General features: G+C 35.0%; 1 pseudogene; it reads left to right on the top strand.

Annotated features, from left to right (window-relative positions):
* The first annotated feature begins 48,581 nt into the window (after positions 1 to 48,581).
* On the top strand, positions 48,582 to 67,333 carry LOC139871456 (pre-mRNA-processing-splicing factor 8A-like; annotated as a pseudogene).
* Positions 67,334 to 72,089: the final 4,756 nt, after the last annotated feature.

Raw genomic sequence — 72,089 nt, 5'->3', positions numbered from 1 at the left:
TCAAATAAAACATAAGCAGATTTATTGTCAATAAGAAACGTACCCGTAACAAGCTCTGGGTCTTCCCATGCTTCTGCCGCATTAATATTGAAAACTCTTCCACGGCCCTGCCCATTAGTATTCCCCTGATTCGGGAAATTTCTAATAATGTGGCCCGGTTTTCCACATTTATACCAAACTACGTTGGCATTACTTGCTCCGACACTACTTGTTCCGACATTACTTGTTCTGACACTATTTGTTCCTTTAGTTCTGTTATACTTTGGTCCGTAGACCTCACACTTTGTCACGCTATGACCATTTCTTTTACACCTGTTGCAAAATGTCGTGCAGAACCCCGGGTGATATTCTTCACACCTTTGGCATGGCTGTTTTTGGTTTTTGTTGCCGTTGTTATTATTGAGGTTGTTGTTAGGATTGTTATTGTTGTTGAAACGATTGTTGTAGTTGTTGTTTTTGTTGGGACGTTTGTTGTAGTTATTGTTAGGATTGCGGTTATTGTTGCGATTGTTGTTGCGGTTGTTGGGATAGTTGCTGCGATTGTGGCTGTAATTGTTGTTGTTGTTGTATTGGTGACCATTGTTACTAGTTTCTTCCCACTTTCTTTTGAGTTGTTTCGTGTTGGCTTCTTCGGCCGCCTGCTCTTTAATTCTTCCCTCAATCTGGTTTACTAGTTTGTGCGCCATTCGACTTGCCTTTTGTATGGAGGCAGGCTCGTGTGAACTCACATCTTCTTTAATTCTTTCGGGTAACCCTTTCACAAACGCGTCGATTTTCTCTTCCTCATCTTCGAACGCTCCCAGACACAATTTCTGTGAATCGTCTTTCGTACGTGGTAATATCAAATCCTTGTGTTCGTAACCCTATAAGCTCTACCTTGAGCTTATTAACCTCGTTTCTAGGACGGTACTGCTGGTTCATCAAGTGCTTGAATGCTGACCACGATAGTGCATAAGCAGCATCTTGTCTTACCTGCTCAAGATAGGTGTTCCACCATGTTAACGCAGTATATGTGAAGGTATGAGTAGCGTACTTCACTTTGTCCTCTTCAGTACACTTACTTATGGCAAACACCGATTCGACCTTCTCGGTCCACCGTTTCAATCCGATCGGTCCTTCGGTTCCATCAAATTCCAAAGGTTTGCAGGCAGTGAATTCTTTGTAGGTGCATCCTACACGATTTTATGTACTGCTAGATCCAAGGTTATTGTTGGTGTGTAGTGCAGCCTGTACTGCGACTATGTTCGCAGCTAGAAAAGTACGGAATTCCTCTTCACTCATATTCATGGTTTGGCGAGTAGTCGGTGCCATTTCCTTCAAAATAACCAAATGAATCAAATTAATCATACAGAATATTAAGAGTAGTCAATAGTATTTCATAGCATAATATGAACTCATTTATAAAAGCCTTTTCTTCATATTAGCGTTTTATAAGTTTTACTTCGGGTACTACCTACCTGTTACGTTCATACTTAGCAGCTAATATACGATTCAACTACTACAATTCTATATGAAAAACTGATCATAATAATATTTCACATTCAAATATTCTTCAAACTTACAATTCTGCTATTTTACATATAACATGAAATATAGCACACAATAACTTTGATACAAGACAGTTTTGAAGATAATTCTAGTTAGTACGCAAGTCGTTCAGCAAAGGCAATAAAGACACTGTGATGACCCAGAAATTTCGACTAAATTTAAACTTAATCTTTGTATGATTAACATTTTCGACACGATAAGCAAAGTCTGTAAAACTGAATCTCAAAATTTTTGAATTACTTTTATATATTTAAATACCCTTCGGTTGTTTTCGACGATTCGCAAACAATTATATGTAAATAGATACATATATACTATAACATGAAAAGGTAACAATGTATTAATTGTTTGATACCGTACATTAAACTTATTGGTTTAAATATCTATTTGAATGTATATGATAAGATGAAATATTTATTATTAAAATTTATTTATAAATAACTTCCAATGTGTATTTAAAAACTGATTTATGTATATTAAAAAGATATATACATATATATAATAAACGATAGTAACATTCGTTTATTGATTCAATTGATATTTAGATAAGTTAACTAAAGCGTTTAAGATGAACCAGTTAAACACTAATTTGTTACAGTGTTTTCAAATTGCCACATTACTCAAAATGCTACAGTGTTTTCGAAAATCACTATTTGCTACAGTGAAATTGACTTTGCTACAGTGAAATTGACTTTGCTACAGTAACTTTGCTACAGTAAAACGCTATTATAAAAATGTATTTTAACAAATAGCGAGACGATGATTTATAGAAGTAAATGACCAAAACACTCGAAAGTTTAAGATACACTTTGAGTGATATAATCAAGGGATAATTTAAGGCTATTGATAAGGCTAAAAAGGAACATATATTTCATAGCATTATCCCCCAAGAAAGACAGGATTTTAGTTGTAATTGTTCCATATTCAAGTAATATTCGTTTATATTTAATAAGTGCGAAGACAAAAGGCGAAAACGAAGAATTGAAGACGGAAAGGTCCAAAATGCTCAAATGTACAAGATACAATTAAAAAGGTTCAAATTATTGATGAAGAACGTCTAAAAATGACAAGAGTACAAGTTGCGGAACGCAAAGTACACGATATAAAATAGTACGCAAGGACGTCTGAAAATCCGGAACCGGGACCCGAGTCAAGAAGAAACGCCCGACGCAACGGACCAAAAATATCTAGTCTACTATGCACAAGAATAAAATATAATATATAAATAATTATATTAATTATTTATATATTTATATTTATTTTATATTATGTCGACAAGCTAGGAGCCAAAACAATGTGAGCTGTCCCTGGTCCTCATGCGAGTCGCATGGCCAGAAGGCCATTTCCATGCGAGTCGCATGACTCCAGATTTCAGGCCAGATTCTATAAATTGCAACATTTTCTGCCGAGTAAAGAAAGAAAAAAAAACACACACATACATATTACTCCGTATTTATTTTATTTATTATTTATATTATTATTATTATTATTATTATTATTAATAAGATTATTATTAATCTTATTATTTTTTTTTATTATTAGTGTTATTATTTTTGCGATACAAAAATAATAATGTACATCAAATATTACGACGGAGTGCTGTCCAAGTAATTTTCAAAATGAGTTTTCGAGCAAGCTAGAGCTAAGGAAATTATGGGTTATTGCCAAGGAGGTTATGGGTAATGTTCGGGGGTATTTTTTTGTGAATCAAACCTCGTGTTTATCATCTCCGATGCGTCTACGTGCTTTCCTGCAATATTGTATATCAATATTAAACAGTGAGTTTCATAAAATCCCTTTTACTCTCTACATTTTTGGGCTGAGAATACATGCAAATGCTTTATTAACCGATATACAATATTTATATGTGTGAGTTTCATATGCTCCCTTTTTAAATGCTTTTGCAATATATATTTTTGGACTGAGAATACATGCATTTTATTTTAAACGTAATGGATACAAGTACATACTAAATTCTACACCGAGTTTGAACCGAAAATCCCTTAGCTTTGGTAACTAGTAACTGCCAGTTATAAGAACTGGTGGGCGCGAGTAGTTGTATATGGATCCATAGGGCTTGACATCCCCGTCCGAGCTAGAGCGCTAGCCTTTTAACGGACGTATGCTATTTGAGAAGCGTACACGTTGGTTTGCGTGTATTATTAAGATGATTATACAAAGGGTACAAATTATATATACGTTAAAGTTTATTTACCAGGGTGCTCAATTTCGTAGAATATTTTGATAAACGTTTCTGGATGAAACAACTGAAATCTTGTGATCCACTTTTATATATAGATTATGCGAAACACTAAAACTATGAACTCACCAACCTTTGTGTTGACACTTGTTAGCATGTTTATTCTCAGGTTCCCTAGAAGTCTTACGCTGTTTGCTTATATGTTAGACAAGCTATGTGCATGGAGTCATACATGGCATATTTTTCAAGGAAACGTTGCATTCACCAAATCATCACCATGTATCTTATTTTGACTGCATTGTCAACGGAAGTACTATTGTAAACTATTATTTACAGTGATTGTATATATGTAGAAATTATCAGATGTCGAAAACCTTTGATTTAAATATTCATTTATGGTGTGCCTTTTTAAAAGAATGCAATGTTTACAAAACGTATCATATAGAGGTCAAATACCTCGCAATGAAATCAATGAATGACGTATTGTCCATATGGATTTGGAGCGATCGTCACAGACACATAATTCGTACGTCCAGAAATAAGTCATGCATTCTGGTTTTATTAGTACAATCTCCCACCCTTGGTCTTGTGGGACGTAACCGTTGTGGCCGTTGACAAGACAGCGTGTTGTAATGTTTTCAAAAGGACGGGGGTTACATAATGCCCAACAGCCCCGTAATAATCTAAAAACCTTGTTTCTCACCCCAACTACTGAGCCCGTCACTTGTGGAAATGTTTCATTTAACAGCTGTAATCCGATATTCTTTTTCTCACTTTGGTGAGAAGCGAACATCACTAACCCGTAAGCATAACATGCTTCTTTATGTAGCATGTTAGAAGCTCTTTCTAAAGTATGAAGTCCTATGTTGGGATATGTGGAGTCAAAATATGTTCTTAACCAGTAGCGTAAAATTGCATCTGGATTCCCCGCATTCAATGCTTTAAAGAAAACACGGCGTAACTTATGGTCTCCCCAATGTGATATACCCCATCTATCAAAGGAAAGCCTTTTATAAACTAAGGCATTTCTGGAAAGTCTTTCAAATGTTTGACAAGTTAATTTCGCCATAATTAATTGTGCTGCTGAATTCTGACCGACTCTAGACAAGATTTCATCAATCATATCCTCTGGTAGGTCTTCTAAAATATTCGGTTGTCTACCCTTAACGTCCATTTTGTGTTTTTATACTGTAAAATAGACAAGGAATAGATTCGTAAAAGATAATTAACAAACAATACAAACAATTTTTACATAGAACATAAAAGTACAAGCACACTACAATACATATATTACACAACATGGTTACAACCCTCTAATCTGAATCACTGGTTTCTTCTTCTTAGGACTTGGTTCGTTTTCCTAATTTTCTAGGGATATATGGTGTTCCCCCTAATACGAGCCGTCGTTTTCCACAATGGTTTAGAAAAACCTGGTGGTTTAGAGGTTCCCGGGTTATTGTTACAATTTAGGAAATACGGATGTTGCCGATACATATAGAGTTCATCGGGGTTGGAATCAAGTTTCTCTATTTTTATACCTTTTAACTTAGTATTTTCTTTTGCTTTATTAAATTGAGTCGGGGTAATTTCTATAACATCATCGGGATCCGATTCATCGAAAAATTGGTAATCTTCCTAATATTTTGCTTCCTCGGTGGAAACACCATTGACCATTATTAATTTTGGTCCATTGGTTGAGGGTTTTCTTTTATTTATCTGTTTTTCAGTGGTTTCTAATATTTCCTCCTCCGGAACTTCTTCTTCTTCCGATTCCTCTTCTTCTGATTCCTCTTCTTCCTGTTCTTCTTCTTTCGGTTCTTCGGGAACTTGTGAATCTTCCCAATATATATTCGAATCTTCATTATTATTAGGTGAGTCGATGGGATTTGTACTAGAGGTAGACATCTATCACACAATATCAAACACATTAAGAGGTTAATATATCACATAATATTTAAATGTTAATAATATATAGTTTTCAACAAAAAGTGTTAAGCAATCGTTTTTAAAGAAAAATATACGGTCGAAGTCCAGACTCACTAATGCATCCTACAAACTCGATAAGACACACTAATGCAAATTTCTGGTTCTCTAAGACCAACGCTCGGATACCAACTGAAATACAGTGGGGACAACCACCGTCCCACCCAGTGCCTTCCCAGCTAACTGCCTGGTGACCACTGAGTGTACCTCAGATACTGATTTTAGGGCCTGCCTCTCGGCTATTGCCAACCCTCGTAAGGGATCGCAAGGAGTAAGAGCCAATGCTTCGTCACAGGTAACACTGTGAGAACCTCCTTTACGACTAACCCGCCACACATGGACGCGGTTATACCAGCTCTGATACCAACTGAAATATCCCGTTCATATCAGTTATGTGATGACCCGGGAATTTCTGACTAAATTTAAACTTAATCTTTATATAAGCTCGACATGATAAGCAAAGTCTGTAATGTTAAAGTCTCAAAAATCCTTTGAGCTGCGTTCATGTATATATTTGACCTTTGACCATGCCCTACGATTCACGAACAATTGTTTGTAAATAAATATGTATATATTATAAATATAAGAATATATAATATTTTGATTTAATAAAGTATGCTTTAAATAATAGGAATTTAAAATGTAATATAATCATTAGAATAATTAAGTATTGTTAATATATATAAATATGTATATTTTATTATAAATCTATTATTTCTATTAAATATATATATATTAACTATTCATTAAATATCAACATATAATATAAAATTACATAAATAATAAATGATATTACATTAAATTACAAGGTTGAACATAATTGATATATTAATATTATTAACATTACTTTCATTATTATTATTGCTATTAATATTTGTATTAGTAATATTAATATGTATAAAATCTGATATGTATAAATTGTTATATTATTATTATTATTAACATTTTTATCAATATTAATTTATTTTTATTTTTATCATTATCATAATTAACAAAAGTGTTATTTCTATTAAAATTATTATAAGTATTGTTATTTGTTTTATTAAAAATACAATTTATTATTATTATCATTAATATTATAACTATTATTAATATTATTATTAATATTATTATTAACATTATTATTAATAATTAATATTATCATTATTACTAGTAATATTAAAAGAGTTATTATTATTAAAATATACTTATATTTATTAGTTATTAATATTTATTGTATATATAAAAATGAATACAGATATTACAGATATTACGCCAAAAATTGTTGTCACAAGTAACTATCTGTTTTTTTTTATCTTTTTCTGATATCATGTTATACCCGTGGTTATATGTCGAAGTATTATCACTATATCAATCGATCAGTTTGCAGAGGAGGAGAAAATCATTCAATCTTTCCTATTCTTTATCAATTATACATTACTCTTATCTGTTATATTTTTTTTTTGGGGCGAATTTTAAACGAAAAAAAAAAAAGAATAGATGCAGTTTTCTGTACGTGTATTGGATTTTTGAAGAACTCAAATTTGATTTAAATTTCAAAATTTATAAATGTAGGATTACTATGAATATTTTACTTGATCTTTCTGCAAAGTTTCATTCCCCAATTCTTTATATCAAGCTACAATTTTGGAGTCAAAGTTTAATTGTAAAAAGTCAAACATATGAACAAAGATTAAATTCGAGTTCATGTTTGTGTTTTAAGTTAAATTGATGATTCTAACAGTTTATACAAACGATTTGGAAAATATTTCGTGAAGGAATCATGATCCAAAAACTTCTAAAAATCGAAAACATTTTTTTTTTTTTGTAAAGTAGCGAAGCAGCAGTAGCACTTTATTCATATTTTTTTTTGTTTTTCAAATACTACAATCATTTAATATCAAGGTTTCTAATTATTTTGAAGAATATAAATCTTTGTTGTTAGGATTAATTTGATTTGGGTCGTCTGGAACATAAGAAGAAGAAAAGGAAATCGAAGCAGAAGAGTAGGTTAAGTATAATTAAAATGGGTTATTATCAGATAAAAAGAATTGGTTCATGGGTTTGAGGTGTTGATGGGTACTCGAGGGGTTGCGAGTTCGATTCTCAACTGGGTCGTTAATTTTTTTTAGACCATCCTATTTTGAGGTAGTTCCATATTCTATGATGATGATGATGATTATTATTATTATTATTATTATTACTATTATTATTATTATTATTATTATTATTATTATTATTATTATTATTATTATTATTATTATTATTATTGTTATTATTATTAATCATTTATTATAAATATTACAAGTATTATAATTATTAATATTGTTATGATTATTACTAATATGTATTATTATTATTATTATTATGAGTAGGAGTATCATTGTTATTATCATTGTTATTATCATTATCATTATCATTATTATTATTATTATTATTATTATTATTATTATTATTATTATTATTACTATGATTATTATTACTATTGTTATCATTAGTATTATAGTAATTATTAATAATAATAATATCATAGTTACAAGTATTATGTGTATTGCTAATGTTATTATTATTATCATTATTGTAGATATTATTATTATCAATATTAGCATTATTAGTAATATCATTACTACTAAAAGTAACATTATTTTCAAACATGTCGTTTTTGTTAAAACTAAAAGTATCATTAAAAGTAACATTTTTAACATTATAATAATTATTATTATTAGTATTATCAATATCATTAATATTATTGTGATTTTGAAAATAAAGGTTTTAAAGATATTATTAAGATTATAAGTATAAAATAAAGATTACATATGTACAAATATATTCAAATTACATAACTTAATTATAATAAAATTTCTATATATATAAAAAAATGAAAATATATAAATAAAAAATAAAACTTATAAAGTATTAATATAACAAATACATTACTACTAATAAATAGATTTATTCGATTACGAGTATGTGTTTTAATATATATATGAATAATATAGGTTCGTGAATCCGAGGCCAACCCTGCATTGTTCAATATTGTCATATGTATTTTTACTACAAAATACATTAGGTGAGTTTCATTTGCTCCCTTTTTAAATGCTTTTGCAATATATATTTTTGGGACTGAGAATACATGCACTGCTTTTATAAATGTTTTACGAAATAGACACAAGTACTTAAAATTACATTCTATGGTTGGATTATTAACCGAATATCGCCCTTCAAGTCTGGTAACCTAAGAATTTAGGGAAATGGCCCCTGATTGACGCGAATCCTAAAGATAGATCTATGGACCTTGACAAGTCCCATTCGGGTTACGAATGCTTTAGTACTTCGAGATTATTATACAGACGAGAGGTTCTGTTTTGGGGATATTCTATGCATTAAGTTAACGTCGGTTACCAGGTGTTCAATCCATATGAATGATTTTTATCTCTATGCAGTTTGCGAAATGCCGGATATGAGATGATGTTTATGAGAAATGAAAATCTTGTGGTCTATTAAAATGATGGAAATGAATGTTTATGTTAACTAATGAACTCACCAACCTTTTGGTTGACACTTTAAAGCATGTTTATTCTCAGGTATGAAAGAAATCTTCCGCTGTGCATTTACTCATTTTAGAGATGTTACTTGGAGTCATTTATGACATATTTCAAAAGACGTTGCATTCGAGTCATTGAGTTCATCAAGATTATTATTAAGTTAATTATAGTTAGATATATTATCAAATGATATGCATGTCGTCAACTTTTGATGTAATGAAAGATTGTCTTTTCAAAAATGAATTCAATATTTGCAAAATATATCATATAGAGGTCAAGTACCTTGCGATGTAATAAAATGTTGTGAATCGTTTATAATCGATATGGACTTTGTCCGGATGGATTAGGATGGGTCTCTACAGTTGGTATCAGAGCGGTGGTCTTAGCGAACCAGATCTTGCATTAGTGTGTCTAACTGATAGTTGTTTAGATGCATTAGTGAGTCTGGACTTCGACCGTGTCTGCATGTCAAAAATTTTGCTTATCATTTTTGTCGGAAATCATCTGCTTATCATCCTTAGGAAATTACCTGCTCATTATTCTTAGTCTAGACACGTTTTACTGCATTGACTGCATGAATAGTGTATAGACAAAATTCATATCTTAGTGTATCTGACAATTCATATCTTAGCGTATCTGTTACTGTAGACCTTGCCTGATATCTCTCGTAAATTTCTCCTTAATTTAAGGGATCCTGGTACTATATATATCTATGCATATTATGCATTGAGAATACATCCAACTATCAATTACTGTCACTAAACTGTTCATACCAAAAATCTTTTCTGTGATCGCGTAAGATGGCCTCTACAAATCAACCACGTTCCTCTGACTCCGAAGACAGCGTGACAGAAGCACACCAACCAATCAACTACCGTGATTACTGGATAAAATGGGGGTGGGTTCGCGATGTACTCACCCTATGGAGAAGGGAAGAAGGTACTCCATATCATGAATCAAATCTACCACCTAACCTTGGAGTACTCGACCCGCTCACCCGCGAACCTGTTCCCAACACCGTTTATACTCTTTTTGCAAGAATTTTTCATTTTGAGGCTACCATTAACGGAACTAGAGAAGATATCTGACCTCTACCTCACACTGATAACCAACCAGGGTTAGTAGAAGAAGTTAAAGAACTCCGAGATCGAGTGTTAACTTTAGAGAGCACGGTACACAATTTGCAAGCACCAGCAGCATTACCAACACCAATAACATCACCAGCCTCAGCACCAACAGCACTAGTACCACCAACAACAACATCCGCGTCACCAGCTTCGACATCTCATTCTGAACCTCGAGTATAATCATCGTTCTACATGACGTTCTACATCATTTATCTTCGTTCGACATAGCGATTATGTAATCTCTAATGTTTTAGAGATTATATATTCTTGTTCTAACGGTAAATCAAATGAGTTTAATATCATATTGACTCATTAAATCCATGATTACATCTGAAGAAAATATATATGTATATATGTTTTCATAAAGATTGTAATTAAAAATTCTTTTGTACAAACTGTTAATAGTGAAAATATTTTAACGGGTAGGTAATACCAGAGGAATATTTAGATTCTACATTAATAAGTTACACTGTACATTCTTCGAATTTGATTCAACGATCATTTACTATCCTATTTACAACCACCGATATACGTATCCGTTCACCAAAGAATAACTATTTTCATTCAAATTCAATTTCATATTTGGATTTTGACCTATCAGAATTCAACAAGTGGCTTAATGAAGAAATAATGGACACAATAAAAATTGATTAGAAACAGACTAATTAACAATATGAAATTTTGTTAAGAATCTACGCTAACAAAATCCTAGCTAACTGTTCCTAGCTAACTGATTACATTTTATTTATCGCAGTTTATTTATCGCAATTTAATTATCGCAATTTTATTTATCGTCATTTAATTTCTGTTATTTACTTTACGCATTTTGTTTATCGTCATTTAATTTCTGTATTTATTTTACGCACTTTAAATATCGGGACACGTATACAAGGTTTTGACATATCATATCGACGCATATATATATTATTTGGAATAACCATAGACACTCTATATGCAGTAATGATCGAGTTCTCTATACATGGTTGAGGTTGATTCTACAATAATATATATACTTTGAGTTGTGATCGAGTCTGAGACATGCACACGGGTCACGATATGTATTAATTAATTCGAATATTATATATTAAATTATATATGAATTATTGGACTGTTAATTGTGGACTATCGACTGTGGACTAATAACATTGGACAATTAAAATGGATTAAAATATTGATTATAACATATGAAACTAAACAATTCTTCAAGTTTGTCACTTGATCTTATCTTAAACCTCATTTGTATCTTGACGATTACAAACCGCGTTCAAACCTTTCATGATTCTTGAAAACACCTCAATCGAGAGGATGAACCAACCGCACTTCATCTACGGAAGGAAAGATTTATGCATATAGTATTACACCTGAAAACTCTCGAAAACTGAATAAACGTTTAACGCATAGCTGTGCTAATTCCTTTAGCGTTATTATTACCGAAAATAACTTTACAATCTCTTTCCAAATTAGGCAATTTTGTCACAGCTCCAACAAGTCAACTTTGACTTTTCGTTCGAAACAACCATATTATAACCTTGATATATATGCGTGCTCTTTTATTGTTACCGGAGAACCTTTATTATTCCACCATATTACCAGCAGTGTACCAGCAACCTCGTTGCTCCTTGGTTTAAATCTCTTCGACAAATCACTATATTTACCTATTGAAGTCTCATGATGTACTCATCCGCATCTTGTAACAAAAATTGCCATACCAATTACCAGGAATCAGCAAATCTGTATTGTGAGTCTCGCAACATTTTCACATCAACAGTTATATGTATCCATATAATATTTATCTCTTAGAACTATGAACTTCCATTCTGAAATTCTGAAAAGCGCCCATTCTGCAAAATTAATACTCTAAATTTTTAAAAGTTGAGTGAAGCAACAAAAACTGTAAACGACCTCAACAGCTAAAAGTTGATGATAAAGAATTGTATGTTGGCAAAGCTCAGAAAAAGTTTGAAACTGAAAAACTGATTGAGTAAACTATGAAGGAGTCTCTGAACAAATCACAAGGACTAAACTTGTACATTAAGAACCCTGATGATTCTGTTTTTGATGAAGTCTTTAGCGAATATCTTGCTCCTTATTTATTCTAAATCCTTGCGAAAGGATTTTCTTCATCAACATTCGATCTTAGAAATTCTAGAAATATCATCATAAATATCTTCGATATTTCGGAGAATATTTTCATAACAATTCTTATCTGAAATCATTAATCTATTCGTGCTATCAGTGTTACATCATATAGAAACTGTTAGTTTCTATATTATGTAAACTTTCGAGCTTAAAATATGAATGTTATTGAAATAATGTTGGGAACTGATGCATGAGTTAGTATAATATAATGACACTTGATCAATGTGATTATATTACAGTAAGTCATGCTGAGTTTCTAATGGAACGTGATGATTCACAGATCATAACATCATCATGTGCCATGTTACACGACTTTTACATTTTATCCGATATATAAACATATCAAGAACATATTTTCTTGATAGTTCTATCTTTCCCGGATATTCTGGTAATTTGACGAATCAAGATCGTGCCATTACCATTCCTTTCTTAGAACATTAACAATGTTCATTTTGAAAATTATATCTGCGAATTCTGGACCATTACAAGAGATGCCTAACTGCAAGAAGAAGAAACGAAGGGACAAAGCTCCGAAATAGAAATTGGATTATAAATCGCAGCAAATAGGAGGGAGTATTAACTGTGGATGACAATGATTATAGGAAACAGAAATATGGACATTGAAAAATAAGGGGAGATACAAAGCCCGATAACAACATATAAATTACAAACCGTGGATATTAATAGGAATAGCAATATAAAGACACAGTATAATTAATAATAGTATCACCCCAAGGTTATATTAAAAGTAAACAGATTTTTCTAGTGGAAGATTGAAAAGAAGGATGACAGAAATGATAATTAAGAAAATATTAGGGATTAGAATTGGACTAAGCATTTTCACAATCTTTTGGATGTATGAACTAAGAAAGAAAGTATAGGAATGGTGAGAATAATGGGACGAAGGAGTTTAATTTTTAATGGAAACATCAGACAGAGTAATCGAGGCAGATCACAGTATTTAATTATAGAGATCCTAATTTCATTATTCACCGGAGAATCAAATCTTATAGATTTCGAAGATTTTCTTTTAAATCCCTTGAATTCCGGAATTCAACCTTGTTTACGTCAAAAGCTAAGGAAAATTTTATTTTCTTCAATTCACTCTTTTGCGATAGCTTCACTCGTATTCTTAGAATAATTGAATTATTTTATCATTATTATTCAATAATGATAAACCTCTAATTATCAACTAATATTGTTAATGAAAACATTTTTATTGTAAGCCATGACCACCTCACTCAAATTTCAGAACGAAATTTCTTTAACGGGTAGGTACTGTGATGACCCGGGAATTTCCGATGAAATTTAAACTTAATCTTTATATAAGCTTGACATGATAAGCGAAGCCTGTAATGTTAAAGTCTCAAAAATCCTTTGAGCTGCGTTCATGTATATATTTGACCTTTGACCATGCCCGACGATTCACGAACAATTGTTTGTAAATAAATATGTATATATTATAAATATAAGAATATATAATATTTTGATTTAATAAAGTATACTTTAAATAATAGGAATTTAAAATGTAATATAATCATTAGAATAATTAAGTATTGTTAATATATATAAATATGTATATATTATTATAAATCTATTATTTCTATTAAATATATATATATATATATATATATATATATATATATATATATATATATATATATATATATATATATATATATATATATATTAACTATTCATTAAATCTCAACATATAATATAAAATTACATAAATAATAAATGATATTACATTAAATTACAAGGTTGAACATAATTGATATATTAATATTATTAACATTACTTTCATTATTATTATTGCTATTAATATTTGTATTAGTAATATTAATATGTATAAAATTTTATATGTATAAATTGTTATATTATTATTATTATTAACATTTTTATCAATATTAATTTATTTTTATTTTTATCATTATCATAATTAACAAAAGTGTTATTTCTATTAAAATTATTATAAGTATTGTTATTTTTTTATTAAAAATACAATTTATTATTATTATCATTAATATTATAATTATTATTAATATTATTATTAACATTATTATTAATAATTAATATTATCATTACTACTAGTAATATTAAAAGAGTTATTATTATTAAAATATACTTATATTTATTAGTTATTAATATTTATTGTATATATAAAAATGAATAAAGATATTATAGATATTACGCTAAAAATTGTTGTCACAAGTAACTATATGTATTTTTTTTTATCTTTTTCTGATATCCTGTTATACCCGTGGTTATATGTCGAAGTATTATCACTATATCAATCGATCAGTTTGCAGAGGAGGAGAAAATCATTCAATCTTTCCTATTCTTTATCAATTATACATTACTCTTATCTGTTATATTTTTTTGGGATGAATTTTAAACGAAAATATAAAAAAAAAGAGAAGAACAGATGTAGTTTTCTGTACGTGTATTGGATTTTTGAAGAACTCGAATTTGATTTAAATTTCAAAATTTATAAATGTAGGATTACTAGGAATATTTTACTTAATCTTTCTGCAAAGTTTCATTCCCCAATTCTTTATATCAAGTTACAATTTTGGAGTCAAAGTTTAATTGTAAAAAGTCAAACATATGAACAAAGATTAAATTCGAGTTCATGTTTGTGTTTTAAGTTAAATTGATGATTCCAACAGTTTATACAAACGATTTGGAAAATATTTCGTGAAGGAATCAAGATCCAAAAACTTCTAAAAATCGAAAACATTTTTTTTTTTGTAAAGTAGCGAAGCTGCAGCAGCACTTTATTCATATATTTTTTTTTTGTTTTTCAAATACTACAATCATTTAATATTAAGGTTTCTAATTATTTTGAAGAATATAAATCTTTGTTGTTAGGATTAATTTGATTTGGGTCGTCTGGAACATAAGAAGAAGAAAAGGAAATTGAAGCAGAAGAGTAGGTTAAGTATAATTAAAACGGGTTATTATCAGATAAAAAGAATTGGTTCATGGGTTTGAGGTGTTGATGGGTACTCGAGGGGTTGCGAGTTCGATTCTCAACTGGGTCGTTAATTTTTTTTAGACCATCCTATTTTGAGGTAGTTCCATATTCAATGATGATGATGATGATGATTATTATTATTATTATTATTATTATTATTATTATTATTATTATTATTATTATTATTATTATTATTATTATTATTATTATTATTATTATTGTTGTTGTTGTTGTTGTTATTATTATTATTCATTTATTATAAATATTACAAGTATTATAATTATTAGTATTGTTATGATTATTACTAATATGTATTATTATTATTATTATTATGAGTAGGAGTATCATTGTTATTATCATTATCATTATCATTATTATTATTACTATAATGATTATTATTATTACTATGATTATTATTACTATTGTTATCATTAGTATTATAGTAATTATTAATAATATCATAGTTACAAGTATTATGTGTATTGCTAATGTTATTATTATTATCATTATTGTAGATATTATTATTATCAATATTAGCATTATTAGTAATATCATTACTACTAAAAGTAACATTTGTAGCGACCCCGACAAATCGTCAAATGACGGCGTCATCTACGTATGGTCCCATTACATGGTCGTAAGTCTTTATAACGAAGTTTGACCGAAAAATATGTCGCATTCATTTCATAAATAAGGATGTTTCAAAGTTTACAAAAGTAGTTTCCATAACAAGTACATAACAATGTTTAAAGTTTGTATGAAACACGTGCGACACAATTAAAAGTAGTCAAAAAGACGCTCCACGTATGCAAGTATACTCGACATCCAATGCAAGTATCAAAAAGTATGAGCGGAAGCATGTATCACCTAAGTTCAAGGACCTGAGAAAAACATAGAGAATCTGTCAACGAAAACGTTGGTGAAATCATAGGTTTAAATAAGTAAGTGAGTAATAGTAAGTTGAACCACAAGATTTGCAACATCGATAAAGTCATAGTACATTCTAAAAGTTAATATTCACGAGCACTCAATTATCAAAGCTTAACATTCCGTCCGTTGAACCCCGTAATAATAGTGTTAGAACATACACTGTTTCCCGAAAATATATTTCACCCGTAGACGGTAGCGAACCGTCCGAAGTGAGGGTTTGTCAAACCCATATGGCCATATAACATAAGTTCTTGCTTACACCATCTGATGTAACTAATGATAATCGAATTGAGGATTTGTGTTCAAACTCGTATGTAGAATGTTTGTTTTCCCTGTACTTGTGTTCACGTAGTTTAAAAGAACGTTTATGTTTTCTCATCCCAAAAGTAAGTTCAAAAAGAGTAAAAGTGGGACTATGATCTCACCTTGTATGCACGAATCAAAAAGTACTTCGACAAGTAACGTGTGCAAAGAACAATGCTAGTCTTGACCTAAACAAATAGGTTGTATCAATAACGATAGTCACGAAGGGTCAAAGATGTTCAATTAGTCCTATGGCTCAATACGACTCGATTAATATAGCATGTGAATCAAATCATCAAGTTTTATGCAAGACACAAGTATAAAAGCATGTTAGAAAGATTGCATAATTAATTGGTTAAGTTTGACAAAAAGTCAAACTTGGTCGGTCAAAGTCAACGAAAAAGTCAACATGTTCGGGTCGGGTCCCGAACAAATTTTCTATGCTAATTATTCATATATAAGCATGTTAGAACAAATTGCATGTGAATTGGAGGTCTAGAACGTGCCAAACATTTTTCACATTTGGGACAAGGAGGTCAGAACCTGGCCCCCTTATATGTCGCGCCGCGGCAAAGGCCGGGTGCTGGTGCCTGGCCAGTCCCAAATGTTCAAGTCTCAATCCAAAACCTTTTTGTGCATAAAACAAAAACCACTAACACTTAGGACTCGACCTTATATCGTTGGAAAGCTCTTCTGACGTAGAATGCAACTAAACACAATTCATCAATCAAAAACCTCATTTGTAACAACCGAGTTTTCAAACCAAGTGATCATTCAATGCACACATTAATGCTTCAAACTCACCAATGCACATTTAATGATTCGGGCATTCAATGCATACATATGACATGCCATTTTGTAGGTAATTGAGCATACAACACAACCTAACACTTACGATTAGCATTTCGTGTCATTTAAAGCATCAAAAGTCCATTTCTGGTTCATGAAACCCTAACTCAAATTCACCAAATTTCATAATCAAGTTTAGAAGGTTTCTTTAACCAAACCATACATCATAACGAAGCTAGTAACACTAGGAATAAGATTAAAACATGAACTCTTAGCATTAAACAACATATGAACACTCAAAATTCAAGATTAAGCATGTGAACTTTCAATATGAACTAGTTACATCAAAATAGCAAGAACAAGCATACAAAACACATAATCATACTAGACTTGAGCCATAGACACTAATTAACAACTTTATAACTCAAAAATCTCAAGAACACATAAAATTAGTGATTTTAGAAAGTTACCCAAAATTGATGAAATCGGTATGGAATCGAAGAGGAGATCACGAGGAGTTCAAATATGTAATTTGTTTTGATTGAATCCTTCTTGAACGAATTTGGATGATGATTTCCTTTTGATGAAATTAGAGAAAAATATGGAAGTATTTTAGAAAAAGAGAAATGAACGGATAATGGTGAGGAGGTGGTTGACTTAGTCAAAAGCTAGTCACCACTTTGGTGTTTTGGCGAAACTAGTCCCTCGAGTTCGGTTGCGGGTGCGTTAAATTACCTAAACATGATAATTTAAAACGCGTATTAACGAGATGTGTTATAAACATATAACGGAACTTAAATAGTTAAACGGAAAATTGACGGAAAAAGGCGGGATGTTACATTACCTACACCTTAAAAGAAATTTCGTCCCGAAATTTAGGTAGGCGTAGTGGTCGTTGTTTCTTCCTCGGAATCTGACGTTTCCGGAACCCGGAATAGATGAGGGTGTTTCTTTCGCATTTGATCTTCTCTTTCCCAAGTAAACTCGGGTCCCCTTTTGGCGTTCCAACGGACCTTAACAATCGGGATCCGGCTTTGTTTTAATTCCTTCTCGACGTAGTCCACAATTTCAACCGGTTCCTCCACAAAATGGAGTTTGTCATTAATAGTAAGTTCCTCGAGAGGGACGACGATATCGGGCTCGGCAAGACATTTCTTCAAGTTAGATACATTAAATGTAGGGTGGACGGAGCTTAGTTGAGGCGGAAGATCCAAACGATACGCAACGGTTCCAACACGCTCTAAGATTTTGAAAGGACCAACGTACCGCGGATTTAGTTTCCCACGTTTCCCAAAACGGATGACACCTTTCCAAGGTGCGACTTTTAACATGACGCGGTCACCGACTTGAAATTCGAGGTCTTTGCGTCTTTTGTCGGTATAGCATTTTTGGCGACTCCGGGCCGTCCGAAGCCTATCTCGGATTTGAAGAATCTTCTCGGTGGTTTCGTGAATGAGTTCGGGCCCGGAAATTTGCACGTCACCCACTTCGGCCCAACAAAGAGGAGAGCGACATTTTCGACCATATAACGCTTCAAAAGGTGCGGCCTTAATACTCGCGTGATAACTATTGTTGTAAGAGAATTCGGCGAGAGGTAAGTGATTGTCCCAAACTTTTCCAAAATCAACAACGCAGGCTCGTAACATATCCTCTAAGGTTTGTATTGTACGTTCACTTTGCCCATCGGTTTGGGGATGATATGCGGTGCTCATGTCCAAACGCGTTCCCAACGCTTCTTGTAACGTACGCCAAAATCTAGAAACGAAACGACCATCTCGGTCGGAGATAATCGATAACGGTACTCCGTGTCGGGCTACAATCTCTTTAATGTAAAGTCGTGCAAGTTTCTCCATTTTGTCGGTTTCTTTCATGGCGAGAAAGTGCGCGGATTTGGTGAGACGGTCAACAATGACCCAAATTGTATCATAACCGCCCGACGTTTTCGGTAGTTTGGTGATAAAATCCATCGTGATCCTTTCCCACTTCCATTGCGGGATCTCGGGTTGTTGAAGTAACCCGGACGGTCTTTGGTGTTCGGCTTTGACTTTAGCGCAAGTCAAACATTTGGCGACGTATCTAGCAACCTCCTTTTTGATGTTCGGCCACCAATATTGTTCTTTAAGGTCATGGTACATCTTACTGGCGCCGGGATGAATCGAGTATCGCGATTTGTGGGCTTCGTCTAGGATGAGGTTTTGTAGATCGCCATATCTAGGCACCCAAATTTTTCCGGCGTAATATCGAAGTCCGGTCTCCTTAACTTCGAATCGGGAGACGAGAATGTTTAAAAGTTCGCGTGCGATGTTGTTGTCCTTAAGAGCTTCATCTTGGGCTACCCGAATTTGGCTATTAAGGTTGGAGTGGATGGTGATATTCAAAGCTCGGACACGAAGAGGCACCGCTCTTTCCTTTCGACTTAAGGCATCGGCCACTACATTTGCCTTCCCGGGGTGGTAACGAAGCTCGCAATTATAATCGTTCAAGGTCTCAATCCACCTTCGTTGTCTCATGTTTAGTTGCTTTTGATCGAAGATATGTTGGAGACTTTTGTGATCGATAAAGATGGTACTTTTGGTACCAAGAAGATGATGTCTCCATAACTTAAGTGCAAAGATGACGGCACCGAGTTCAAGATCATGTGTCGTGTAGTTTCGTTCGTGGACTTTGAGTTGTCGAGAGGCATAAGCAATGACTTTCTTTCGTTGCATTAATACGCATCCATAACCGTTTTTCGAGGCATCACAATATACAACAAAATCATCATTGCCTTCGGGAAGTGACAAGATAGGAGCGGTGGTTAGCTTAGTTTTCAAGATTTGAAAAGCGGTTTCTTGTTCGGATGACCAAATGAACTTTCGTTCCTTGTGAGTTAACGCGGTTAGAGGGCGAGCGATTAAGGAGAAATCCTTGATGAATTTACGATAGTATCCGGCGAGACCTAAGAATTGACGAATTTGAGTAGGAGTAGTAGGAGTCTCCCATTTACTAATGGCTTCGATTTTTGCGGGATCGACTTTAATGCCTTGATCACTTACAACGTGACCGAGGAATTGAACTTCCTTCAACCAAAATTCACACTTGGAGAACTTGGCATAGAGTTGTTCTTTTCTCAAGAGTTCAAGCACGAGTCGGAGATGTTCTTTGTGTTCCTCTTCGTTTTTAGAATAGATCAAAATATCATCGATGAACACGATAACGAATTTGTCGAGGTAAGGTTTGCACACGCGGTTCATGAGATCCATGAACACCGCCGGTGCGTTAGTGAGACCGAAAGGCATGACAAGGAACTCATAACTACCATAACGAGTCCGGAAGGCGGTTTTGGAGACATCTTCCCCTTTAACCCTTAGTTGATGATAACCCGAACGGAGATCAATTTTTGAGTATACACGAGAACCTTGTAGTTGATCAAAGAGGTCATCAATGCGAGGAAGAGGATATCGGTTCTTAACCGTCAATTTGTTTAGTTCACGATAATCAATGCACATTCGTAGGGATCCGTCTTTCTTCTTGACGAACAAAATCGGAGCGCCCCATGGTGAATGGCTAGGTTGAATGAAACCACGGTCAAGTAGCTCTTGGATTTGACTTTGCAATTCTTCTAATTCGGATGGAGCGAGTCTATACGGTGCACGCGCTACGGGTGCGGCTCCTGGAATAAGATCGATTTGAAATTCAACCGGTCGATGAGGTGGAAGACCCGGTAATTCGTCGGGAAATACATCGGAAAAGTCACTAACAATTGGCACATCTTCGATGCGCTTTTCGTCGGCCTCGACTTTCTTAACGTGAGCAAGAATCGCGAAACAACCCTTGCGAAGTAGCTTTCGAACTTTAAGGCACGAAACGAGATTGAGTCCGGTGCAATTTTTGTCGCCATAGACAATCATTGGTTCACCATTCTCGATAGGAATTCGGATTGCGTGAAGATCGCAAAGAATGTGAGATTTATTTTTGACCATCCAATTCATACCGATTATTACATCAAAACTCCCTAATTCCATGGGTATCAAGTCAATTTCAAATTCCTTACCCAAAATGTTCAAAGTACACCCCCGGTAATATGTGTCGGCACTTAAGAGTTTTCCGTCGGCCACTTCGATGGAATAAGTAGTATCTAAAGGGTGTGGTGGAGTGCAAAGGGTAGGAGCCAAAGTCTTAGACACAAAACATTTATCGGCACCCGAATCGAATAAGCAAGTAACATAAGAGTTGTTGAGAAGAAACGTACCCGTGACTAGTTCATTGTCATCTCGGGCTTCCTCGGTGTTGATGTTAAAGGCTCGGCCTCGGTTGTTGGGGTTGGCTTTCTTTTTCGGGCATTCGTTCTTATAATGGCCCGTTTGGCCACATTCGTAACAAGTGACCGTTTTTGGAGGATTGGGCCCCTTTCGAGCAACGGGGGCGGCGCTTGTGCAATTGTTGGCCCTATGACCAACACCTTGGCAACGGTGACAAACTAGCTTGTTACATTCGCCGTGATGATGCTTGTGGCATTTGTTGCAAAAAGGTAAGTTTCCGACATAACCCTTCTTGCCGTCGTTGTTGAAAGGCTTTTTGGTGAAGGTGTTGTTGTTGTAGTTGGTTGATGGAGTGGCTTCCCATTTCCTTTTGTTGCCACCCGACTTGTCCTCGGCCTTAGGAGCCGGCACTACGATTTCGTCAACAGTTTCGATTAATTGGCGGGCCATATTCATAGCGGCTTGATGAGTAGCGGGTTTGGATGACATCACCCCTTGTTTGATGCTTTTTGGAAGACCGAGCATGTAGAGCTCAATCCTTTGAGATTCGGGGTTAACAAGATTAGGACACATCAAGGATAGTTCGGCGAAGCGTTGATTATAAGCTTTAAGATTGTTTCCGACCGCTTTCAAAGCTCTTAGTTCTTCCTCAAGCTTTCGGGTTTCTTCGCGCAGAAAATATTCAACAATCATCTTTTCCCTTAGATCGGCCCAAGAGAGGGCATGAGCTTCATCGGTACCCACCGATTGAACATAGGTGTTCCACCATGTTAGAGCAATTCCGGAGAAAGTGTGGGTGGAGTATTTGACCTTGTCTTGATCCCGACAACCGCTTATGCTAAAGACGGCCTCGGTTTGTTCAAACCAACGAGTAAGCACAACCGGTCCCCCGGTTCCATCATAAGTGTGAGGTTTGCACCCCATGAAAGCTTTGTAGGAGCACCCTTCGCTAGAGTTACCGGCTCCTTGGTTGTTGTTGTTGTTATTATTATTGTTGTTGTTGGACGAGTGACCGGCCATGGCCGCATCCACGGCGGTGGCTATCATGCGTTGCAAAGCTTGTTCGGGAGTTTCATTGCGTCGTACACGGCGAGGAGGCATTGTTCCTTCAAAACAAAAGAATACCGTTGGTTAGTATTCTAAATAATACTAACCGTGATATGGAATAAAGATAAAGAGAAAATTATCCTTGACTCGCCTTAAATTCTTTATGTCATAATGTCGGTATGTTCATATGAGTCACCGTAATATAATTTCCGGGAATTATATTACCCTAATTCATATGTGCATTCGACATTACATCATATAGTCAAGGTGGCATGTCAATTAAATTATACAACGCAAGATTTTAGATAGAATAAGAGTAGATATGAGTAAGAGAGCTTGGGTATAAATGCACATGTAGTCAAGTAATTCCTATGTCAAGTCTATATGCCGGTTGTAGTCTAGACCCACCAATGTACCCTATGACTCGGGGTTGACACCAATGAACTCTAAATCCCTACAACCAAGGCTCTGATACCACTTGTAGCGACCCCGACAAATCGTCAAATGACGGCGTCATCTACGTATGGTCCCATTACATGGTCGTAAGTCTTTATAACGAAGTTTGTCCGAAAAATATGTCGCATTCATTTCATAAATAAGGATGTTTCAAAGTTTACAAAAGTAGTTTCCATAACAAGTACATAACAATGTTTAAAGTTTGTATGAAACACGTGCGACACAATTAAAAGTAGTCAAAAAGACGCTTCACGTATGCAAGTATACTCGACATCCAATGCAAGTATCAAAAAGTATGAGCGGAAGCATGTATCACCTAAGTTCAAGGACCTGAGAAAAACATAGAGAATCTGTCAACGAAAACGTTGGTGAAATCATAGGTTTAAATAAGTAAGTGAGTAATAGTAAGTTGAACCACAAGATTTGCAACATCGATAAAGTCATAGTACATTCTAAAAGTTAATATTCACGAGCACTCAATTATCAAAGCTTAACATTCCATCCGTTGAACCCCGTAATAATAGTGTTAAAACATACACTGTTTCCCGAAAATATATTTCACCCGTAGACGGTAGCGAACCGTCCGAAGTGAGGGTTTGTCAAACCCATATGGCCATATAACATAAGTTCTCGCTTACACCATCTGATGTAACTAATGATAATCGAATTGAGGATTTGTGTTCAAACTCGTATGTAGAATGTTTGTTTTCCCTGTACTTGTGTTCACGTAGTTTAAAAGAACGTTTATGTTTTCTCATCCCAAAAGTAAGTTCAAAAAGAGTAAAAGTGGGACTATGATCTCACCTTGTATGCACGAATCAAAAAGTACTTCGACAAGTAACGTGTGCAAAGAACAATGCTAGTCTTGACCTAAACAAATAGGTTGTATCAATAACGATAGTCACGAAGGGTCAAAGATGTTCAATTAGTCCTATGGCTCAATACGACTCGATTAATATAGCATGTGAATCAAATCATCAAGTTTTATGCAAGACACAAGTATAAAAGCATGTTAGAAAGATTGCATAATTAATTGGTTAAGTTTGACAAAAAGTCAAACTTGGTCGGTCAAAGTCAACGAAAAAGTCAACATGTTCGGGTCGGGTCCCGAACAAATTTTCTATGCTAATTATTCATATATAAGCATGTTAGAACAAATTGCATGTGAATTAGAGGTCTAGAACGTGCCAAACATTTTTCACATTTGGGACAAGGAGGTCAGAACCTGGCCCCCTTATATGTCGCGCCGCGACAGGAAGGGGCCGCGCCGCGGCAAAGGCCGGGTGCTGGTGCCTGGCCAGTCCCAAATGTTCAAGTCTCAATCCAAAACCTTTTTGTGCATAAAACACAAACCGCTAACACTTAGGACTCGCACCTTATATCGTTGGAAAGCTCTTCTGACGTAGAATGCAACTAAACACAATTCATCAATCAAAAACCTCATTTGTAACAACCGAGTTTTCAAACCAAGTGATCATTCAATGCACACATTAATGCTTCAAACTCACCAATGCACATTTAATGATTCGGGCATTCAATGCATACATATGACATGCCATTTTGTAGGTAATTGAGCATACAACACAACCTAACACTTACAATTAGCATTTCGTGTCATTTAAAGCATCAAAAGTCCATTTCTGGTTCATGAAACCCTAACTCAAATTCACCAAATTTCATAATCAAGTTTAGAAGGTTTCTTTAACCAAACCATACATCATAACGAAGCTAGTAACACTAGGAATAAGATTAAAACATGAACTCTTAGCATCAAACAACATATGAACACTCAAAATTCAAGATTAAGCATGTGAACTTTCAATATGAACTAGTTACATCAAAATAGCAAGAACAAGCATACAAAACACATAATCATACTAGACTTGAGCCATAGACACTAATTAACAACTTTATAACTCAAAAATCTCAAGAACACATAAAATTAGTGATTTTAGAAAGTTACCCAAAATTGATGAAATCTGTATGGAATCGAAGAGGAGATCACGAGGAGTTCAAATATGTAATTTGTTTTGATTGAATCCTTCTTGAACGAATTTGGATGATGATTTCCTTTTGATGAAATTAGAGAAAAATATGGAAGTATTTTAGAAAAAGAGAAATGAATGGATAATGGTGAGGAGGTGGTTGACTTAGTCAAAAGCTAGTCACCACTTTGGTGTTTTGGCGAAACTAGTCCCTCGAGTTCGGTTGCGGGTGCGTTAAATTACCTAAACATGATAATTTAAAACGCGTATTAACGAGATGTGTTATAAACATATAACGGAACTTAAATAGTTAAACGGAAAATTGACGGAAAAAGGCGGGATGTTACAACATTATTTTCAAACATGTCGTTTTTGTTAAAACTAAAAGTATCATTAAAAGTAACATTTTTAACATTATAATTATTATTATTATTAGTATTATCAATATCATTAATATTATTGTGATTTTGAAAATAAAGGTTTTAAAGATATTATTAAGATTATAAGTATAAAATAAAGATTACATATGTACAAATATATTCAAATTACATAACTTAATTATAGTAAAATTTCTATATATAAAAAAAATGAAAATATATAAATAAAAAATAAAACTTATAAAGTATTAATATAACAAATACATTACTACTAATAAATAGATTTATTCGATTACAAGTATGTGTTTTAATATATATATGAATAATATAGGTTCGTGAATCCGAGGCCAACCTTGCATTGTTCAATATTGTCATATGTATTTTTACTACAAAATACATTAGGTGAGTTTCATTTGCTCCCTTTTTAAATGCTTTTGCAATATATATTTATGGGACTGAGAATACATGCGCTGCTTTTATAAATGTTTTACGAAATAGACACAAGTACTTAAAATTACATTCTATGGCTGGATTATTAACCGAATATCGCCCTTCAAGTCTGGTAACCTAAGAATTTAGGGAAATAGCCCCTGATTGACGCGAATCCTAAAGATAGATCTATGGACCTTGACAAGTCCCATTCGGGGTACGAATGCTTTAGTACTTCGAGATTATTATACAGATGAGAGGTTCTGTTTTGGGGATATTCTATGCATTAAGTTAACGTCGGTTACCAGGTGTTCAATCCATATGAATGATTTTTATCTCTATGCAGTTTGCAAAATGCATGATATGAGATGATGTTTATGAGAAATGAAAATCTTGTGGTCTATTAAAATGATGGAAATGAATGTTTATGTTAAACTAATGAACTCACCAACCTTTTGGTTGACACTTTATAGCATGTTTATTCTCAGGTATGAAAGAAATCTTCCGCTGTGCATTTGCTCATTTTAGAGATGTTACTTGGAGTCATTTATGACATATTTTAAAAGACGTTGCATTCGAGTCATTGAGTTTATCAAGATTATTATTAAGTTAATTATAGTTAGATATATTATCAAATGATATGCATTCCGTCAACTTTCGATGTAATGAAAGATTGTCTTTTCAAAAATGAATGCAATGTTTGTAAAATGTATCATATAGAGGTCAAGTACCTCGCGATGTAATCAACTGTTCTGAATCGTTTATAATCGATATGGACTTTGTTCGGATGGATTAGGACGGGTCTCTACTGAAAAGACAATCTTTCATTACATCGAAAGTTGACGGCATGCATATCATTTGATAATATATCTAACTATAATTAACTTAATAATAATCTTGATGAACTCAATGACTCGAATGCAACGTCTGTAAAATGTATCATATAGAGGTCAAGTACCTCACGATGTAATCAACTGTTGTGAATCGTTTATAATCGATATGGAATTTGTCCGGATGGATTAGGACGGGTGTCTACAAATTATAAACGTTCCATATTAATTGATTTTGTTGCGAGGTTTTGACCTCTATATGAGACGTTTTTTCAAAGACTGCATTCGATTTTAAAGACAAACCATAACCTTTATTTTATCGATAAAGGTTTTAAAAGCATAACGTTGATTATCAAGTAATGATAATCTAAAATGTAGCGTTTAACACACGACCATTACATAATGGTTTACAATAATATTACACATTTATTTAATTCTCCGAATGCAGTTTTAAACAATATTATACAAGCATGCAGACTTCAAATCCTGTATTTATTTAGCATGCAACAGCGGAAGCTTCTTAATAATCATCTGAGAATAAACATGCTTTAAACGTCAACAAAAATGTTGGTGAGTTATAGGTTTAACCTATATATATCAAATTGTAATAATAGACCACAAGATTTCATATTTCAATACACATCCCATACATAAAGATAAAAATCTTTCATATGGTGAACACCTGGTAACCGGCATTAACAAGATGCATATAAGAATATTCCCATCATTCCGGGACATCCTTCAGACATAATAAAAACGAATTCGAAGTACTAAAGCATCTGGTACTTTGGATGGGGTTTGTTAGGCCCAATAGATCTATCTTTAGGATTCGCGTCAATTAGTAGATCGGTTTACTAATTCTTAGGCTACCAAGCAAAAAGGGGCATATTCGGCTTCGATCATTCACCCATATAATGTAGTTTTGATTACTTGTGTCTATTTCATAAAGCATTTATAAAACTGCATGTATTCTCATCCCAAAAATATTAGATTTTAAAAGTGGGACTATAACTCACTTTCACAGATTTTTACTTCGTCGGGAAGTAACACTTGGCCACTGGTCGATTCACGAACCTATAACAAATATATACATATATATCAAAGTATGATTGAAATATGTTCACAACATTTTTATTACGTTCGATTTAAGTTTATTAAGTCAGCAGTCCTCGTTAGTAACCTACAACTATTTGTCTACAGTTAGATGTACAGAAATAAATCAATATATATATTATCTCGAATCAATCCACGACCCAGTGTATACAAGCCTCAGGCTAGATCACAACTCAAAGTATATATATTATTTTGGAATCAACCTCAACCCTGTATAGCTAACTCAAGCATTACTGCATATAGAGTGTCTATGGTTGTTCCAAATATAATATATATATAGATGGGTCGATATGATATGTCAAAACATTGTATACGTGTCTATGGTATTCCAAGATTACATAATATATTTTAGAATACATGTATAATACAATATAAATTAGTTAAGTTATGATTTGTATAAATTTGTTACAAATTTCACGTAGCTACAACAATCAAAATTATCCAATTTTGTTTTACCCATAACTTCTTCGTTTTAAATCCGTTTTGAGTGATTCAAATTGCTATGGTTTCATATTGAACTCTAGTTTATGAAACTAAACATTAAAAGTATAGGTTTATAGTCGGAATTACAGGTTACAAATCATTTTTGTAGAGGTAGTCATTTCAGTCGAAAGAACGACGTCTAGATGACCATTTTGAAAAACATATTTCCACTTTGAGTTTAACCATGATTTTTGGATATGATTTCATGTTCATAATAAAAATCATTTTCCGAGAATAACAACTTTTAAATCAAAGTTCAACATATTTTTAATTATCCATACCAAAACAGCCCCCGGTTTCACTACGACGGCGTATATCCGATTTTATGGTGTTCTTCGTGTTTCCAGGTTTTAAATCATTAAGTTAGCATATCATATAGATATAGAGCATATGTTTAACTAATTTTAAAAGTTTAGTTAGAAGAATTAACTTTGTTTGTGAACAAGTTTAGAATTAACTAAACTATGTTCTAGTGATTACAAGTTTAAATCATCGAATATGATAGTTATATATATATATATGAATTGAATGATGTTACGAACATCATTACTACCTTAAATATAGTAGGTAAACCTACTAGAAGTGTCAAGAAAAGATTTAGCTTCAACGGATTCTCGGATGGCTTGAAAGTTCTTGAAGTAGAATCATGACAAGAAAACAAATTCAAGTAAGTTTATCACTCGAATTAAGATAGTTATAGTTATAGAAATCGAACCAAAGTTTGAATATGAGTATTAACTTGTATTAGAAAGATATCTTACTGTAAATAAGAAAGATTTCTTGAGGTTAGGTGATCACTTTACAAGATTGGAAGTGAGCTAGTAAACTTGGAAGTATTCTTGATGTGTTTTTGAGTAGTTGTTTTGTAACTTGGTTTATGTAAGGATGTATGATCTAGATTGATGTAGTTTTTGATGAAGAACACTTAGAACAAAGGAAGAACACTTGAGAGAGAGTTTTTTGATGCATGAAAATTGAAATCAAAATGTGTTTAGGGTTGGTGAAGTTCACGTGAACTTAGGGAGTATATAAAGGATTCATTAATTTGTAATTTAGCTTAATCATTCATGGTAAATGACAAAGGATAATCTCTACATGTTTCTATAATGGATTATGAGTCATTTAGGGCTGCTAAGATCAGATTATTGGAATGTATATACCAATAGTAAATATAACTAGAAGCTGTTTATTGTACGAGTATGAATACGGGTGCATACGAGTAGAATTATTGATGAAAACGAATGAGGACGTAATTGTAAGCATTTTTGTTAAGTAGAAGTACTTTGATATATGTCCTTAAGGCTTTCAAAAGTGTACTAATACATCTTAAAACACTACATGCATATACATTTTAACGGAGTCTTTAAGTCATCGTTAGTCGTTACATGTAAGTGTTGTTTTGAAACCTTTAAGTTAACGATCTTGTTAAATGTAATTGACCCGTTGTTATTACACTTAAATGAGATGTTAAATTTTTATGTTAACATGTTAACATGGTGTATTAATATATCTAATACATATATATATATATATATATATATATATATATATATATATATATATATATATATATATATATATATATGTGTGTGTGTGTGTGTGTGTGTGTGTGTGTGTGTGTGTAAAATACTATTACAACGATAATTATTACATATATATATATATATATTGTTTCGAAATTCTTAAGTTAGTAGTCTCATCTTACTTGTGTAGTTCATTGTTAATACACTTAATGATATATGTAATTATCATTTCATCATGTTAAACATAGTGTATTAATATCTTAACATGATACATATGTATTTAGTAAAATGTTTTTATACGATAGTCATTATATATATCGTTTAGTGTTTCTTAATTCACTACTTTCATTTTATGTATATAACTCATTGTTAATGTACTTGGTGAGATACTTACTCATCATAATATCATGTTATATATATATATATATATATATATATATATATATATATATATATATATATATATATATATATATATATATATATATATATATATATATATCATGTCGATTTTTACAAGTTTTAATGTTCGTGAATCGTCGGACAATTTGGGTGACTAATTGACTACATAACACATTTCAATAAATCAAGTCTTAATAGGTTTGATTGCTTAACATGTTGGAAACATTTAATCATACAAATATAGTTTTCCTTTAATATATAAACATGGAAAAGTTCGGGCCACTACAGGTGTGGGGCCGCCAGAGGATCGGTTTTACCCCTTCTCCCTCCTCCCTCTCGTCTCTATGCTTTCGACATGGAATACCTTGAACACATCGCCATTGTTAATGAGGTTAAGGCCGCCGTGTGGGACTCTAGTAGTGACAAAACTCCGGGGCCGTACGGATACATTCTTCTTCTTTAAACACTATTAGGAGCTTATCAAGGGTGACGTTTATTCCTTTGTCGAGCGGTTCATGGCCATATGATCAATGCCGAATGGTTTTGACCCCTCTTTTATTACCCTTAATCCCGAAGTCCATAATCTCGTTCATATAAAAGATTTTCACCTCGGTTTCGTTAATCAGCTCTACTTACAAGATTGTGGCTAAAGTATTAGCTACTAGACTTTCTAGCGTGATTGAGCATGTCATTAGTAAAGAACATAACACGTTTATTGCCAAATCTTTGATGGTCCTCTCGTGTTAAACGAATTAAATTCGAGTTTTTGGTTACTTAAATAGATGGGATCTTACTCATGGGGACCATACGTACAATCCAAATTATTCTATATTATTATCATCACAAATTCCACCCCATTAAAATTATAACGAGGGTCAAGTGCGACTGCACATAAAAAAAACTCTAGGTATATTACCAAAAAAATTTATTAGTTTTTTACGTGATTACGTGCTTCAGTTTAGATGTTTTTGGAATTTTTAGAAAACCCTCGGTTAGTGAAACCGGAAAACGTCATTTATGACTAACGAAATTTTTGACAATTATATGCATTAATTGTTTGTGTGCTATTATATAATTATCTACTTGATTACCGGTTTAGGTAAGCGCGGATCTAATTGACAGATCTGTCGAGTTTGACAACTCCGCCAGTTTAGTCGCCGTAACAGTCAATGGACGTTTATTTAAACATTATAATTCGCATTCAATTACGTTTAGTACATTTTATCTGTATTACTATGACGTTTGGTCAAACTTGGTTATTTTAGAAAATTTTTAATAATTGAGCAGATTTTGTTAAAACGTCCTATGTAGAAGGCGTTGACCATTTTTTAAGACTTTTTGTTATCGTGTCACATCACCGGGAAGTTACATATATGTTTTGTAAACGCAAATTAACGATTTATATATACCGAACGACCGAGTACCTTCACGTATCTATGAGTTTTTAGAAAAAATTGAAAATAAAAAATAGTGGTTGTTTAATTCAGCATGACGTCAATAATTTATATTTTTCATGACTAATTGTCTTGTAGTATATACGGGTAATAACGATAACGATCATATCCATTAATGAGTTTGTAAAAAATTGTAAGGAAAGTGATATGCACACAACCTCAAATTTTTCATACACAACCAAATCAATTTTTTAGACCATTTTACCCTTTCTTACTTAACTTACTCCATATCACACATTTTTAAGAAGGGTAAAATGGTCTAAAAAATTGATTTGGTTGTGTATGAAAAATTTGAGGTTGTGTACATATCACTCCCCAAATTGTAAAGAATAATAGTGGTTGTTGACTTCAGTACGACATCAATAACATATACTGTTCAGCTCTGTATTTAATATTATAATTATAAATTATAAATTACTAGTTAAAGACCCGCGAATTCGTGGGATTCGGAAAATAAAGTTAAAAATATTGACGTAATTAAAAGAAAAATAAGAAAGAAAAATGTAAATCGTCAACTTATAAACATATTTTAGACAAAATTAACTGTTAAATAATAGCATACAATAATTTATTTTAATTTTTTTGAAAACCTAATAAGCTTTTTTATCATTTCTGAGAATATTTACATACTTATAGGGTTACCATACATCTACCCAAATTAGTGTCATGGTTTGCCACGAATATGCTAGCGAAATCAATATTATAGTGGACTACTAAACTACCATGCTAATCGACTTCACTTGGCTTAGTTAACCATTGTTGCCAACTCAAACGAAAATCCTTCGATCTTTTACTTTGTAAGACCCGAATATTTATTTTGTATACTTGTTTATTAAAGGCATATGAGATCGGGCTTCGTTGAATACTTATATATATTAAAATTGGAAAAGAGCCGAATCTGTCAATCTGCGCGCCGCGCAAAGCGGCCGCGCGCCGCGCAAACGCGCTGACAGAACCTATCTTGTTTTATTTATTTTAAATGAAGGGTATTTGGGTAATTTCACATGGGGCCGGATTTGTGGGCATTATCAGTTGGTTTAGATCCAACTTTGGATCATTTCACATCCATTCATCATCCTCATCCATTCTTAGAGAGAGAGGGAGGTTTAGAGAGAGATTGGAGGTTTTGGTGAAGAAGAAGCTCGAATCGTTCAAAGTCTCGGGTTTTAAAGTTGTTCCTTTCGTTCTCGGCTACGCGGTGATAGTATTGGTAAGCTCAAACTCCGAATTTCATCTATTTAATTTGATATTCAAGTTAGGGTTTTGAGTTAATTTGTTGTAATACCCTTTTAGGTGATGAAATGGGTTTAGTGATGCTAGTAATCGGGTTTATTGTTAATTGTTGGTGGATTTTGGGTTGGTGAACAAATTGGCCATGTTTAGAACTTGAAATTTAGTTTAATCACTTTAGTTAGCGATTATGGAAGTATTGGAACCCATTGGAGGTTGTTTGGTTGACTAACTTTGACTTTGGGTCAAATTAGGGTTTGGTGGTGACTATGACCCGATTGGCGATTTAATGAGGTTTATAAACTTAAAATGGATTAAGTTGAAGTATAGAACTGAGTTAAATGTGTTTTGGTGTCAAAACTTGTAAAGGATGAGATTTTGACCTTTATGGGTCAAAATTAGGGTTTAAGTGTCAAAATGGGTATGACACGTGTTTGGCACTTGTGTTCGGGTTTAATTGGCATATTAGGACCATTCTCACTTGTGTTAGTGATTATTGGTTAGTTTGGGTACGGTTTGTGCTTGGAAGTGCATTTGGGTCGAAATGGCACTAAGTGACGAATTGGGTTAATTTGTGAATCCAATCTAATTGTGTTGTGGTATTTGTGATAATGGAATAGGTATTTTCCATCGGCGAGTTGCGGTTTACTTGGAAGCTTTCTTCAAGACTTCAAGGTGAGTGATAATATCCTATGTGCATATGTATGTGTAGGATGGGTGCGGGTCGGGTGAAGTGATTCTCGGTTATAGAGCTCACTTCACATATAGGTGGTTTTGATGGACTTGTGTATAAGTCCAATCGGCACATTGTGCGTTTTGGTTGTCCATCTTTGGCGTGATGCACATTTTGTGTGCACATTATCACACTTGGTTGTGATTTGGTTGTTGTAACCCTAATGGCGAAGGGTTGATATGGTTGTGTTGTGGATGACCCCGATTTGGTGGATTTTATAATCCCGTGACCATGGGTTTTGGTATTGAGAAATGAATCTCGGGTAGTGCGGATTCATGGTGACTCGGGTTGTTCGGTCACCTTATTGGAGGTAATGAATCTCGGGTAGTGCGGATTCATGATGACTCGGGTTGTTCGGTCATCTTATGGTTGAGAAGTGAATTTCGGGTTGTGCGAATTCACAAGGCTCGGGTTGTTCGGCCAATGTTCGTGTGTTTGAGGTTAAGGGGTTAACCTTGTGTATTATTATTATTGTATTATATTAATGTATTGTTGTGTTGTAGCTAACCCTCCGGGTGTAGCTATTTGGTGATGTTCACTTTGTCGTTGGTGGACTCATGTTTGTGTTGTATCTTTAGCTCGTTGCTTAGATCGTACGGTATGCTTAGTGTAGATGCTTTATACTTGGATGCCCCGGTATGCGGTATTTGTTTGTGTGGCGTATTCATTTTATACATATATATATATATGTAGTATGTTATCATTCACTAAGCATTAGCTTACCCTCTCGTTGTTGACTCTTTTTATAGATCGCATGCGGATATGGTGGCTCGGGTAAGCGCGAGGACTAGAAGACGTGCATAGTTGCTTTAGTGACTTGCTTTTGGATCATTTAGGATTGGGTAGCGCATCCCCAATCGCCATGCTCGGCTTTGTATTGTATTAAAGTCTTTTGGTCAAATATTGTATTTCGGTACTTAAGGTGGTAAAATGGGTCGTTGTGGGACCCGCTTCGTAAACTCAATTTTATTAATTAAACGTGCTAGTTTTATATATATGAATTCATGGTTAAAAGCGTTTTGGCTAAAGACATCGGGAACGGGTCAAACATTTTGGCATTTTCAGTAAAACGGGACAGCGGGCTGCCAGACAGGTTCTGCGCGCCGCGCAACCTGTTGGCGCGCCGCGCAACTGGGTCAGTCAGCAAAAATTTTTTTTGTTGTAAAATTTAACGGGAATTGACGTGGTTTGGTTTGGGTTGTTACAAGTGGTATCAGAGCATGGTCTAAGGGATTTAGGTGACTTGAGATAGGTGCCTAGACTTAGACTTTTGTGTGCGCGTAATTTATTGCGGGACTTGTAGGATTACGGGTCAGGAACTGGTTTAGTTAGTGCCTTGTTTATAGGTCGACTAACGTTTATATTAGTAATGCGGATATTATTAATATATTATTTGTGTTGTGGTGTAATTCTCGCGTGTGCTTCTATCGCGTAGAATTTTGGTTGTGTTTGTTTATATCATCGAGCGAGGCGGTCGTTGTACTAACAAGTCGATGCGGCGTGTGTGCGTAATAAGAACTTGCAGACCTTATTACGGGTGCAAATCGTGTCTAACAAGTGATGTACGACGAGTGTTTAGCAAGATGGGGTGGTGTTGTGCGTGTCGTTTTATACGTGCGTGGACTAATCGTTTTGCATTCTTTAGAATGACGACGCGAAACGAGACCGAGACGAATGACACGGAATTTAACGCTAGAGTTACGGCCGCCGTTGCGGAGCAAATGAGAGCGTTTCGAGAAGAAATGGATGGGAAGTATTCCGAATTCCAAAATAGGGGTGAAATGGAGCGTTGTCTTAAGAGCTTCATGAGGACTAGACCCCCGATGTATGATGGGAAACCGGATCCTTTGGTGAGTACGACTTGGGTTTCGGATGTCGAAGGGTGTTTTCGTACTATGGAATGCCCTCCCGAGAAAAAGACGAGACTCGCTACTAGTTTGTTGCGGGGTAGGGCGAAGGATTGGTTGGATGGCAAGATTGATCTTGTCGGTGGTGAAACGTTTATGACGTTATCGTGGGGCGAATTTAAGGAGGAATTCTTCGAGGAGTTCCGAACTTCAGCCGATTTATCGGAATTGCGTTGTGAGTTGCGAAATTTGCAACAGGGTTCTATGGACTTGAATACTTTAAAGACGACTTTTATGTCGAAGGCTCGTTTTTGCCCGGAATATTTGGGGAATGATCGTTTGTTGATGGAGGATTTCTATCGAACCTTGAATGATGACTTGAAAGGTAAGATTAGCCGGGGCTACGCGAAATCGTTTGCAGAATTATTTGCGGTGGCTAGAGGTTTCGAGTCTTATACGCGATCGAAAAAGGGCGAACCTTCAAGTGAGGGAAGGGTTGTTTCTTATGGTGCTCCGAGTAAGAGGACTAAGGGTCCGAGTGCGAGTACGAGTAAAGTGGTAAAGGGCGCGGTGGAATCTCGTGCGCCTAGATGTTTCAATTGTGGCGTTAGGGGTCACAAGTTGTGGGAATGCACGATGCCGAGAAGTGAAGGCGGAATGTGCTACTATTGTCATAAAGAGGGACATCGCAAGCCGGATTGTCCCGAGTTGGCGGCGGCGAATGCCGCAAGGAGACGTTGAGGTACGTTTCGTTTTGATAAATATGTCTTTGAATATTTATTTATGTGGCGTTTATGTTCGGACTTGTTAATTGCATAGTAATTTGCATGTTTGGTTGTTGGACGAAGGGCGTAAGACTTGGTGTAACCAAGCATTCCTTAGTATTTGGGGAATGTTACTACCAAGCCACGGAAATGGTTTTGGTGTTCGATTGTTTAGCGCGTGTTCGCTTTTGGTGTTGAAGTGATGAACCATGAGGTTCGTCGGGTGATTGGAACCTTTGAGGCCGAGTGTTTAAAATCTCGATGTGTGTTGGTAATGGAGTCTTTATGACGCGACATTAGGTGCCTCTTTTATACCTACTAGCGTGGTGTCGACTCCGATTGTGTTGTGGTTACATTGTACTTAGGGTACCGGGAGAAACCCGTAGGTACATGAGTGACTAGGTGAAACTTGACAAACTAAGGCAATTGGATAATTGCGAGGGTATGGTTTGTGTAATCGTGGTACACTTTTCGTTCGAAGTGTTTAAGGATTGATTGAAATCCTTCGTGTGCTCAAGGTTAGAGCAAGGTGTGGTGATGGGTCGTGTGTACCCAATTGTTGGTAAAGTCTACCTTTGGTAGCATCGTACGGGTGTACGAGTTGTGATATAGGAACGTGTTTCCAAGTGGGGGAGTCGCACTCCTGCGCGAGGAAAGTGTTAGTGTGATATTTCGGATGATGATTTTGGTAGATCTGGAATTTTTACCGAGACCTAGTTTTGGGTCGATTCGTGGTAGAGTGCGATTTCGGATAAATTGTACTTATGGTTTGGATTGGAATCCCACCGAGGCGGTAATGTGGTAAATCTCGTTGAGAGATAATGGACGTGTTTGGTGAGCAAGGTGAAATCCTTCGGTTAAGGAAGGTGTGTGTCGGGTTCTCTTTTGGAGAATTCTTGTTCGGTACCTATGTTTGATATAGGTGGTTCTTGCTCGATTATGGTATGTAGTTGATGAAGCATGACCTTCGGGGTCCGCTGACTTCATCGTGGTATTGATGATTAATGAAGCATGACTTTCGGGGTCCGCTGACTTCATTATAGTATGGTTGCGTGATGGAGCATGATCTTTAGGGTCCGCTGACTTCATCATGGGAGTACGTGATTGATGGAGCATGATCTTTAGGGTCCGCTGACTTCGTCATGAGAGTGGTGTTGAGATCGGTGAAGCATGATCTTCGGGTCCGCTGACTTCATCCGGTATTGAGATCGGTGAAGCATGATCTTCGGGTCCGCTGACTTCATCCGATAATGAGATTGGTGGAGCATGACCTTCGGGGTCCGCTGACTTCATCAAGAGGGTTGTGTTGTGGGACGTGAATATCGGGTTGTTCGTATTCACAATATTTCGGGTAGTACGAATGTCCCTGTTGGTTGGGCTCATAGTTTGAGGTAGTGAATGTCGGGTAGTTCGGATTCACTAAGGTTCGGGTTGTACGGCCATCCTCGGTTATACTATGTGGTGGTAGTAGTGAATATCGGTTTGCGCGTATTCACGATGACTCGGGTTGTGCGGTCATTTCGTTGTGAGATATATGGATTGGGTTGGTGGATTTCGGGATGTGCGAATTCACTAAGGTTCGGGTTGTTTCGACCATCCTCCATATGTGTTTTGGCTCGGGTTGTTTCGGCCATGTTGAGTTGTAATCTATTGGTTGTTTGATACACCAATGGTGGGGTCGTAAGGACCATGTTGTGGGAACTATCGGTCGTTTTATGCGTCGATGGTGGGGTCGTGAGGACCACGTGGTATGATTAGTGATGCGATAGCCGTGTTTCGCTCACATGTTTGTTACGGGTGTGACGATGGACGATTTCGTACACCTTGGGATTTGTGTTCCCATAGCCGCTTTGGGTGCTATCGGTTTCTAACCGTGGATTGTGTTGTTACGGTAGTTGCGTATTGGTCGTATTGCGCACTACAAGGGATGTTTAATGATTAGGTGATATCCGTAAGGATTCGTTTGGTTCGGTTTCATCGTTTCGGGTTGTTGACCTTAGGTTGAGACTTGGTTGCTTTTAGCGTTGTACTCGGTAATAGTACGCTAAGGGAGTTATATCTCGGTACGAGATTGGTTGAGTTTTCCCGATGTTAGGGAAGGGGCATGGTTGTAGTGCTCGGATTGTGGTTTTGATAAATCGCGGGTGACGATTTAGTTGTGGAAGGCGATTCGTTGGGAAAAATTGCTTAGGAAAGTCGGATTGGACTTATGTTGAGGACCGTAAAGTGGAGTCCGTTTGGTCAAGTGATGAGGATCACGAGGACGTGATCGAGTTTAAGTGGGGGAGAGTTGTAAGACCCGAATATTTATTTTGTATACTTGTTTATTAAAGGCATATGAGATCGGGCTTCGTTGAATACTTATATATATTAAAATTGGAAAAGAGCTGAATCTGTCAATCTGCGCGCCGCGCAAAGCGGCCGCGCGCCGCGCAAACGCGCTGACAGAACCTATCTTGTTTTATTTATTTTAAATGAAGGGTATTTGGGTAATTTCACATGGGGCCGGATTTGTGGGCATTATCAGTTGGTTTAGATCCAACTTTGGATCATTTCACATCCATTCATCATCCTCATCCATTCTTAGAGAGAGAGGGAGGTTTAGAGAGAGATTGGAGGTTTTGGTGAAGAAGAAGCTCGAATCGTTCAAAGTCTCGGGTTTTAAAGTTGTTCCTTTCGTTCTCGGCTACGCGGTGATAGTATTGGTAAGCTCAAACTCCGAATTTCATCTATTTAATTTGATATTCAAGTTAGGGTTTTGAGTTAATTTGTTGTAATACCCTTTTAGGTGATGAAATGGGTTTAGTGATGCTAGTAATCGGGTTTATTGTTAATTGTTGGTGGATTTTGGGTTGGTGAACAAATTGGCCATGTTTAGAACTTGAAATTTAGTTTAATCACTTTAGTTAGCGATTATGGAAGTATTGGAACCCATTGGAGGTTGTTTGGTTGACTAACTTTGACTTTGGGTCAAATTAGGGTTTGGTGGTGACTATGACCCGATTGGCGATTTAATGAGGTTTATAAACTTAAAATGGATTAAGTTGAAGTATAGAACTGAGTTAAATGTGTTTTGGTGTCAAAACTTGTAAAGGATGAGATTTTGACCTTTATGGGTCAAAATTAGGGTTTAAGTGTCAAAATGGGTATGACACGTGTTTGGCACTTGTGTTCGGGTTTAATTGGCATATTAGGACCATTCTCACTTGTGTTAGTGATTATTGGTTAGTTTGGGTACGGTTTGTGCTTGGAAGTGCATTTGGGTCGAAATGGCACTAAGTGACGAATTGGGTTAATTTGTGAATCCAATCTAATTGTGTTGTGGTATTTGTGATAATGGAATAGGTATTTTCCATCGGCGAGTTGCGGTTTACTTGGAAGCTTTCTTCAAGACTTCAAGGTGAGTGATAATATCCTATGTGCATATGTATGTGTAGGATGGGTGCGGGTCGGGTGAAGTGATTCTCGGTTATAGAGCTCACTTCACATATAGGTGGTTTTGATGGACTTGTGTATAAGTCCAATCGGCACATTGTGCGTTTTGGTTGACCATCTTTGGCGTGATGCACATTTTGTGTGCACATTATCACACTTGGTTGTGATTTGGTTGTTGTAACCCTAATGGCGAAGGGTTGATATGGTTGTGTTGTGGATGACCCCGATTTGGTGGATTTTATAATCCCGTGACCATGGGTTTTGGTATTGAGAAATGAATCTCGGGTAGTGCGGATTCATGGTGACTCGGGTTGTTCGGTCACCTTATTGGAGGTAATGAATCTCGGGTAGTGCGGATTCATGATGACTCGGGTTGTTCGGTCATCTTATGGTTGAGAAGTGAATTTCGGGTTGTGCGAATTCACAAGGCTCGGGTTGTTCGGCCAATGTTCGTGTGTTTGAGGTTAAGGGGTTAACCTTGTGTATTATTATTATTGTATTATATTAATGTATTGTTGTGTTGTAGCTAACCCTCCGGGTGTAGCTATTTGGTGATGTTCACTTTGTCGTTGGTGGACTCATGTTTGTGTTGTATCTTTAGCTCGTTGCTTAGATCGTACGGTATGCTTAGTGTAGATGCTTTATACTTGGATGCCCCGGTATGCGGTATTTGTTTGTGTGGCGTATTCATTTTATACATATATATATATGTAGTATGTTATCATTCACTAAGCATTAGCTTACCCTCTCGTTGTTGACTCTTTTTATAGATCGCATGCGGATATGGTGGCTCGGGTAAGCGCGAGGACTAGAAGACGTGCATAGTTGCTTTAGTGACTTGCTTTTGGATCATTTAGGATTGGGTAGCGCATCCCCAATCGCCATGCTCGGCTTTGTATTGTATTAAAGTCTTTTGGTCAAATATTGTATTTCGGTACTTAAGGTGGTAAAATGGGTCGTTGTGGGACCCGCTTCGTAAACTCAATTTTATTAATTAAACGTGCTAGTTTTATATATATGAATTCATGGTTAAAAGCGTTTTGGCTAAAGACATCGGGAACGGGTCAAACATTTTGGCATTTTCAGTAAAACGGGACAGCGGGCTGCCAGACAGGTTCTGCGCGCCGCGCAACCTGTTGGCGCGCCGCGCAACTGGGTCAGTCAGCAAAATTTTTTTTTGTTGTAAAATTTAACGGGAATTGACGTGGTTTGGTTTGGGTTGTTACATACTTATCTATTCGAAGCTACAAATTTGGATCTCGTTAAGCGTGAGTGAACGGCCTATATCTTGAATCTCGAACATGGTCAACGGATTTAGTTGTGTCATTAAATCTAGGAATAGCACCGAATCTAAGTCCATTCCTCTTTTGTCAAGCTCTTCTCAAACCGGTCGTCTCTTTAATTTTGATCAGTTGTGACAATCGATGGGTAGTGAATTGCACATCTCTGTTGCTGCTTAGCTTGTTTCCCTATCCACAAGTCTTGATGTTAAATTTGAAGTTGCATCCAATTGATTTCTGCCTCCAATTCGATCAGTTCATCTTGCGTCTGTCTTGTTGGAATCCTTGACCAGCCTCACGTGAACTCCCAATTGATGCATGCCCATCGAATTCTGTCAGCAACGACAGTTGGTTTCTCTTGTATAATCTGGAACAGCCTTTTATATTTATCCTTCTATATTTATCCTCTGCACATCTCCAATTTGCTTGCGAAACGAATTAGTAAACGGAATGCTCAAGCTGTTAATGTTCAACCACGTGCCTCCTGACCTGCTGCTGCAGTTAAAAACACCACCCGACCCGACAGAATCCCCATAAATACTTGATTAAACCAAGCTTATTTCATGTGAAATCCACCAAGAAAGTCAATTTGGGGCATACATCTCAAGCTTGATATAAATTTGGAGCAGAAAAACTTTTGTATTGATTTTGTGGCACATGGACTTATCCAGATACAATGACCAAGTATCTAACAAAAAAAGTTTGAAAGCAACAGTGATCGGATAGAATTGTTGGTAGTAAGCATCTTGTAATGAATAATTAAGAATGAAAGATGTAATTACCTATACACCCAGCAGTAAAACATCACCGGCATGATAAAGAAGGATTGGAACAAGCTGCATAGATCATTAAGAAGTTATAAGCATTTGAATAGAAGCATTGAAACTACTTAACATGAGTCTTTATAGAAGAAGTCACAATTTAAACCCATTAACTGATTACTTACATTTATATACGCACTTGTAATTTAAGTAAAATAGCAATAAATCATCATCATGAGGGTAAGCCAGGTGGCAATTTCAACCCGTTTACTTCTAGCCCGTTTACTTCAACACATAGAAGAGATGTGTTTGAGGTTGTCTTCGATTAAGTGATCCACATTATCAAGCTTCAATTCCTTTTTCATGCTTATTTTCTATGTTCAGCTCTATATATTCAACCATCAAAATTATTGCATAAAAATTAAACAATAATAAACCCTAAAACATTAAACACTAACAAAGAAGAAAAGTTGAACTTTTGAATTTGTACACATAAAACAAATAACAATACCTCACTCGAATTTCCTCAAAATGACATAAATTAGATCATTATAATCGAAATACAAAAAATCTAATTTGATAAAAACCCATTTTAACTCAACATAGTGGATGTGTGTATATTGATAAAAACCCATTTTGACACTTTTTTATTCAAACGGGTCAAAAGTCCAAATAGTCATAAAATGACTTTTCATCATTTTGACTATAATTAGACTATCTTTTCCACTTCCAACACTCTCACAATTCAAAAAATTACTTATTTAATTAACATACACTCAAATGGACTAAGTTCCACTGCATTGACCATATAACCAAACTAACCTTAAATTTTCAAAATACACTTTTGACACACTCTATATACATAGTATTCAGAGCTGGATTAAAAAAGAAAACAGTAGCTGACATAACATTACAATGTAAAAGATCAGAATTGCTTTCAACAGCTATAAAAACATCTTTCACGCACTTACATTAAGTAACTTTTAAAACCTGCGTCAACTCCAACTAATAAAATTTGGGTTCTAGTGCTGTTATATAGTATCCCATGTAATTTTTGGATAACATACTTTCATCTCTATATAGTACCTACAGTTTAAGTAATACTCCCAACGCTAACGGTTTCAATATAGTACCCATGATTCTTTATCACGACATCACCGGTTAGTAAATGCAAAATTGGAGATAAACCATTGTATATCTTTGTACATCATGTAAACGACTTTATGTTGTATAAAAAAACGAATCTTGTGTGGTGGGGTATTCTCTTCTGTGTGTGATGATTAGTTGAATATAACGGTACACAAATTATATGTAATGCAGAAAAACTATGTGACGACCCGGAAAATTTCGACTAATTTTAAACCAAACTTTCGATACGATTTAATATATTCGACATAATAATCAAAGTCTGTTAGGTTGAGTCTCAAAAATTTTGAACTGTTTCATATATTCAATTGACCTTCGACAATTCTCGAAGATTCACGAACAACTATTTATAAATAGATATGTATGTATATATAAATATTAATTGGATGTATAATTTGAAATATTAAATGTTGTTATTGAAATTAATTATGTAAAATAAAACGAAATATGATATTATAATAATTATTATTTAAAAACATATATATATATATATATATATATATATATATATATATATATATATATATATATATATATATATATATATATATATATATATATATATATATATATATATATATATATATATATATATATATATATATATATAAACTATATTAAATATGTATTTTGTAATTTCGAATCTATTTGGAAGACGATAGTAACACTCGATTATCATTCGATAGATATTAAACAAGTTAATTTCAAACTTATACGATTTTAAAATAAACGATGATCCGAAAATGAGTTCTATAAATTATAGACTTATTAAAAATGTATTTAGGAGCGGTTTATTAAATTTTAGAACTTTTTATATTTTTACCCAGAATTGAGAGAGACAGTTGATGTAATTTTTATTTAATAAATTAATAATAAAATTTTATACCATAATTACCAGAATAAATAAATGAACTTAATTTAAAAATTTGGAATTTGTAGGAACACTTTAATATTTAATTGTTTAGCAATGAGCACGATATATTATCCCTATGAAATTGTCGGTAAAAGAAATCCAAAGAAGTTGCAAATGGGTGATCTCACACGTTTTATAAATTCAAATGATATTATAATTATTAATTATATTCACAATAATTGTGTCTAATTATTGATTGATTGAGTACTATACGACACTTAATTACTATGTCTAATTGAACCTAAATCTTAAACTGCTTAGTATTGTTGATTCGCGTTAGAATTATAAAGTAATATTATATTATATTATTATTATTAATACTTTAATATATATATAGTACATAGTACATATATATGATACAAAATGGCAGTTGGTAATAGAAATATTTATTCATATTCACACTGCTATTTTTGTTTCATAATATAAGTCACATATATACATATATATATACCTACATTTGCATATAGATAGAGACATACATAAACCATTTCGATCACCACCTTACTTGTTTCTTTCCTTCTTCTTCCATCAACCGTCGAACTACCATCTTCTAAGATGAACCACCACCACCACCGTAAGACCACCTTCACCACCCCACAAACCATCAGCAAACACCTACACCATCACCATGCTATTTTTTCTTTCCTTCATCAAAGAAACCTGCTGTACACTTACTGCTATTATTATGTGGCTCCTTGTTTTGTCTAAAGGCCACATTACATAAAACCACTTCGCTCTATTCCTGATTCTACTCGGTTTATAACCAAAACTCACCTAACCGCCCTTTTGTTTGATACAAACCCAACCCATATACGGCATCATATTACATATGATCTTCATTTCTTTTCATGCTTGAGTTGCACACGGTACACGCCACCATTGTCATCATCTTCAACCACACTCACCCCGGTTCTCCATCTCTCTCTCTCTCTCTCTCTCTCTCTCTCTCTCTCTCTCCCCTGTCCGAGAAAACCAACTGCCATATTTATGTTAATCGAATGTCACCACAACCTTCCATCACCAAAACCATAATGTTTGTATCGGTTTCCTTTCGAACACCCATATCACCTCACAACCTTCACCGCCACCAAACACCCCTCTCATCACCTCCACCACACCTGTTGATTCTGATCAACAAGAAGATGAAGATTTGTTGCTCCTCTCAACCCATCTGATACTGCAGCCACTACTACGATTAGTCACCTGCAACTTCAACAATCGCTGCTATATTTGCCATCCAAACCAAACAACTTGAGGTATTAAAAAGTGATTAGGACCAACATCTTTTAGTGGAGGGAGCACAATTATATTTATCAAATAAATAGCCTTAAAAGTCACATGCTTATTACTTTTAAAAGTAATTTGTCACTACTAATCCAGGCCGATCTATCCTGTTTCTATTTTATTAACGAAAAGGATAAAGATTACATATGACCAAGATGATGATAGTGTCGTGATAATGAAACATTGATAATGATATTTTATGTTAGTGGAAGATTAGGTAGAGATGAGTGTATGCTTTATTTTTTTCTGCCATTCGAAATATAGACGATCATTTAGTCACTAACTTGGGCCGTAACATATGTTGGACTCATGGAATCCATTTGATCAAAAATGGATTAATTAATGGCGGGCTTGTGAAACTACTAAATGGGCCGTGACCCATTTTCGGTTGGGTTGTGGATATCCACAAGTAATAACGATGATGGCCAATTAAGTGTTAAGATGATGATCGTGAGGTTGCTTTGATGATGAGCTAGACGATAATGATCAAGGTTATGATTATAATTATGTTATATATATGATTATGATTATGATTAAGAAGACGATACATATTGATTACGATAATGATATGTGTTTATGTTGATATTGATAATATCACGATATTGATGAGGAAGTTAGATGGATACGAGTAACTTGATTATGATAATAACGTGTCCGTAATAATAATGCAATTAGTGAAAAATTTGGAATGCTAGCCGCTGATTGTTGGACTGCTACACTTCGATTCTTAAATGGACTAGTATATATATTTTTGGGCTGTGAATGAAGTTTAGGTTTGTTGGGCCAAGACCCACTTCATATTCTCTGTTGGAACGCATTAAGAATGATGATACAAGGATGATGATGAAGTAGTGATGATGGTGATGTATATGTTATGATAATGAAAATAATAAAACTGGTTCGAAAATAATAAATATTTAATCAATTGAATTCTAAAATGAAAGACGGTAGTGGTTCATTGGTTTAGAAGTGTGTTGGGTTAGCGGGAGTTGCGTGTTCAAGCCTGGGCAAGGGCACTTATTTTGGAACTTATTCTTTGAGATAGTTATTATTATTATTATTATTATTATTATTATTATTATTATTATTATTATTATTATTATTATTATTATTATTATTATTATCATAAGCATTAGTAAGTATTATTATTATTAATATTATTATTAGTATTATTATTATTAATATTATTATTAGTATTATCATAAAAATTATCAATTTTCAAATTATTATTATTAACAAAAGTATTTTATTAAATTTATCATTTTAAGTATTATCATTCTTATTATCACTATTAACATTATTATTATTATTATCATTATCATTATTATTATTGTTATTAGTATTATTTTTATATAACAAATTATTGATTTACAATATAATGCTATATATATATATATATATATATATATATATATATATATATATATATATATATATATATATATATATATGTACAAATATTAATATACAAAGTAAATATATATAACTTTAAAATAACAAATATATTACTAAATTAAATATACTGGTTTGATTATTATTACATGTTCATTATATGTGTTAATATATATAAATGATATAGGTTCGTGAATCCGAGGCCAACCTTACACTTGTTCAATGTCGTCATATGTATTTTTACTACAAAATACAATAGGTGAGTTTCATTTGCTCCCTTTTTAATTGCTTTTGCAATATATATTTTTGGGCTGAGAATACATGCGCTGCTTTTCTTTTATGTTTAACGAAATAGACATAAGTACTTAAAATATATTCTACGTTGAGTTGTATCAGCTTGCATATCTTCCCTAATAGCTTGGTAACTAATATTTACATGTTGGAAGAACATGTAAGCGCGAATCCTATTAATAGATTTATCGGGTTTGACCACCCCAACCGGGCTAGTCGCTCTAGTATCGTAAACGGTTGCATAGTACTTCGTTTTTACTACACTTGGTACAGTGCAGGGAGAATTCATAATAAAGGAAATATGCCTCATTAATTGTTAAGTATGGTTACCGAAGCGCTCAACAACTTATAGAATACTTTTATATAGTTGCGAGTGTACATATATATATAAACGAAAATCTTGTGGGCTATTAAAATATTGAAATAATTGTTATGATAAACCTATGAACTCACCAACCTTTTGGTTGACACTTTTAAGCATGTTTATTCTCAGGTATGAAAGAAATCTTCCGCTGTGCATTTGCTCATTTTAAAGATATTACTTGGAGTCATTAATGGCATATTTAGGTCAGTACCTCGCAATGGGACCAGATGTTGATGACTTCGTCCAGATGGATTAGGACGAGTCATTAGAAACTAACCTTTTCTTCATCATGAGACTGACTTTTGTTGCTTACATATGATAGTTGATCGACATTCTGAAAACTTGAAGCAATAGCAACATTCGTTGCTTGAATGTTTCGTGAGATGTAGTGCCCCCTATTAATCTTAAATTTCCTGAGCATTGTAACGATATTTTTGACTGAAAGAATGAGAATGTGTTAGATGAGACAATTAAATAAACTCGAAAAGTGTTACAAATTCGATTCGTGCAGATCAAATATGAAAAAAAAAAACGACACAAAAAACACCATGTTGGCTAACAATAAGCATTCTTTCAGCTCAAATATCATAAAGCAATACACAAAACTGGAGTGCAAAGATTCATTGACCTGGGCAACCATTAGTTTTTCCTTTTTTTGGCGTCACTTTATAAAATAGAATGCATTTAGATTTGACCTTATGATGCTATCATCAAAAGCATTTGAAACGTTCGAAAATTTAGTTTTAATAATACACTAAACCAACCGATTAAAATCCTAAGATCTCTAACATTACTTACTGCTACATAGCATGAGTGGTTAACTACATGAAAAATAATACAGTGTTGATAAATCTTGTTCCTGAGTTTGTTTTACGTACTGCAACTAATTGGTGATCATCAATCACCAAAGAAACAACTTAATATTCCCGGATAAACAGAAAAAATATAGAACCTTAAAAACGGGGAAAAAACAACAACAATTCAATAATAAAATAAATGTTAAGCAAGTAATAATCTTTCATCAGTTTGATTAACGACTTAGAAATCAGAAAACAATTACGCTAAGCAAAAAGGTTGATAAACCCTAATCGAGATAACAATAATCAGAAATTAAAATAACAATAATCCACATACCTGACCGAGATTGATAAAGCATTGACTTTTAAGCAATTTTAAACCCTTATCCGTCATTGTTCCAATCATTTTTTGTCATCGATTCATATGTAGAATTCGTCATCGACCATTTTTGAAGGAGGTGAGAATCGAATAACCCTAGCAATGATTGTTTTTGTAATCAATTCATATGTAGAATCCATCATCATCGATCTTTTTTCACAGGTTAATCGGAGTTATTATTCGCAGGTTATGGTTTTCCTTAACAATCGATCATTTGATTGTTAAGGTGAACGTATAATTTGTGTAAGGAGAAGATCATCAGAGAGAGATTGAGATTTGAAAGAACAATTAGGTTTTCTGATTCAATGTCAGATGTTAATTGAGTCGTACCTGTTGTAAATCAGAATTTAATATGAGGGTATTTTAGTCATTTAACATGATGATTAGCGCGTATCATACAACAATAGGCCTAGGAAAGTAAGATTATGCGCGTATCATACTCCGATGGTCATGTATATAAAAACAGAGGATCCAGATTTTCCTGCGTTTTATTACGATCCCCTGATACACCCAATAACTTCTGGAAACAAAGATAAGAAACTTTATGAGGATGATGAAGATTTCTGTTTGCCAGAGGGTGTGGGGCCTTTGCTTACGAGCACACCGTTATATACAGACGCTACGTCTGCTGGTATCAATTTGTTGTTTGCATATCCGGTTAAAGTTCGGGTTAGCTACCAGAAATTATTGAAGTGTTATGTTTTGAATGAGTTGCACTGTAGACCACCTAAAGCTCAAAAGAAGAAGGACTTGTTTCGGTCTCTTAAGGCGTCTAAGTTTTTTCAGACCACAGAACTTGATTGGGTTGAAGCAGGATTGCATGTTTGTAAGCAGGGACACAACATGCTTAATTTGTTGATTCATAGGAAAAACATTAACTATCTTCATCTTGATTATAATTTCAACTTAAAACCGGTTAAGACTCTTACAACCAAAGAGAGTAAGAAGTCACGGTTTGGGAATGCGTTTCATTTATGTCGCGAAATCTTGCGTTTAACAAAGCTTGTTGTTGATGCGCATGTTCAGTTTCGGTTAGGGAATGTGGATGCGTTTCAGTTAGCTGATGGTCTTCAGTATATTTTCTCACATGTTGGCCAGTTGACTGGTATGTATCGTTACAAGTACCGTCTCATGAGGCAGATTCGAATGTGTAAAGATTTAAAGCATTTGATTTATTATCGGTTTAATACTGGGCCCGTTGGGAAGGGGCCCGGGTGTAGTTTTTGGGCTCCCATATGGAGGGTGTGGTTGTTTTTTCTTCGTGGTGTTGTGCAGTTACTCGAAAGGTGGCTAGGAAATTTACTTGCTCGTCAATTTGAGGGACAAAATTCTAAAGGGGTGGCTAAGACTGTTACAAAGCAACGCGCTGAAAGTCACCATGATGTGGAACTTTGTGCATCTGTCATGCATGATGTCATCGATGCAATGCCAGAGGGAATTAAGCAGGATAAGGTGAGAACCGTTTTACAGCACGTGAGTGAAGCATGGCGTTGTTGGAAGGCAAATGTTCCTTAGAACGTTCCTGGTCTACCGGTCCCACTTGAGAACATGATTTTAAAATATGTCAAGTCGAAAGCTGATTGGTGGACAAATGTTGCTCATTATAACCTGAACGTATAAGACGAGGTGCTACTGTTGATAAAACTGTTTGTAAGAAAAATTTGGGGATTGACTCGTCTTTGGATGAAGGCAGAACAAGAACGACAACACAATTACCTTAAAGACGGTCCGTATGTGACCCAAGAAGAAGCCGTGGCTATTTATACCACAACTGTACATTGGCTGGAATCAAGAAAGTTTTCACCGATACCGTTTCCTTCGATGTCTTACAAGCATGACACAAAGATTCTTATTCTTGCTCTTGAGAGGCTTAAAGAATCTTATAGTGGGGCTGCAAGGTTAAGTCGGCTTCAGCGAGAGGAATTGGGTTTGATCGAGCAAGCGTATGACAACCCACACGAGACATTAGTGAGAATAAAACGTCATCTTCTTACCTAACGTGCATTCAAAGAAGTTGGTATTGAGTTTATGGACTTGTTCAGCAATCTGATTCCAGTTTATGAGATTGATCCACTTGAAAAAATCACAGATGCGTATCTCGATCGGTATTTATGGTACGAAGCTGACAAGTGTCGTTTGTTTCCGAATTGGATCAAACCGGCAGATTCAGAGCCTGGTCCACTCTTGGTTTATAAATGGTGCCAGGGGATAAACAATTTGCAGGGTGTATGGGACACTGGTGATGGGCAGTGTGTCGTGATGCTTCAGACTAAGTTGGAGAAGTTTTTCGAAAAGATTGATATGGTGATGCTTAACAGGCTTCTATGACTGGTCCTTGACCACAATATTGCTGATTATATAACAGAAAAGAACAATGTTGTGTTGTCTTATAAAGATATGAGTCACACAAACTCGTATGGGCTGATACGTGGTCTTCAGTTTGCTTCTTTTGTGGTACAGTACTATGGACTTGCGATGGATCTTTTACTTCTTCGTTTAACCCGTGCAAGTGAGATTGCTGGTCCAATACAAATGCCTAATGAGTTCATCACTTTTCGGGACACCAAAGTTGAGACACGACATCCGATACGGTTGTGTTGGTGCATGAATCCCCAGCCGTTATCCCTTTTTTATGTTTAACACGTTTCGGTTATGTAATAATGTTTACTTGAGACAATTGATTATATTTGTGTTTGTGCATACTTAATTTATCAAGTGATCAATATGTTTAAACTGTACACAGTCGACCGAGTGTGTATAGACACTCGAGCTACTGTGTCAGTCAGTCGACCGTGTGGACACAGACACTCGACCGAGTGTGTCTGTGTTCACTATATATACGGGTTTAGACTTCTTTGATGAGGTTACTCGTCCCATTCACCCTAATTCGTAGGTTTTCGTCTCCAGAGAACCCTAACATCATATACCACCGAAATATATCGTCTAGGAGTCGATCTAATCTAGTTTTTGCTCTAGGTTTGACCAATTCGATCCCAAAATGACTCATATCTCGGTTTAACCCCTTTCTAGTGTATTCCGCCTCTAGTTTAGAGTTCAAGTGACCTAAGATCCTTAGAAAAATCATCTACAAAGTGGTATCAGAGCTGGATTCTCTGGTTTTGCTTGATCAAATCGTTTGTGAGTCAAAATTTGGTGTTTTTGGTGTTTTTGGGTTTTTAGTCAATTAATTGGTTTTTTAACATTATTGTTGGTAGTTTTATTGTCAAAATGTGTTTCTGGTGTCATCACTATTGTTTTCTACGTGTTGGTTTTGTGTTTTTCATCCATAATCGATTGCAAAATTGATTTTTGCCTAGAAAACCCTAATTGTCGACCTGCTACTGTCAAGAACACACTCGGCCATGTGTGTACTGACAACCGACCGAGTGAGTTGTTATATCAACCGGGGAAGTATTTTAATCGACCGTGTGAGTTTTACCTGAGCCGTGTTTGTTTCAACAGGTCAGTCAGCCGTGTTAGTTTTTCACTCGACCGTGTGAGATTGTGAACCGACCGTGGGAGATAGACAATCGGCCGTGTGAGTTTGTAATACCCAAGGCTCATTTTGTAATGAAGTGCTGCCAAAATTTGGTCATACAATCGACCATGTAAGTCATACACTCGATCGTGTGTCTCAATCAATCGACCGTGTGTCTCAATCAATCGATCGTGTGTCAAAGACAATCGACCGTGTGACTTTAAAACAGCTCTTAATTAACTTTAAATTTAACACTTAATCAATTAAAATGTCTGACACAAACGAACAAGTGATGAATGAATACAGTGCATTAGTTATCGCACCTGGACTACAAAAACTATTACTGAATGAAAGTGAATCTGGTTCTTCGAATAAAGTGCCTAGACTTGAAAATCTTAAGAACTTCTTGGACTGGAAAGTTAGGTTTGTTATTTACTTAAATGGTGTCGATTCTAGACTTTGGGAATGTATTGAGAATCCGTATGTATGGCCATGTGGAGCAGATGGTGAACCCAAAGAAACTTCACAGTTCAGTCCTACAGAGCGTGAAGAGTACAATCTTGAGTGTAGATGTTATGCTCAGCTAACCCAAGCTTTGTCAAAGGAAATCTTTCAGCAATTTAAGAACCGAAACAAAACCTCGTATACTATCTGGTTAGCTCTTCAATCTGCAACAGAAGGTACTGCTACTTATCGTGCGACTAAAGGTAAGGTTTTGAAGGATGAATGGAGGGTGTTTGCAGCTCTTCCATCAGAATCTCTAGGACAGACTTTGGAAAGATATCGATTATTGGTTGCAGAGATGACAGATTATGGGATTGAGGTGCCTGATGAAAAGGCAGTAAGGGTGTTGAAAGATGGTCTTCTAGAAAAGTGGGATCATGAGATTGAAAAGATTCAGAACAGGTACAGCTCATCAGGTCGTCCGTTGACACTAACAGCTTTTACGTCGAAGTTGATGGAGAAGGACATTCAAGATGAAGCAAAGAGAAAGAGACTTGGTTCTGTAGCTGCTGCTGCATCATCTTTAGCTTCATCTTCTGGTACTCATGCTCCACTACAGACAGCATACATATCAGCCAATGCTTCACAAATGTCTGCACCATCGTCTCAGTCCGGCTACTTTAATGCTAAATTACAAGCTCAAAATTCTACAATTAAGATGATTGAGGATTCTCCGATTCAACAGACTCAGACTCAGACTTAAACTCATGTGTTTCAAATTGAGAATATCAGGAAGAGATCTTGTGAATCTATTCAGGAAGATATGGCATTGGCAGCTATTGTTGTTAACTCATACAACGATATGATTGGTGGACAGGTGCTTAATAGTCATCTTGAAAATGAAGACTATGATCAGATTGATGAGGACGAGCTTGAGAGAATGGATATACTCTACTGTATGGGTAGCATTGTGAGACGTGCTAGAAAGTACTTGAAGAGAACAGGACAAAGATCGTTGAGTTTGAATCGAGATTCAAAATTTGGTTTTGATATGTCAAAGGTTAGGTGCTACAATTGTGATGAATATGGTCATTTTAAGAAGACTTGCACGAGACCACCCAAGCCTGGTTTTCATGATCCTTTTCACCAGACAACCATCTCAGTTACACCACAACATGTAATTGTAGAGAAAGAATCTTCGGGTTCTGTTCAATCCAAGGCTTTGACTACAACGTATGCGGATGAAGTATGTGACTGGTCCATCTCGGTAGATACGCAAAAAGCTAATGTTGTGTTTGTAGGTAAAAGCGAAGCAGAAATTGAAGAGGAAAGAATTTTTCAGAAAAATGCAGGTTGTACGGGTAAGGATAATCCGAATTGCACATGCTATGTGTGCAAATGTGATGCTAGGTTGAAGAAAGCAGAAGAGCTGATGAAATTTTGCTTCAGAAAGAGGATTAAGGATAGGTTGTATGATAAGTTTCGCAAAGCTCAGGACTTATCAGATCTTGAGTTTACTACTGACTCGTCTGATGAAGAAGAAGGGATGAGTTGTCATGTTGGTACTTGGTTCAGAAAGGAGCTGGAACATTTGCTCAACTGTGATCTTAAGAGTGGTGATGAGAAGATTGTTACTGTTCAAAGTCCAGTTTGTGGAGATCAAGGTGAGGGTAAAGGAGGTTATGAGGCTGATTACTCGGATAGTACGAGCTCAAAGTCAGAGTCAGAATCAGATGCAGATTCTCAGGTTGGAAGAAATGACTATGCATTCATGGCCAACACGCACGGAAATGATAAGGTATGTATTGACTCAGTTTCTAATTGTTCTAAATGCATTGGTTATGAACAGGAAATTGAGAGGCTTGAATGTGTTATCACAAAGTTTAATGAGATATCTGTTACATGTGAGACTTGTCCTAAGCTTAGAATTGACCTTAAGAATTTAAGTTTGGAGAATCAGACTAATAAAAAGAACTATGATGATGCGCTTTTCTACCTTAATAAACAGAAAGACTATGTTGATATGATTAAGTCTTTAGAAAATCAGGTGGGTCACTTAAAATCAACGGTTATAGATGATGGAAAAGTGATTACTATGTATTTGGGACAGATAGAGACTCTTAAGGCAGAAAGGGATTCATTTAAGTTGAAATACGAGTCTGAAAAAGCTAGGATCGACAATTGGCAAAGGATGTCTTATGTAAAACAGACTTTGAATCCTCCTAAACAGCAGGGTTTAGGTTACAACCAGGTTGCCCCGCCACTTCTAGGTGAGTATATTAACAAACCAGTTGAGAAAAGTAAGGGTTCAGTTGTAGAACTAGAATATGGTAAGCCTAAAGAAACACCTGTTGAGAGTTCTGTTAAGATAGTTGAGTCGAAGAAGCCTTTAGATGTTGTCTATGAAACAGAGTCAGATACTGATATCGACACTGAGAAGGACAGCAAACCTTTTAAGCTTGTCACTAAACCTGTTACCATTCTGAAAAATCCTGCTAATGCTAGTAAGATGACTGAAAGTCAAAAGGCTAAGTCTAAAAGCACTGTGACTCCCAAACAGAATAAGAAGAAGGACACTCAAGGAGTGTCACCTAAGTTTTTCAGTAAAGGAAGGATAGACGTTACAGGTCCTAAGGTAGAACAACCACCAACAGGTGCAAGTTCCAAATCTGGTAGTGTGTCCAAGTATGTTCCGCCTGGTCGTCGACAGACTGTTAAGCAACAAGTCTCGTCACCCCCTACGACTATACAACGTACTGAACTACCTAGGAGACAGTTTTCACCAATTAGACGCAATTTGTTTAACTCTCATGATGTTGATAATGTTAACTGTTTCAATTGTGGGAGGTTGGGACACAGGGCTATGAATTGTAGACCCATTCGACAGACACTCAGAAGGAAGGTTGATCTTAGTCCAACTCGTTTCTTTAATAGGAGATCACCTTCAACAGTGTTTAATTCTTCTTCTGTGAAATCAAATGATAAAAAGGTTTTTCAAACTAATGATTACTATAGAAAACCATTACTGAATAACACAGTTTGGAAACCTAAATCAGAAGTAAAGGGTGTTCAAAATCATGAAGGTCCTTCTGGATCTAAAGGACAATGGGTGAAGTTGCCAGTTGTTAGTGTTGATGGGAAACCCACTGCCATTAGGGCATGGGTGGCCCTTTCTAACTAATCCTTTTTCTTTAATGTGCAGGTCGCCTACAATCCACGCTGCAGTACTTGGATTGTTGATAGTGGGGCATCCAGGCACATGACAGGGAACTTGTCTTTGCTGTCTAATGTGAAAACAGCGGATGGAGGACCAGTTTCTTTTGCAGGTAGTGAAGGAGGATTTATTACTGCTCAGGGTGTTATTGCTAATGAGAACGTCAGCTTTGATAAAGTTAATTATGTAGAGCAGATGTCGAACAATCTGCTTTCAGTTTCACAAGTTGCTGACAAAAAGTATACCATTGCTTTTGATGATAAGTTTTGTTATATTTTGAGAAAAGAGTTTGTAATTCCGGAAGACATGATTCTGATGACGGCTCCAAGGTGCAAGGATATCTATATCCTTGATATGCGTAAGGCTCATATTAAAGCAGCTACAAGCCATCAGGCATTTGTTTCTAAGGCTACTGAACAGGAGTCGATTATCTAGCATAAGCGTATGGGTCATCTGAGTCTAAGGAAGATGAATAATCTAGTCCACAATGAATTGGTTGAAGGTGTGAATGTTAAGAGTTTTCATATTCCTGAAGGTTGTCTTCCGTGTAAGCAAGGGAAACAGACTAAGAAGTCACATACTGCCAAGAAGCATCATTCAGTTAATATTCCTTTGGAATTGCTGCACATGGACCTCTTTCGTCCAGTTAACTATAAAACTCTCACCGGAGAGTCTTACTGCTTGGTGGTTACAGATGAATATACCCGGTTCTCGTGGGTTATGATGTTGAAACACAAGTCAGATACTTTCGATCATATTAAAGTTTTGATTCTGAAGCTCGAAAGTTTGTATAAGTTGAAGGTTAGAAAGATTCGTACTGATAATGGTACGGAATTTAAGAACAATCAGATACTGCTGTTCTGTAATGAGAAGGGGATACAACAACAGTTCAGTCCTGCTTATACACCTTAATCAAATGGTGTTGCTGAAAGAAAGAACAGGACTCTAATTGAAACCGCAAGAACAATGCTAGCAGATTCATGTCTTCCAATTATTTTCTGGGGTGAAGCCGTAAGTACTGCATGCTACGTGATGAACAGACTTCTAGTGGTGAAGAGACATGGTAAAACATGTTATGAACTGTTACACAAGAGAAAGCCAAACATTAAACATTTTGAACCCTTTGGTGCACCTTGTACTATTCTGGTACGAGTCGCTGGAGGAAAATTTAATTCAAAGGTGATCTCTGGTATCTTCTTGGGATATGGGAATCCGAACAAACGGGTGTATAATACTGAGTCCAAGTATGTGGAAGAACGTTATGAGTTTGATATTCAACGCAATGCTCCACCTCGTGTCAGTAAAGGATTCGCATGGCAGTTTGAATATGATAAGTTATTTGATTCCTTCAATCTTCCGCCAGATGCTACAGATGAAGAAGTTCTGACTCAGATATTGTTTGATTCTCAAAACACTTCTGAAAATGTTATCACTACTCCAGTGCAGGTTCAGAATCCGGTTTCTAGCTTGCAACCAAGTCCGAAGAGTGTTAGAGGTGATTTTGATTCAAATGAGGACGGGGTAGTATATACAGATGAAGATAGTGAGCTTGAAGATGACGAGGAAGTTAGTCGAACGCAACTGACTGAGGAACATCTTAATCCTCTATATAATCAACCACCAACTGTAACAGTGACTGAACCGCCAACTGAAGCAGGAGGTGTACGTAGATCCAATCGTGTGATTCTGCCACCTAAACGACTTGATGATTATTATGTGGATTCAAGAGGCATTCCTCACATTAGTATTCCTCTAGGGAAGTCTAATGAAGCCTCTACATCTGAAGTTCTGACTACATCAGAGGTTCCCGTGACTAGTGTAAGTTCAACAGTAGCAGAAGATGTTCAGACAGCGAGTGCGAATGTGGTAACAGCTTTTTATTCAACGTTGAATAAGACAGGAAGAATATTTGTACATGCTCACTCATGTTATGTATGTCAAATTGAACCTAAAGATGCTTATGAGGCATTGAAGTTTGATGAGTGGGTTAGTGCAATGCAAGAGGAGCTGTTATAATTCAAACATTTAAAGGTTTGGAAGCTAGTCAATCCACCACATGGTTGTGTACCCTATGGTCTTCGATGGGTTTCGAAAAATAAGAAGTATGAACAGGGTATTGTTATCAGAAACAAAGCTAGACTGGTGGTAAAGGGATATCAACAGATCCCTGAAATTGACTATGATGAGGTTTTTGCTCTGGTTGCACGACTGGAAGCAATTAGGATTTTCTTGGCCTTTGCATCCTTCATGGGTTTTTAAGTTTTTCAAATGGATGTCAAAAGCACATTTTTGTACGGCGAGATCAATTAAAGAGTGTTTGTTGAACAACCACCTGGTTTCGAAGACCAGCATTTCCCAGAAAAGGTTTATCGACTTGAAAAGGTACTTTATGGTCTTAACCAAGCTCCTAGAGCATGGTATACAACATTGTAAAACTACATGATTGAAAACGGTTTCAGGAGAGGTGTCATTGATCAGACACTTTTCATCAAGAAGAAGGGATAACATCTTATGTTAGTGCAGGTTTATGTTGATGATATTATCTTCGGGTTAACAGATCAGGGAATGGTTGATGAGTTTGAGAAAGTCATGCAGCAGAAGTTCAAGATGAGTTCGATGGGAACGATAAAGTTTTTCCTAGGTCTACAAGTAGCTCAGACGGATAAAGGTATCTTTTTGCATCAAACCAAGTATGTTGCTGATATTCTGAAGAGGTTTCAAATGGAAGCAGAAAGACCCGCTAAGACTCCGTTGTCTGTAAATCATAGGATATCTCCTAATTGTGAGGGTGCTTCAGTGGACCAAACGTTATACAGGGCAATCATTGGTTCTTTAATGTATCTTACCGCTTCTCGACCAGATATCATGTTTGCGGTTTGTCTGTGTGCTCGTTATCAGGCAAATCCTAATGTTTATCATATGTTAGTGGTTAAGAAGATTCTGAGGTATTTGAAAGATACACCGAGCTTAGGGTTATGGTATCCGTGTGAGGATGGTTTTGATCTCACAGCGTATAGTGATTCAGACAATGGAGGATGTAAGAAAGATTTTAAGTCAACATCAGGAGGTTGTCAGTTTCTGGGAAGCAAACTTGTTACCTGGCAGTGTAAGAAGCAGACAGCTGTGGCTCAGTCCACTTGTGAAGCAGAATACATTGCCGCGGCCAGCTGTACATCTCAGGTCATCTGGATTCAACAGCAACTACGTGACTACGGTTTGAAAATTTCTAACACTCCTATTTATGTTGATAATACTGCTGCCATATCTGTCACTAAAAATCCCGTAAATCATTCTAAAATGAAACATATAGGGATTAAGTACCATTTCATTAGAGATTTCTATGAGAAAAAGCTGATAGATGTAGTGCAGATAGACACTACAGCCCAAAGGGCTGATCTCTTCACAAAAGCTTTTGATAAACCACGCTTTGATTTTCTGTTGAAGGAAATAGGTATTAAATTGCTTACTGACGTGGTTCCTGAAACTGAGGTTCCTGACACAGAGGAACCTAACCAAGAGACTGAGTTGTGAAGGTCTTGCAACTGCTTGTATCATTTGTGTAGGTTTGCATGGTAGTTTGTAGATCATCTGCATGTTTACTTTCCATTTGCATGATAGATTAGTTTTTGATGATTTTCTGCATGTTTGCTTATGTTTTTAGATAGTTTTATGCATTTGTACAAAGAAAACCAAAAAGCCATAAAAATCAGAAAAACCAGAAAAGCAAATAAAAATTGAAAAATGAAAATTCCATAAAAATTGAAAAACCTGAAAATGAGTTGCTTATTCTATGTTGTGGGAAAGTGATTGCAATACTGAACTGATATGTAAGTTGTGAAAAACAAGTAATACAGGATGATTGATAATGTGTTAGTGGACTTTATTGGCCTAACTCTAGATAGAGGTGATCACATTAACCAAGCGTAAATATCATGATGAGGAAATCATGGAAAGATTTACAGCGGTTGAGGGTAGTCACCTACTTATCACAGAATATGTACTGAGAAATGGTTGTTCAAAAACTCAACAGATGGTTGAGGTCTCCCCTACTATGATTTATACTCGGTAGCAAAAGGATAATTTTGTGAGTCCCCAAGGTGAGCATACTTTGTTTAGGATGCATACTTGTTTCTATTTACCTTTATTACTTGGATCGAAATTCAACAACATACATATCGGGTACCCGAAGGTAGGTGCTTTCTCTAAAAGGGTTGAGAAGTGCAGTCTTATGTCACAGACACAGAATGATTTATATTTTACAACGTCATCCGTTTCTAGATTTCAACATCAGAAGATTGGTTTTCTGTGCAGTTTCTACTAAAGTCAAAGACAGTAGTGCATCATCATCATGTATAGTTGTATTTACTTATTTATTTTGTTTGTTTTATGGAGAAAAGGCAACATCAGAAAATCCAAAAAAAAAAAAAAAAAAAATTTCTATGTTGATGTTTCTTTATTCCACGTTGTAAATAAAATGATGCATCACATTACTGTCAGAGAATCATGGATCAAGAATTGAACACAGCTTCAGATATAATACCATCGGAGATTTATTTGGAAGATTTAGTTATCTACATCCGAGGGAGAGAAATTTATCAGATCATCAGATATAGAGAACTTAAATCATTCAGTTCACATCATTTTTGGTGGACTTTACATCTTTTGTCTGTGGTATGGGATTGTACCTATTGACCTGGATAGAGGGAATATCTTCTGGAGGATATCTTAGCATTCCATCACTCAAATATATATATATCACTTCCATCCATCCAACATCATACATCATACGATTTCTGTTTAAGTATGGGGTTTATAGCGGTCGGTATGCGTCTTTAACAAAGTATGCAATAAATTTGAGATTCACAAGGTTATCTGAAACGAAAGGTGTAAGTTTAAGGTATAAGCTCATGGCTGACAGGGTTGCTAGAAACATCGTGAGATGGTTCTGTTCAATCAAATTGAAAGTACATTGATGTGATAAGAGGACAGTGTCAACATGTTGTGCTCAATTGTTCTACCTGAAACATCGTGCGATCTCAAATGAGGACTGACTTCGTGATCAAAGTCTAACATTGAAATGTGTTAAAGTAATTAATATAACGTGATCATCGAAGTCTGGGATGAAAGTTGATAAATGTTTGCTGATATATCTGAAAGTTGTTCTGTATATGCTTTATCTAATAAGTTAATGAATGAATTATGGAGAAACATGTCAATATAGTTCAGTTCTGATCCTCGAGTCAAAAGATATAATCAATTTAATATGTCAACTCACAAAAGATGTTTTATTCTCCTTGTGGTGTGATTCATGATATGCAATTTTATCTGTTCCTTTGCTAATAACATCGTATATTCTTCTTATGCTATTGTTTAATGAAGCTGATGTTATCTAAAAGATTAACTGTTGCTGATAATCATGACACACTGGATCTTGTACAGTATTTTACTTTGTGTATTTGCATGTGCATGTGCATGCATATCTGAGATTGTTTGCATTCATAAGATTAGTTACATGTGCATTTCTGTTTATGTATTAAGCCAAACAACTCAGTTCTCGGAAAGGTTTACTGTGAAAGGACCCTATGTTTTTCGTTAAATTAGAGAATAAATTGTTTAGAGCTTAAAGGAATAATGTGGGTTTTGTTTTTATACTGTGGAGATCAGTCCTAGGGGGAGTGGACAAGGAAGGTGTTGTGATATTGAAATCGAAATTTTCTATATTTTCAACCCTAAAGACAGTCGACTGAGTGAGTAAAAACACTCGACAGTGTAAGCTACTCGCACGACCGACTGACTAGGTGAAAATTATGTGATGTGTTTAAAACACACTCGGCCGAGTGAGCATTCAGTAACGGTCGTGTGGAAGACACACTCGACCGAGTGTGTCTGGGGGTATAAAAAGGGTCTGAGTCTCAAACGGCTCAGAATACTTGTGTGATTTAGAGATCGAATTTTACCAAGTTTTTCAAGTTTAAAGAATGACTTTTTTGATCGCTAGCTTTAGATACATCTTTCTCTTGTGATCACAGCGCCACTAACAAGGTATCATAACTCGTTTTCGTTTGCTCATAATCTTTGATTTTGTGTTTGAAATGCAAAACTCGAATCGAATGCTTTTTAGATTTAATCTGTTAAAATTAGTTGTTTGATTATGTTAATCGGCATGTTTAGAGATTATTGTGGTTAGATCTTGAAGCAAAAACAACAGATTTGATTAATTTGCAAAGTTAGGGTTCTCAGATCTGATGAACACGCTCGACCGAGTGTGTGATACACTCGACCGAGTGAGTTCACACACTTGACCGTTCGAAGATACACACGACCGTGTGTGTATATACACTCGACCGAGAGTATAGAAACCTTAATTTTTGAATTTTACTGTTTTTGATTATTTTGTTAAGTTCATATCATGTTATACTGAATGTTTTGTGTAGTTTTTGCTTTAAGAATGTCAGGCCCAAGTAGTAGGATAAGTGGAACTTGGAAATATGATCTTGAACGTAAGAGAGCTTTGGCCAAACACAGGCCTATCCGTGTAGAGACCAAAGTTGCTGCAACCCAGTTCACTCAAGATATGTGGAAAGGTTTAGATTGTATAACATTTCTTCAGATAGGGAATCATTTCTGTCCTAAGCTTATCCGAGAGTTCTATTCTAGTGTGGCCATAGAAAAGAAACATGTTCATGCTAATTTCTTTGGTAATGCCTATAAGTGGACAATAGATGACTTCGCAGATCACTTACTATTGAATTACTGGGGAGCCAAGATATATTGCCCTAGTAAAGATATTAGTAAGATCTCTAGCAAATTTGATGCAGGTGGGGTGGCTGCTCACATTACCAAGCCAGGATATGTAATTGATTTCAATAGAATTGAGATCAGAGATAGTGATGTTAGAGATGATTTGGTGTCTAACTTGAGGATTATCAAAAGAAATGTGGTGTTTAGAGATCCATCTGACGATTTGTTATCTGGTACTGAGGCTGTTCTGTTGTACTGTCTTATGGAACGTATCAAGGTGAATTTTAGTCAGATTGTCATTAATATCATGAAGGATGCTATGGATAATGAGGAAAAACCATTTCCCTATGCCGTCCTTTTAAATCATTTGTTTGATGAGCTTGATCTGTTTGAGGACACGAATTACAAATTGAAGCCAGTACCAGAGGATGTTATTGAAGCATAATCCTTATGTTTGTGATTTAGTGGGATTATGTTTAACTATGGTTATTATGTAATTTGATAGGGCTAGCATGTTAGCCTTTGAACTAGGGTGTGTAATAAACATAACCTCTGAACGATATAAATGTGTGGGTATTAGTTAATGTACTTGTTATGTTTGTTTATCTGTTGATTCATACGATTAACTAGATACCCCATGATACATGGAGGTAAATGCTTATTAGTTATATTGTTTTGAGTGTTTTTCAGATATTCACAATATCTCAAGAGCAACAGCAGATGTCTGATGAAGAACGTGAACCATAATTCCTTTATCTTCTGAGTTACTGGGTCTTATTGGTCGAGAAGATACAAACGTACTTGCATGTGTTGACGAAAAGGGTCCTGAGGCCCAAAGAGGAGTATTTGGTCCTATTATTGCATTTTTGAAGTGTTCCAGGATCTTTAAAGCTATTACTGCTGAGTGTAATCCATATTATTTTCATCAGAGAACATTCTAGGAGGTTGCTCAAGTTGTTACAGAAGATAACAGAAAGGTGATATTGAGTTCTGTCAATAACACAATTGTTCGTATTTCGGCACAGACTATCAGGGAAGATCTGAGGTTCCCGGATAATGATGACATGCCAACTGATTTGCCAATTTTGAAAGTTAGAAGGTGCTTAAAGAGATGTGGTTATACTGGTCATATAACCAAAGCAGTTAAACGTACGAAGCTTCCAAGGCAATATCGATACTTTATGTACGTTCTTCTTAGATGTTTGAGCCCGATGCAGGGCGGTTTTGACGAGATGACAGCTAAGTACAGCTATATGTTTGTTGCGTTGGTTTTGAACGCTGAGTTTAACTTTTCTCAAGTGATTTTTGATGGAATGGTTCTGAATGTTAAGAGGAAGATTCATCTGGTGTTCCCAAGGTTTCTTCAAATTATGCTGGAGAAGAAAGTTCAGGGGTTAGTGAAAATTCCTGAGGATGAGCTAAAACAGAACCATTTAAATGATCAATCATTCAACAGGTTTTTGCAGAGCCGGGTTGAGGTTCCGGAGAAAGGATTAATCGGTCATCTGATTAATGAAAATTACGTGTGTCCGGAAGGTTTGAGTTGTCGTCATGAGAACAGTACTTCTGGGGATGAGACATATATTACTCTTGAAGGAGGAGGAGAGGTGAATCAGCCACCGCTAAGACATACTGGTCCTCGATTAGTTGATGAGGAGAATGTTACAGCGCTTGATGAGAGTCAGGTGGTTTTGGTTAAAAGGAAGCTAGCTGAAACTCCCAAGGTGTCGACAAGAGGGAGACAAAAGCGTTTGAAGATTTTGGTTAAAGACGAAAGTTCATCTTCCACAACTAAATCTCAACCAAAGGTTTCTCCGACTGTTCAGGTTACTGGTGCTTATACTCAAACTCCACCCACTCAACTACAACAAACTACATCTTCTCAGCAAGTTCAAGATTCTCAACGTCCTGAGGTTGCATCAGGTGATTTGTCGAGAATAGTTAACAGGAGATTGATTCAGTTGTCTGCTGATTTTGCTAAATTTCAAAAGGCTGCTGACGAAGACAAAAGGAAGACAGAAACTGAAATGTTTGAGTTGAGGAAGTTAGTTGATCGACAACAGTTGAAGATTGATGAACTAGAGAAAAATGTGGGAAGTCAAGCTGGTGAAATTTTAACTCTTCAGACTCAAAACCAAGAATTGACTGAGAGGTTAAATGAATGGGAGAAAAAGGTTGTGGTTGAAGAGGAAGATGGAGAACCTGATCCTTTTGGTACTTTTGGTGAAGCTAAGGAAGACAGGGCTGTTGAAGTTTTAAAAGGCTACACGGAGGATAACCCGCTGTATGTAACTCCTCTTCAAGTTATAACAGTTTCTGAATTTTTAGCTATGCAGGATCGTCTTAATCACACTACTGTTTACACTGATTTAGAAGAAGGGGAGATCCCTCCGGATCTCACCAAAACTGAGCAGGAATTGATGGAGCGTCTAGAGCGAGAAGCTAAGGAATATGCTGACGCTGCATCAAAAGCCTCAACTGAAGCTTCAACTTCAGGGGCTCGTAATTTTGATGATGATATGAGTGATACTAATGTTTTTTATGAAAGTGATAACAGTTTTGATGAAGTGGTTATTGAGGATGAGCCAACCGAGCCTTATCCCCGTTATGAAGGTGTTGGTGATGAGTATCCAACTTTTGCTGATTATTTTCAGATGAATGATGAGCTTTTGAACAGACAGTGTAAAGAAAAGGAACAGAAAGAACAAGAAAGTGTGTTACCAGAAGGTTTCTTGCCAGTGAAGATCAACAAAGAAAAAGTTGAAGTGTTGGAAGAAGAATGGAAGATTATGATGCGGATTAGGCAGTATGTGATGAAGCCTAAAGTGGAGCCGCAATTTTTGAAGTTTATCGAGCACTGTGAGAGTTTACGTGCTAAGGGAAAGATAATTACCTGGGCTTATATTAAAGAATTTGATATATATGCGATCAAGAAAGAACATGGAGTGGATTATATCAAATCTCCATATGAGTTCAAAACGTTACCTTATTTTGAGTTTATGCAGGTAGCCAGACTTAAGATGTTGTATCAGGATTATTGTGGAGTTCCTGATATTTTGGTTTGTAAGATAAGGAGATCATATCAGTCACCTAATTTCATAGGTTTTCGTCCTCAGTTTCCGAAGATCTCTTATCGAACGAACAAGAAAACAGGGGTCAGAAGGAAGATAGTAAAATATCAACCTGTGAGCTATATGTGGAAGGTTCCTCTGAGGAAGATGCCGCAGCACTTCAGTCCTCGTTTTCGTTGGTGGTATTATGATGAACGCTCGGAGGAAGCGGTGATTGTGTTAGACAAGGATAGAGGAGATGAAAATGATAGTATAAGGGTTCTAGATCCAGTTTGGTTGAGAAACTGCTGTGAAGAAGATATGTTTACCCTTTACTACAATAGGATAATGTATCGCCCAGAGAATCGTGTGCAAGCTGAACAGTATTGCAGAGTTGTTAAACTTTGCTATCTGAAGAACTGGGTGACAGATCCTTATACAGATTGATAATCGAATGCTTTATTGTAACGGCTAGGTCTTAGGGGGAGTTTGTTGGTGCATGAATCCCCATCCGTTATCCGTGTTTATGTTTAACACGTTTCGGTTATTTAATAATGTTTACTTGAGACAATTGATTATATTTGTGTTTGTGCATACTTAATTTATCAAGTGATCAATATGTTTAAACTGTACACAGTCGACCGAGTGTGTATAGACACTCGACCGACTATGTCAGTCAGTCGACCGTGTGGACACAGACACTCGACCGAGTGTGTCTGTGTTCACTATATATACGGGTTTAGACTTCTTTGATGAGGTTACTCGTCCCATTCACCCTAAGTCGTAGGTTTTCGTCTCCAGAGAACCCTAACATCATATACCACCGAAATATATCGTCTAGGAGTCAATCTAATCTAGGTTTTGCTCTAGGTCTGACCAATTCGATCCCAAAACGACTCATATCTCGGTTTAACCCTTTTCTAGTGTATTCCGCCTCTAATTTAGAGTTCAAGCGAGCTAAGATCGTTAGAAAAATCGTCTACAGGTTGTACTCCCGTTACATTGATAAAGTGCACATTCTTTTCCGTTTTACACATGAAGAGGCTCAGGATCTTATGCAACGTTATCTTACCGAGAACCCTGATCCTAATAACAAAAATATGGTTGGTTATAATAATAAAAAGTGCTGGCCCAGAGACCCGAGAATGAGGCTCATGAAACATGACGTGAATCTTGGGAGAAGTGTATTTTGGGACATGAAGAATCGTCTTCCTCGGAGCATCACAACCTTGGAGTGGGAGAATGGTTTTGTCTCTGTTTATAGCAAAGACAATCCAAATCTGTTATTTAGCATGTGTGGGTTCGAGGTTCGTATTTTACCAAAAAAATACGAATGACTCAAGAAGCATTCGGTAGCAACACAAAAGACGGAGTTTGGAATTTGTAGAATGAGCAGACAAAAGAGCGTACAGCAGTGGCGTTCTTACGTGTTGATGACGAGCACATAAAAGTCTTTGAAAATTGCATTAGACAGATTCTTATGAGTTCGGGGTCTACCACATTCACGAAAATCGTTAACAAGTGGAACACGGCTCTGATCGGTCTGATGACGTATTTCCGTGAGGCGACTGTGCATACACAGGAACTTTTAGATCTGTTGGTCAAATGTGAAAACAAGATCCAAACGCGTATCAAGATTGGTTTAAATTCAAAAATGCCAAGTAGGTTTCCTCCTGTGATATTCTACACGCCCAAGGAGATTGGAGGTCTTGGTGTGCTGTCAATGGGTCACATATTGATTCCACAGAGTGATCTCCGTTACAGTCAGCAAACGGACGTTGGGGTGACACATTTTAGGAGTGGTATGAGTCATGAAAATAACTCGTTGATTCCAAATCTATATCGATATATACAGCCATGGGAGAGCGAGTTCATTGATTCACAACGTGTATGGGCAGAACACCAAACCCTAAACCCTAAACTCTAAACCGTTCGTGTTAAAAACTCAATCTAAATCCTAAATCTAAACCCTAAATCTAAACCATAAACCTTAAATTTCTAAACCCTAATATCTAAACCCTATAAACCATAATATCTAAACCCTAATATCTAAACCCTAATGTCTAAAACCTCAACATACGCTCGAAAAACACGATAATTGTTATATATTACTTCTTCGAGCGTTTTCCCGCCAAAATAATAACATTCATCACGAAGTGTCTTTTCTAAATGTTCTTATTTTCATCCAATCTATAATGTTCGTGAAAAAAGTTTTTTCAAAAAATGAAAATAAAAAAAATTGCTTCCCCCCGCTTTGTTACTTCCCTCTTGATCCTACCACTATATATATATATATATATATATATATATATATATATATATATATATATATATATATATATATATATATATATATATATATATATATAGGGGCAAGATCAATGGGGAAGTAACCAATCGGGGAGAAGTGGGGGGAAGCAAATTTTTTTATTTTTTTTTGGAATTTTTTTTCAGACATCAAGATCACAGTAAAATATGAACATTTAGAAAAGACACTTAGTGATGAATGTTATTATTTAGGCGGGAAAATGATCGACAAAAATAACATTCAAGATAATATTGATCGTGAAGAATGTTAACTTTTTTTTTCTTCATGTTTTTTGAAGTAAAATTTAGCCCAATTTAGAGTTTAGGCTTTATGGTTTAGGGTTTGGTGTTTTAGGTTTAGTCCCTAAACCCAAAACCCTAAACCCAAAACCCTAAACTCTAAACCGTTCGTGTTAAAAACTCAATCTAAATCCTAAATCTAAACCCTAAATCTAAACCCTAAACCCTAAATTTCTAAACCCTAATATCTAAACCCTATAAACCCTAATATCTAAACCCTAATATCTAAAACCTCAACATACGCTCAAAAACGATAATTGTTATATATTATTTCTTCGAGCGCTTTCCCGCCAAAATAAAAATATTTATCACAAAGTGTCTTTATTAAATGTTTATATTTTCATCCAATCTATAATGTTCGTGAACAAAGTTTTTTCAAAAAACGAAAAAGAAAACATTTTGCTTCCCCCTATTGGTTACTTCCCCCTTGATCCTACCACTATATATATATATATATATATATATATATATATATATATATATATATATATATATATATATATATATATATATATATATATATATATATATATATATATATATACTCAAAGTGTTCACAATACTATTTCGGGACGTCCCATTGTAAGTGCTCATTTTGTATTCCAACCAATTAGTATAAGTTATGGTAGAGAGGGAATATTTCTAATTCGTGGAAAAAGGAGTTGTGTAATTTTCTGGAACTTTGTGCAAAACAGTAAGTGGACACTTGTAATTAGGGGTGGTCAGTACTTGGTTTGAAACTGTTTAACCCGAAAATTAAATCGGAACTGAACCGAAAAAACCAAATTTGAAAAATGATTTTCGGATCGAGTAAACCCGAAACCGAATTTGAATTCGGTTTTCGGTTTTGAAAATTCTGAATTCGGTTAAATTGAAAACTGAATTCGTAAATTTTAATATATATAATTTGTATATTTATGTTTTAATGTCATTATATTTTGGGATCTAATCATCTAAATAGGTTCTCATTCATATGACGATTAGGTGACCTACATTATATTTATGTTACTCAAATTATTATGTTCATTTTCTTAATAACGAAAGCATTAAACGTCACAATTAAACTGTAGATATTAATAAATCATCAATTCTCGATTATTTAATAGTACGTCATTGTTTTAGTTGTAAATAACTAAGACGTCAGTAACGTCACAATTAAGCTACCATGGTTTTGAATTTTTTCATGATTTTCGATTTTAACCGAAACTGATCCGAATTTGAATTCGGTTTTCGGTTTCGGTTTCGGTTCGGTTTTAATTTTGAATTCAATTTTCGGTTTTGCCCAAAAAAATTTCAAAACCGAATACACCGAACCGAATACACCGAACCGAATACACTGAACAAATCGAAAACTGAACCGATGAACACCCCTACTTGTAATGGGACGGAAAGAGTAATTTCTATCCAACATTTACTAAAGTTTTACTAAGCCGATGAACTCTAGAAATTAAAGATTAGTTCAAGGTACATGTCGAGATGAAGCAGTTCACCGAGTTCGTGAATGACATTTAAGCATCTCTCGGGTTGGTACGGTTTATAGATGGTCGCTTTTGTCTCCTCATCGTATTGCATTCCTTTTTCTTTTTTCCTATTCATGTACTTCTTTTATCATTTGTAGTTGTTTGTTTATTGATGTTTGGTGCATCCTAACCATGTTTAGTGTACCGAGCTCGTGTATGTTTTATGTTTTAGTTGAGTTCGGACATTTTCATTGCTTTTTCGGGTGTAATTTGTGGTTTCATTCTTTTGATGAAGTTTCCTTATCATTATAAAGTTCATAACTTTTTGGCCAAATCTTTTTTTTTAAAGCAAAAGTTTCGAAGTTTCTTTATTAATTTTAGAGTGTTAGCATAATCAAACTCAAATTATACCGAGTTTTTTTTATTAATTATTTAAAATACATAATTAATTTTTAAAATTTAAATTCAAACGCTTCAATCTTTTTACTGGATTGAAACTAAACTACAGTAGAAACTCGATAAATTAATACTCGATTATTTAATAAACTCTCTAATATAATATTTTTTTGCCAGTTCCGACTCGGAGATAGGGTGCTAAATTAATAATTCGCTAAAATTATAAGATATTACAATTTTGATAATTTCTTTAGACCCCATATAAAATATAAATTAATAATTCCTTATACATTATATAGCATATTACATGAATGATTTATGAAGGTTTCTTGAAAAATGACTCAGTTGTCTTTTGTTTTTTGTTGAAATCAATTTCCCCTTGAATCTCGTCTCTAATTTTTCTTAGCATAGTAAGAATTTCTGGTGTTGTTTTCTCATAGCTCAACAAGAAATTATTCAATGTGATTGCCGCTTTAATAGCTTCGTTTCGCGAAGGGGGCTCCATTGTAGAACTTTCATCATCTTCTTCATCGATATCATCTTTATTAATTCCAATAACGCTTTCAATAATTTCTTCATCAGTCAACAACTGTGCAACTACATTTTCTTATGGGTGAGTCAGAACATCTTCGACATCCATTGCATTGCGATAACCCAACTCTTTGATCAAATTCTGGAGTTCTTGAGTACTATTAATATATGAATTAATAATTATTAATTTATCGATTAATTAATAACTCTTTTAATTAATAAATTTTGATGGTCCCAAGTGTATTATTTTATAGAGTTTCTACTATACTACTCTTTTGTAAATTCACAATCTACCTTTTACCTACCAATTTTCTAATTACAGTATTTCTTTGAGGAAAAATATTGTAAATAAAAACACGTTAACATCTAATTTAGTTTGTATTCTAGTTTGTGTTTTAATAAGTTAGTGAATAGGGATGTGAATGGCCATTCGATTTAGTGGATATTCATCCGATCCACTCGCTTCGTAATTGATATGGATGAACTTAAATGGATATAGATACGGATATGGATTATTTAAATAGATATTGATATGAGCATGGACAAAAAGTTTCATTCATTGATATATCCATTAACACCTGAAATACATATATAAATACATAAATATAGATATATGCTTACATATTTACTATTACAAATGCATTTACCATAAGATTTATATCTTGCTTTCAATCTTATAATGAAATAATTATGACAGTAAACACGTATAACAAAATAAACATACAAATTACATATTTAATGTTTTAAAATATATGTTTAATAGTAAATTTAAAAATTGTGGTCTATCTTCGTCAAAGATCACACATTCTTGTTGATTATATTTATATTTGTTATACTACGTTCTTTTTTTGTCATCTAAGAAATAATATAACATTATTTTAAATTGATATTCATTATCTCGCTTAATTTAATGGATATGAATATGGATAGATGTACCAAAATTAAATGGATATGAATATGAATAAGAATGAAAAAAACTTAATGAATATGAATACGAATACGAATACGACTGTGATGACCCGAATTTTTCTGACTACTTGATTATACTATTTACATGATTTAATAATTTTGACTTGATAAGCAATGAATTTTAATAAGTCTTGAACCTCCGGAAAGAATTTTACATAAGCAGTTGACCACCCTTTTATTCTTACGATTCACGAACGTCATAACTTGTATTAATTATATATATATATGTGTGTATGTATATATATATAATTATATATATATGTGTGTATGTATATATATATATATATATATAGATTTAACTTGAAAATATGATAATTAAATATCTCATTAAGTATATTAACAAAGTATTATATATATATATTTTCAGACTACTAATTTAAAGAGTTTTTGAACAATATATATGTTACTATTTAAACGACGTAATTAATTTATGTTAAAATGTATTTACATATAATGTATTATGAGTATAAATACATCCTTACAAGTATTAAATACACTTTATAATATACCAATACATATAAAGGATAGCTATACTCGTATTTTCGTTCAATTTTCTCAAGAATTCTACTCGCATTCATACGGCATTTTTACCCGTATTATACACAGCTTCTAGAAGTATTTACTATTGGTATATACCAATAGAAATATGAAATTATTTGTGTAATATGTCATCCATGACCTAATCAATTTAATATTTCATCCATGACTTAATGCATTTTA

The sequence above is a fragment of the Rutidosis leptorrhynchoides genome, chromosome 10, assembly GCF_046630445.1.
Source record: "Rutidosis leptorrhynchoides isolate AG116_Rl617_1_P2 chromosome 10, CSIRO_AGI_Rlap_v1, whole genome shotgun sequence".
NCBI lineage: Eukaryota > Viridiplantae > Streptophyta > Magnoliopsida > Asterales > Asteraceae > Rutidosis > Rutidosis leptorrhynchoides.
This window is presented reverse-complemented; position numbering and strand designations above follow the sequence as displayed.